Below are 72,089 nucleotides of genomic sequence, written 5' to 3' on the forward strand. Positions count from 1 at the left end.
AAATTATCTATTTAAACCAATAATTCTGCAAGTTAAATTTTCTTTCAAAAATGAATGCAAAATGCTATGCTTGAATTGACACCAAGGTTCTGAAATTAGTGCCAAAGTTATTGTACAAAAAAAGTGAACATTAAAGCGGTGTCAGCTATGGCCTTCATGCTTGTTCAGTCAGGGCTGTTCAAAGCGTCATGAACTCTCCTGAAGGAATGGTGTTGATCTTGACCCCATTTAAATGGCCTTGAGAGTTGACCATTGACCCCTGCCCTCTGGGTAGCTTCTGTTACACTCTGCTAAGGCCAATTCACACTGCATTGACAGATGCCAAATAACGGCAACAGTCACTTCGCAGGGTTTTGTTGGATTAGTGTTACCCCTGTCAGTGTTGGTTGGTGCTTGTTTTGTGAATGTTTAATTGCCATTTGTCGGGTTGTGGAATGTCTGAGAAGTGACATCTGGTGATTGTACACATTGTGAATTGGCCTTTACAATGGGTGATGATTTTATCTTGAATCCATGCTAGTGGTTTCGTCTCCGTCGAACACAAGACGAGACCAACGTGAACTTGTCCTTTCGCTCATGGGGCTGACACTCCAAACCTTGAGACATGAATTTAAACGTGCAAACTAACTGTCTTGCAACTCACGCCGTATCTGCACAAACATCACGCATCTGGGCCCATAACCTGTTAAATAGAGCTTGACTAGATACCGGCTAAAGACAGAGAATAAACATGCTTCACACAGGTTGCAGTGAGAACACACAATCAGTTGTTTATTGGTACAGGTGCAGCTTAAATAGAACATCACATGGCATGGACACATGACAAACACACCTGAGAGGAATCCACAATAATTGGGAGCATACTCATTAACCAATCAATCAATTAACAATAACACCTCTAAACCCTTGTATCAGAGAACGTCTCGGTTACGCATGGTAACCCTCATTCCCCAAGGAGGGGACAGAGACGTACGTCAGAAGTGATTCTGACGAATGGGGATCTCGCTTGAGAGCCTATCTACCTCGAGTGTAACTAAACGAGCCAATGCACATTGGCATGCGATAATTGCACCAGCTACTGTGCATTACGGCGCAAGCATATAATGAGCGGCAGGTGCATCACATCCTTGTTTTTCCGCTGAAGAGCCGGACTTGTGACTCGGCCGTACAGCTGAAGCTCCGGTGGGGGGCGGGGACACGGGCTCATCCACAGAGGAGCTGACCGTGGAAAGAATGCACGACTCTGATTCGGACATCTTCTGGGGTCTTGAACACCATTCAATGAACAGGTTCCACTTCAGTGCATAGAGGCTCCTCGTTGAGGGGGAGAATGCTCACTGGGGGAAACGCATACTTGCGTAGCCCCCGAGTCCAGCTGTGCGCCAGTGCATCTGTGCCGAGGGTCCCCTCTGTCAGGGAATAAAACACCTGGCAATGGGTCAAATCCGGAGACGCAAACAGATCAATCTGAGCGACTCTGAAGAAGTCCCATATCAGTTGGACCACCAGGGGATGGAGACGCCACTCTCCCGGAAGCGTAGGCTGTCGTGAGAGCCTGTCGGCTGCACGATTGGGCACGCCAGAGATGTGAATGGCAAGAAGTGACCTCAGATGCTTCTGACTCCATAGGAAGAGATGGCGGGTATGTGCCGCACCCGGTACGTGCCGCTCTCCCACGCCCATATTGGGACTCGGCCGTGAAGCCAGTGCTGAAGCGGTCTCATATGAAGCAACCCGAGTGGCGTTACTGCGGATGCCATATGCCCCAAGAGCCTCTGAAAAAGTTTCAGTGGGACCGCTGTCCTGCTTTTGATTGTACTCAAGCAGTTCAACACTGACTGGATGCGCTCCTCTGTGAGTCTCGCTGTCTGTTCGAGCTCCATACCGAGATAAGAGATCCTCTGCACAGGGGAGAGTTTGCCTCTTGTCCCAGTTGACCCGAAGACCCAACAGGCTGAAGTGACGGAGCACCATGTCCCTATGTTCACACAACTGATCTCGAGACTGAGCCAGAATCAGCCAGTCGTCGAGATACGAACGCTGCTTTTTCGGAGCGAAACAAATGGCTGCCTCCACGACTTTCATGAAGATGCGGGGCGACAGGGACAGCCCGAAGGGCAGCACGATTACGTGAAAATTTTCGCGACACATCTGTTTAACAACAGGCTGTGAGAGGGCTGTGGACCAAACGACACAAAATTATCCACAAAGAAAACAGAGCGATGGACTCCATTGTGTTCAGAGAGCGCCGCTCTTCCTGTTTATCCCGTTTATATACTGTCTATGGTTTATCCTGAAACCGTCGCACATGACGTAAGCGTGCTCCGGCACGAATGCTGAAACCCTATGTGAGTGCAGGCCAGAGGGGGAGGGGGGACAATCGTACTCGGGCCCGGTTCATGGCAACCGTGCCTAGTGTGAGTACACCCTAATTCGTTATCCATGTTGCAGTCACGAACGTTATGTAGTCCACGCTGTTTTTGTATGTTTTCTTCCCGGGGACGGGTCATGTGATGGGAGACTGACGAATCAGGGAAGGAAACGCCATGACTGATGACACCCAATCATAGAGCCGAGCGTGAGCCTCTGCGTATTCGTTTCTAATATCCTCCGTTTTGACCGTCTTCACTAAAACACCCTCCGGAGATTCAAAGCGCAAAACGGGGTCGGCAGCGTTTTTAAACTTCTCCGTTTTAGGTCTTCGTTTTTGCCGTTGTAGTCTGGACGGGAGGTGCAAACGTAGCAAAAGATCTCCGTTTCTAAACGAAAACGCAGTATTGTGGATGGGGCCTGAGAGATGGTGTTGATTTTGTCATGCACAAAGGAGGCAAATATATGAACAATGAGTTTATTTTAGATTTTAAGGTTATCCTGTGAAAGGGTTACTGTCTCCTCGTTGACCTTAGGATTTTGGAGATTGACAGTAGAAGGAAATTTGTCTTGCTGTTCTGTGTATTGCATTGAGTTCCAGCCAAAACATTTTTGCTGTTTAATGTTTGATATGTGGCCAGTTTTTCAGCCAGAAGGTGATATAAGACCAAGCCACAGATATTTTTTTTACTGCTTAAAGACCTCAAAAATGGTTAGACAAATGCAGTTTTCTTTCCTGAGTTGACCTAACAGGAATTGCTGGGTGGTCTATAAATCTATAGGCAACCATCTTGCTGGAGACCTTGGGTTCAATGCATGTTTGTATAACTGTCAAGAAGTTTGAAGCCTTCGGTGCATCCTATGGGGCAATCACTCTTGATGTTTTGATATTCCTGGTTGATAATGCTCCCATATGAACTCTAAACAAATGCAAACGCATTCATTAACAGCATGATGATGTCAAACTCCTCCAATCAAATGTCACTTAGAGAGTGTTGGATCTCAGAGAGCATTTCACATCCTTCATCCATCCAGGAACTACAGGCTTTTCTTATTGCATAGTCCAATATTGCATAGTCCCACGATACACAGGATTTGTACGACGGCATTCCATGAAGAATTGTACTGTAGCTGAGGGTCAATGATACTAATATATTGGCTTTCTGTTATTTTGTCCTACCCCTTTACCTTGAAATAAAGTAAACAGAAGCCCAACAACCAAATACACTTTTTTGTTTAAAAAAAAATTGTAGGCTAATGCAGCTACAAATACTTAAATCAAATCATAAATACTTCAGTTATTATTAATTTATATTATTATAATTATTATTATTAATTATTAAGTTCTTTCTGAAATATGTTCTGTTTTGTGAAGTAAGCCATTCAGTTTGTTGTGTGCTCAGGCCAGAACATTTTCTCCAGAAGGTTTGTTCTTCTAGGAGTGATAGTTTCACAGCTCTCTATCGCCCCCCATGGACAAATAGTGATAGACTTGAGGAGGAATATCACTGCTGTGGCCTTGTACCTTACATATGTAAAAGCATTTCAACACTGCACTTGTTCATTCAGGTGTATGTTTAGAACTAATTTCCCCCTTTATGCCACAGTATTAAAACTTTTTTTTTGTAATCATAAACTAATATAATACTACCTTAATACTACCTACTGCCTTATTAGGCATTCTGTACCTATAATCATTTTCTTATATGACCTCAGGTGGAAAACATTGAACCCATCAAAATGATAAAAGTTAGTCCTCGTGCCAAAGGCTTACATAAGAATGAGTATCATGCGATGTGATCACTGTATGGCAATGTTGTGGAGCGTGTGTGGCACAGGATTGACCAGTGGTGATATTGATGAGTGGCAATATGTTCTGTGACATCTAAAGGTCATTCACCTCAAGGCCAAGGAACTATGTGTCCAGCACAGCACCAAAGCAATTATGTGCAGGAAACATTTTAACTACTACGGCTTAGAGATGAATAATGGGGTTTGGAGTTTGTTTTGTCTTAGCTGGGTGAAGGAGGAGCTGGGTAATTTCTTATTGTGTACTGTACTGTCATGTGTAATTATACAAACTCACCGTGAATAGTTTCCGAGGGAGGGAGGAAATTTAGAGAAAGAGAGATGGAAAGAAATAAACAGAGCTTATAACCTACTTCACACACGTTCTAAATAAAGATGTGTGTAAATTACAGAAATAGGGTAATGATGACATGAGGTTCAGAATGAAATAACACACCTGATGAGGGAATGAGGTCAATGTCCGTAGGTGCCTCACATCCACCATTTGTCCCCCTTCCTCCCTCTGTTCCTCATTACTTCTTATTCTTTGATGCTTCACCTTTTCTCAGTGTCAGATTGTTACTCCTAGCTAGGATGTATAGTACTGTTGATATCTTTGTTAGCTCTCAATGTGTCCTCAGGGGAAACATAAATCTACAGGTGTCACCAAAAGGAGATTTATATGTTAATATGATCTTTAATAGTTTAAATGTTTTGTTGATATTACATCATGTATCTTCTTGGACTTTTTGTGTTTGTGAAGACATCTGCATTAAGAAGAAAAGTTAATGACCCTGTAAATCTTTATTTGCTCATTGCACACATATAAACACCTTCTATACTTTTTATTTGCCAGCAGCACTTTTTGTCCTGTTTTTGCTTACTTTTGTACATTCCTGTAAATTAAATTTATTTAAATGTAACTTTGAAAGGACCAGCCAATTAGACCTGTCTGGCTTCTAACACATACGTAAACTGATGCCAAAACACATCAAAGGGACATTTTATGCATCACAGGGGAAAGACAGTCACTGCACGTGCACACAAAGAAGCACAACGTATGTAGTACAACCATCTACAAAGGGAAAGTCACAGTCTCACTGACACCTGTAATTCAAGTCAAGTGAGTTTTAATTTTTGCAGTACACACTGTTTCAAAGCAGCTTAAATTGTCTAAGGTCCCCATTTAGCAGTATTTTAAAAAAAGACTTAATACTTTTCTCACTCACAATTCTAATAACTTGAAGAAGAAAGTTTTCACAATGGACTGTTGAAGCCAAATAAATGTGTAAAACTGTGAAAAAGATCAAATGCTTTGTTGGAAAGAAGACACACATATGCATGCATGTGTGTGTGTGTGTGTGGGGGGGGGGGGCGGTTGAGGTTGCGAAGCTTTGGCTATTGGGCTTTGATTACATCTGCTTGAGCATAGTCCCTCCCCTCTCCTGGAGAGTACACTATATATACACACATGCAGTCAGACGAATCTGCTCACTAGCTCTTACTCGCCTACTCTAGGTTGGAACGTGTGAGATGTGTGTGAGCTTGAGATTGTAGGGAACCGAGCAGGTACATGGTTGCTCATTTGTAAGTGTGATCCCACTTGAGAAAGAGACAGTGACAAAGTGAGAGGGAGAGAGAGAAAAAGAGGGAAACGTGCCAGTATCAGTAAAAGAGAGACAGAAATAAAGAAAAAAAAGAGGCAGGGAGAGAGTACAAAGCATTTTCACCTCTAGTACAATGGAAGACTGTTCAGTGTCTTTCTGGATTTACATCGGAGTAATGTCCATCTTTGTTGGTGGAGCGGTGAAGAAGTTTCTGGCATTCCATATCGGTGCCATGCCCTCAGTGGTGGCATGGCTGGGTGCCACTCTGCTGGTGGAGAGACTGTGTGCCCTGTGCATGCCCGCTGTGCTGGCAAGGTTGGTCCTCTGTGTGTCCTGCTGGCTGTACTTTACATGGGCCACCCCCAAACCTTCCCTGCCAGTTGAAGGCAAAGCAGTCTTCATCACAGGTAAGAACAGAAAGAAAAAGAAGAACCAAACCCAAACTAAATTACAGATTAAAATGTGTGATCATGTTTGTCATTGTTCAGACTGTGTTTATATTCAGTGCTTGATAACAGTTTTGTTTTCTTCTTGTGATTCATGGGTGACTGAGAGGATCATTATGTATTGACCTGAAATGCTCGTGAATTGATAAGCACAGATTGTACAAACAGCTGGGAAATGTAGGTCATGCTCTGGATTCTGTTGTGCAAAATTACCATAATTATATTATGATTGCTGTTGTTTTTCTATTTAGTGATTCAGTAACTTTTAGAGGTAAAATTAGACCATTTTCCACCTGCCTTATGACTGAATGAGCGGCAAATTTGTACCCTCCTTGTCAGAATATTATATGATTTTATATGGGAAGTTCCATATGAATTACTTTATTGATTAGACTCACTTTTACCCCGCAGAACATTCTGTGCCATATGTTTGGGTACAGACTTGGTCCTGATCCAGAACACCCTGTACTACAGTATGTTTGTATAACAACTTTCTCTATCCATAGATCATATCAAGCTAAAGAGAATGTAATGTTCAGCTCAGTGTGAAAATTAATCACTAACTGTATTGACCCATATTGTAAGACAATGAGGAAAACGTGGTATGAACTAAATTATATTGGTCATGTGCCTTTGTATTCAAGGTAAGCCAAGTTTGAGTGGTATTTGTAAGGTACGTTCTGATTGTGTTGTCCTTCTTATGTGTTAACCTCAATTGTGTCCTGCTGGATGAGAGTATAAAGTCATTTGGCTTTGTCTTAATTGGCTGAGCTAATCTGATTCTAAGTTAAATGGTCTTATGCAACATAAATGCAGTGTGAGCCATAAATCAAATCAAAGAGCTGCCGTGTTGTACCTGCTGGTTTACTTACAACTCATTTACAAATTATAGCTGTATTTCTCTACCTGCAACTTTGTGCACTGTTTCTTTAAGTGCTCTTTTGAGACTTCTAGTTGCATTGAGTGTATTGCTTTAAAGGGATAGTTCATTCAAAAATTAAAATGATGTCATCATTTTCTCACTCTCATGTCCTACAGGTTTAGAATGACATGAGGATAGATAAGTGATGACAAGAGTTTTCATTTTTGAGTAAACTATACCTTTTTTGCTCTAATTGCTCAGCACTTTTTGTCCAGTCACCAGGCTTCAAAACTACTTGTTGCTTTTTCTCTGTGTGGGGTTGAGCCCCCTGTCCCCAAGAGAAAATATCATAATAAACATAAAAATAATGTTCAAATGAATATCCTACAAATTAACACAGTTTTGTGTGTGTGGGGGGTGGGGGGTGGCGGTGTGGGGGGTTGGCATGGGGATTAGCTCAATATGAAAACGGTGTGCATGTGTGAAATGTGCAATAAGCAGCTCTTAAAAAGAATCTCAACAACACTGTGAAATTGCTTGCTCAGACCTTGAGGAAAAAAGGCAATTATGTGATGATTTATTTGACTGTTAAGCAGTTTTAGAACTCCTTTTTAATCTGGATCATACGTTCCTTCAATAGCCATGTACTTCATTTGAGCACATACCTTTAATGTTGAGGAATATGCTATCTTTCTCCTTTAAAGCCTAGAGCAGCTCTAAACACCTACTTTACAAACATTTTTTTGATAACTTTCTTTGCTAACTATTCTAACTTTTCCTATATGGCAAAACACACACAAAAAAAAGATAAATAAAAAAAAAGCACAAGAGCAGTACATGAACCCTGAAGAGTTTGAGTAACTCATGCACTACTGTATGAAAAATATATCACACTACACCTCCATACTATATTATTAGCCTGGACTTTCAGAATGAAAATGTAATGTTTTATGTGAATGTTTGGCAGCTGCGCAAACAAAATGAGAGTTTTTTTTATATATATATAGTGATATAATTTAATTTTTTGACCTAGTCAAGTTTTTCTCCATGAGCTGCCATGGCAAACTAACTGGCATGTCTGTTATTCACTTAGCAGGGCAAGGTGTTATGTTCAATCAGTTACTCCAAGGTAGCTTATAATCGTTTGATGGACGTGGGTTTCTCAGAAATAACTCATATGGGTTCCTTAAATCCCCCAAAGCTGTCTGTCGTCTATTGGCATGGTAACCATCAACTCAACAACCTCTTTCATTGCTTGCTTTAATACATGCACACACAACCAGCGTGAGCTTCTGAGGTTGGCACAGAGCACACCATTGATTTTAGTTTTCTTCATTTTATTGTCTTTGTTCCCTTTGTACCATAGCTAGCATATAATTACACGGTATCATACTTTTGAGTAATTATGATCAGCATATTTTCTTAAATTACCGTTCTCAAAGCTATAAGTCACTCTTGTGCCAAAAACCAAGCAAAAGTGGAAAACCTGTAAACCTCTTACAAAGCCAGCTGAAAGGCACATTCAGGGCTAGAATTGCTGTGAGACAGGGGGTTAAGGTTACAGAATTGGCTGACTAAGCAACCTAAAGCCATTAGTCTGGCTAGAGTCAGGCTGGAAAAACGTCTATAGACTGCAAGGCCAGTACACCTTGTACATGTTAATCACCAGCTATGGGAAAATAACTTGAATAACACTAAAGTGTAATATTCACTAGAACTAGAATGTAAATTTCTGTAATCTTGACTCATGAGGCATCTGTTGCTCAAAGAATGCTCCCTTCCTACATAATGAAGCCACTTTCATTGATAAAAAATGTGCTTATTGTTAGGGAGGATTTCCATAAATTGCCCAATAAAAAGGAATGGTGCACACATTTATGTTCTCTGTGTATAAATGTGGGGGGGTTTCAGAAAATTCCTGTAAAGACGGCATAGCTAGCTTACTATCTCTCTCTATTTCTTGATTTCCCAGTAAACCATAATGACTGAACTAAGCTGTGATTGAACTAAGCACCAGGTTCTAGCACCACGAAGGTGTGCACTTCTAGTGTTAAATAAACACACACTCTCATCTCTTTATCTGTCCGCACTACCACTTGCTTCTTTTGACTCTCCCCACTTGAGTTATGGAGGGTTTTTTAGGATCAACCAGTGTATAATTTATTCAGAACCCCAACATTTCTTTGAAATGTATGACGTCAATTGGGATCTCTAAATGAGCTACTAAGTACCAGGTGACATTAGTCTGCATGTGTTCTGAAGGGCAGTGAGGAAATCTGATCAGGTAGCATGAGACACACTCATTGTGTTTACATGCTGAGGACAGCAGGAGGAAGCACTATTAATCCCACACCATTCAGAGATCTGAACACTAGCCCTCTATCATCAGCATGGTTTTGCACGTGAAATCACAAGCGAGTGAGGCCAAAGATGCATTTATCTTGGTTCCAAATATTATTTAGACACTTAAGCTACACTTAGAAATGTATAGATGTAATTTTAGTTATCTTAAATGTATTATACATTGTATTATTATTAATAGCTAAATTAAAACAAAAAAAGTATTTAGATTCTTTCTGGTTGTCCTTTTTTTAAAATCTTTTTTTCTGTTTAAAAATGGCTCAGGTAGTTCTAAAAGTATAGCATTTGCAGATGCTAGACTTTTAGTTTGCAGATGCTAGACGTTTGCAGATGCTACTTGCTCTGATATTTTATGTTTAATGCAATGACATTCAGACATTAAGTGTCGCAAAATGTCCTATGTTTTTGGGCCACTATATGTGTGTCTGCCTTGGTTTCTGCTTCATTGTCTCTCCACCAGCCTCATTGTTTTGTGTTTAACACTTTTTCACTGAAGCCAGGTGAATTTCCTCATATTGCTTCACTGATCAGCACACACTGCCAGTATCGACTGTCCTCTAAACCCTGTTGGCTTTACTGCCGTCACATATATCTGTGTGTGGGAAATCAGAAGTGGCTCATCAGGGCTCTGGCAGGCCTTTTCCTTACCCAATGTCCCTGGAGCAACGCCAGAATGCAGACCAATTGAGTGTGGGATGAGATATGCTCGACCCGAGGAGTCTAATAATACCCATATCAATGTTACATTACAGTACACTGTAAATATTTCGAGAAAAATGTAGGGGAGGGGCACCTGTGGCATTTCCGCTATATACTTAGTTCAAGCCAGGTGAAGAGGTTAAATGGATAAGCAAGGTTTAAGTGTGGCATCGTGGGGCAAGAGTTCAGAGAGGATTTACTTGGCACAGATGCAAAAATGAAGTGCAGTCTGACCTCTCCACTACATCACCATTTTATATTGGCATCCTTCTGTCTTGAAAGACAATGGAATCTGCACCTTGGGGTTTCTGGGCATTTGTTGAGTTATAGCGCCTGCTGTTACAGTAGAGGCAGATTCTTAAAAGACATTTCATTCATCATTCTGTTGCAATTACTGCAAGTGAAGATCATGCCTGTCTCTGTGGATGTTGGGTCTGTCGTCTGCGCTTTCTCTTCTCTTCCCACTGGTGCTTATTTGGATGCCTAGTTTGACAGCAGTTCTGACTTTAAGTTGGGAAAAACATTCAGAACCAATACACAGATTTCCCTGTGTGATCCTCTTTTCCACTTTCACTCATTTATTTAAAATGGAAAGGTGTATTTTTTTTTCCATGTAGTTCCTACAGCATTACCACAGAATTAGAATGACCAGAATTAGAATTACCCGGAGCCTTCTTAAGTACGTGCTGGGGAACACGTACGCGTGGCTGGGAATAACTTATCTGGGTAATGGCAATATTTAAAAAATAAGATCATCCTACGTTTAATTTAAGTGATGATAATAGAGTGATTCTAAACAGTTATAATGCAAGGTAAATCTGAACAGTTGCATAATTTAATAATAAAAATAATCTAAAGTAGTCTTGATTAATGCATTTTTAACTCCCATCTCCCAAGACTGCAGGCTCGGCGTGTTTATTGAGGAATACTTTGTGTATCTATGACGGATAACACACTGACAAAGAAAGAGCCCAGCTAGTGCACTGACAGATATGTGTGTGTCCTCAGATAACTGCTGTTATCATAACTGGTGTATAATTGTTTGCCACACATTAATAAATTTGAGGTGAAAAGTGAGGCCACTGACCTCTGATACACTTGAGTCCTTTTTTTTTTCAATTTATCATTATTATTATTATTATTATTTGTAGCTTTACAACTTTGACTTGCCTGCCTGCCAAAAAAAAAAAAGGACAAAAAATTGTTGTTTTGGATTGAAACAAAATTCCTAATAATCAATTATTAAAATATTAAAATTGGCACTCAAAGAAAACTTTAATTTCTAAATTCCAGTAGTTCAATTATGTTGTAGACCTTACATTGAGAGACTTCATGTCTGTGTATCTCTTCATGTCACATTTAAGGACATTATCTTCACACCGAAGGACACCAACTTCAATATCTCTTTCAGTTGTGTAATTTAGTAAAGAGATAAGAGTCATGTTTCAGAGATTGATGCATCACACTGTCATGCAACTTGATGTGGGATGAAGACTTTATATAATTGTGCTTTTGTTTTGTTTCCTGTTGTACCGTTCTGGTTGCACTGAACTTTATTGAGGTTCAGAGGTCATAATAGTGAGATTACATGTCACCAATGCTGATGGTGTTGCGTGCCTAGTTTTCTGTTGCTGTGGTGTTGCATAGCATGCCATTTAAGTGTAATTACTGTCAAATATTTCCAAAATGTGAATATTTAGAAGGAGTCAGTGTTTTATTTCTAATATATTGGCATTACATTCATATTTCCCTCCCCTGTCTCTCCAGGTTGTGATTCAGGGTTTGGTAACGCTACAGCAAAGCGGTTAGATGCAATGGGGTTTGAAGTGTTCGCTACCGTATTGAACCTGGATGGGGAGGGAGCCAAGCACTTGCGCATGGTCTGTTCATCACGCCTTACCCTCCTGCAGGTAGACATCACCCAGCCTCAGCAGGTACAGCAAGCCCTCCTCGACACCAAGGCCAAACTTGGCATGACAGGTGAGGATTTACTTTCGCACTATGCCAGAAAATACACTCACACAATCTCACTCCGAACATGTTTGAACACAGTGAAGCTAAAATACCCCTGGAAGAATGTTATATTTTTAAAACTGCCACTCATTTTTGGTTACCCTAAATAAACTTTAACCAGCTTGTGGTTTTCATTAACATTTCTGTTGAACCCAATCTTGAATCTATGCTATCAACAAAGAACCTCATTGAATTACCTTTAATGTTTGTTTATTTTAAAAGCGATTCAACATAGTCGGGTGTATGTGAATAGTGTGTAAGCATGTTTTTTATTTCTCTGAGATTAGACAAGAATGTCTAATCTCAGAGAGAGTGTTGGGAATAGGGGATGGGGTGGAAGGGTGGAAGGGTGGTGTGTAATTTGGCAGTACATCAAGGGGCTGTTTTATTTTCAAACATCACACACACCACAGCGCCAGGTGGCTTATGGACCAAAAGAAAAAATAACCATTTGGTTCCATTTTGGGTTCCCCTAAGAACCTTTCAGTGAATAGTTCCATTAAGAACCTTCTTTTTTTTTCTTAGTGTAAGGAATATTTTAATTAACCGAAGAAACTTTTTCCACTACAAAGAACCTTTAGTATAATGGAATGGTTCCATGAATGTTAAAGGTTCTTCATAAAATAGATCCCAATAAAGAATCTTTATTTTTAAGAGTGAATTGTTTTTAACTAACTGTTTCAAGCTTCCTTTATTCTTTCCTCTCCCTGCTTCTTTCCCTTCTTGGTTAAGGCATCCTTAGTGAAAAAAAAGTATACTTTATTGTATTTGAAATATATTCCCTTTTTCATGCTGTACTCTCATTTAACCAGATATTAAACACTGACAGACCAATGGTGAGCAATCTGGGTGTTGTTGTGAAAATGTGATGACCAACACAATGGATGACACTCTTGCAGTGTTCCTAATAATCTAACTTCAATATAAATGTAAATTATTTTAAAGAAAAACAAACAAAATCACAAAATGAATAGTGTTTAATTTATTAAATATTTCAATACTCCCAGTTTCTGTTAATAAAAAAAGTTTTAAAAATATAGCTGCAAGCAGCAATCACCGGGGCCAAGCGCAAGCAAGACGACAAGACATGCCAAAGTGGCTGGGAGTGTGAGACCCACTGCAGCAAGGAGCAATTAAAGACATTTGAAGATGAATTTTGGCAAAATGGTTGAAAAATCACATACAATAACTAAAAATATGATTATCACTTTCGACCAATAGGTGGCGCAGTTACGAAACTGATGTGATGTGGTCAGAGTGAAGTGACAATGACACATACAAAGTTTGGTGTCAATATGTCAAGGCATTGCAGATATAAAGCCTGAATAGTCATTTTGGCATCATGCCTCAACTTTGCCACTGCGGTATACAAAAACGGTTTTGTCTATCGACACGAAATCCATAACTTTTACTCGGCACAGTCTGGAGATGACACGATCCGATTTTGGTGAAAATCGGACGTTCGGTCTAGGAGGAGTTCGAAAAAGTAGGTTTTAAAAGAAAATAAAGATGGCGGACAGGAACTTTGATTGACTATGGCAAAATTGGTATCTATGTTTTCAGCATAACCCAAGGAATCTATTGAGATCAGTGTCATTACTATAGGCAAATTTATTCAAAAGTTATTAGCATTTTTGGAAATTTCATTATAACTTTTGACCAAAAGGTGGCGCTGTCTCATAAATTTTTGAGTACTTTTAGGGCGTTGTACTGATGACCCATACTGAGTTTCGTAACGATACGTTCATGCGTTCATAAAATACAGCATTTTAGCACATAATTCAAAATGGCCGACAGCCAAAATGGCCGATATGGGAAAATTGAATATCAGTCAACTCAGCACGACGCCCTGAATCTAACGAGACCACTTTTGTGATTTTTGGACAAACCGTTCAGAAGTTATAAGCAAAAACATAAATTATTCATATCTCCGGACCAGTAGGTGGCGCTGCGCCGAAACGCAGCAAGTAACCTCAGGTCATGCTTGTGACGACATGTACCAAATTTGGTCTGAATCCGATAAAGCGTTGTGGAGATACGGCCTTACGTCTGTTTTTGCAAGCGCTACGTAAAATTTATTTGCGCGGTATTCGAGAACGGTAATTCGAATCAACTTGAATTCCATAACTTTTGGTCGTCATAGTCTGGAGATGATCTGGTTCATTTTTCGTGAAATTCGGAGCAACGGCCTAGGAGGAGTTCGAAAAAGTAGGTTTTTCGGAAAATTCAAAATGGCGGGAAAACTATTATGACGGAAAATGACGTCATAGGGTGCAGTCGAATCGTCGTGAGCTCAGGAATCAGAGGAAAAAAGAATGTTGTTTCTAGCCCTTGTGGTTCAAAAGTTATTAGCATAAACATGAGTGAAACTTTGGACAGCTGGTGGCGCTAGAGGGAATGAGTTGGAGACTCCAAATATGCTATGGTGATAGTTCAGGCTGTCCTCTATCACTGTGCCAATTTGTATAAGTTTCCCGCAAACGGTTCTATAGGCTGCCATAGACGCCCAGTCGGAAGAAAAAGAAAAAAAAGAAAAAGAAAAAGAAAAAGAAGAATAAGAACGGGAACAGATACAATAGGTGCCCGCACCTTCAGTGCTTGGCCCCTAATAATATAGCTGCAAGCAGCAATCACCGGGGCCAAGCGCAAGCAAGACGACAAGACATGCCAAAGTGGCTGGGAGTGTGAGACCAACTGCAGCTAGGAGCAATTGAAGACATTTAAAGAAGAATTTTGGCAAAATGGTTGAAAAATCACATACATTAACTAAAAATATGATTATCACTTTCGACCAATAGGTGGCGCAGTTATGAAACTGATGTGATGTGGTCAGAGTGAAGTGACAATGACACATACAAAGTTTGGTGTCAATATGTCAAGGCATTGCAGATATAAAGCCTGAATAGTCATTTTGGCATCATGCCTCAACTTTGCCACCGCGGTATACGAAAACGGTTTCGTCTATCGACACGAAATCCATAACTTTGACTCGGCACGGTCTGGAGATGACACGATCCAATTTTGGTGAAAATCGGACGTTCGGTCTAGGAGGAGTTCGAAAAAGTAGGTTTTAAAAGAAAATAAAGATGGCGGACAGGAAGTTTGACTGACTATGGCAAAATTGGTATCTATGTTTTCAGCATAACCCAAGGAATCTATTGAGATCAGTGTCATTACTATAGGCAAATTTATTCAAAAGTTATTAGCATTTTTGGAAATTTCATTATAACTTTTGACCAAAAGGTGGCGCTGTCTCATACATTTTTGAGTACCTTTAGGGCGTTGTACTGATGACCCATACTGAGTTTCGTAACGATACGTTCATGCTTTCATAAAATACAGCATTTTAGCACATAATTCAAAATGGCCGACAGCCAAAATGGCCGATATGGGAAAATTGGATATCAGTCAACTCAGCACGACAACCTGAATCTATCGAGACCACTTTTGTGATTTTTGGACAAACCGTTCAGAAGTTATAAGCAAAAACATAAATTCTTCATATCTCCGGACCAGTAGGTGGCGCTGCGCCGAAACGCAGCATGTAGCCTCAGGTCATGCTTGTGATGACATGTACCAAATTTGGTCTGAATCCGATAAAGCGTTGTGGAGATACGGCCTTACGTCTGTTTTCGCAAGCGCTACGTAAAATTTATTTGCGCGGTATTCAAGAACGGTAATTCGAATCAACTTGAATTCCATAACTTTTTGTCGTCATGGTCTGGAGTTGATCTGGTTCAATTTTCGTGAAATTCGGAGCAACGGCCTAGGAGGAGTTCGAAAAAGTAGGTTTTTTGGAAAATTCAAAATGGCGGGAAAACTATTATGACGGAAAATGACGTCATAGGGTGCATTCGAATCGTCATGAGCTCAGGAATCAGAGGGAAAAATAATTTTGTTTCTAGCCCTTGTGGTTCAAAAGTTATTAGCATAAACATGAGTGAAACTTTGGACAGCTGGTGGCGCTAGAGGGAATGAGTTGGAGACTCCAAATTTACTATGGTGATAGTTCAGGCTGTCCTCTATCACTGTGCCAATTTGTATAAGTTTCCCGCAAACGGTTCTATAGGCTGCCATAGACGCCCAGTCGGAAGAAAAAAAAGAAAAAGAAGAAGAATAAGAACGGGAACAGATACAATAGGTGCCCGCACCTTCAGTGCTTGGCCCCTAATTTTGGTACGGGAACAGATACAATAGGTGCCCGCACCTTCAGTGCTTGGCCCCTAATAATAAGGGAACCTTTTTGCCATTTATAGCGCCACCTATGGTCCGATCTGCATGAAACTCGGCACGCTTGTTCACCATGTCATGACACATATGCTCAGCGATTTTCGTGATGTTCTGAGTTTTTGTTTAGGATTTATAGGCTTTTGACTGTATTTTGCCCCGCCCATTTTCCAAATGACCCTGTTATAGCCAACCAAATGCAAAAATTCTACTTTTTTTCAAAAACTATTGATCGAGAGAGTCCAGAGAAATGTCCTAGACTGGTTTGGCTCCGGTCGGGCGAAAAACCAGGAACTAGTTCGCAAAAGTAGGTTTTGGACAAAATTCGACATAGCAGAATTTTTTTCTGGCCTAAATCGAAATCGGAGATGGCCATTTTGTCCGCCTTGAGCCAAGGATTCCAACGATTTGGGGCACTTGATCCTGGGACAAACGGTCTAAGAGCTATGATCAATTTTGAACTTTTGGTTGCTGTAGCGCCACCTATGGGCCATTCGGGGTCATACTCTGATAGGTTGTCCCCAAATTGAGGCCTACCATCTGGCCAGGTTTCACGTCTCTAGGCCTTACGGTTTGGCCTGCACGATGCGTTTTACGAATCCTTAATTACAATAGGGTTTCAGCATTTCATGCTTGAACCCCTAATAAGATTGAAGGCTTTTTGCCAGTTACAGCGCCACCTATGGTCCGATCTCCATGAAACTCTGCATGCTTCCTCACCATGTTCTGACACATATGCTCATCAATTTTGGTGAAGTTCTGAATTTTCATATGGGATTTATAGGCTTTTTAGTGTATTTTGCCACGCCCCTTTTCTAAATGACCCTGTTACAGCCACCCAAATGCAAAAGTTCAACTTTTTTTTCGATATTTATTGATCTAGAGAGTCCAGAGAAATGTCCTAGACTGGTTTGGTTCCGATCTGGTGAAAAACCTAGGACTAGTTTGCAAAAGTAGGTTTCGGACAAAATTCGACATAGCAGAAAATATTTCTGGCCTAAATCGAAATTGGAGATAGCCATTTTGTCCGCCTTGAGCCAGGGATCACAGTGGTGTGAGACACTTGAGTCTAGGACAAACGGACTCTAGGAGTTATGGGCGATGTAGTACTTTTGCACTAAATCTGTAGCTGTAGCACAACGTAAAATTTGTTTGCGCGGTATTTGAGAACGGTTTGACGAATCAACACGAATTCCATAACTTTTTGTCGGTACAGTGTGGAGATGATACGATTCGATTTTGGTGAAAATCGGACAAACGGTCTAGGAGGAGTTCGACAAAGTAGGTTTTGACTGAAAATCAAGATGGCGGACAGGAAGTTCGGCCAAATATGGCAAACTTGGTATTTATGTTCTCAGCGTGACCCAGCGAATCTATTGAGACCAGTGGCATTTCAATAGGCAGATGTCTTCAAAGGTTATTAGCCTTTTTGGAAATGTTGTTATAACTTTTGACCACAAGGTGGCGCTGTTTCGAAACTTCTCACGCTCCTTCAGGGCATCGTGCTGATGACCCATACCATGTTTCGTAACAATCCATTCATGCGTTCTTAAAATACAGCATTTTAGCACAAAATTCAAAATGGCCGACAGCCAAAATGGCCGACATGGTAAAATTGGATATCAGTCGACTCAGCATGTTGGCCTGAATCTAACGAGACCAATTTGATGATTTTTGGGCAAACTGTTCAGAAGTTATAAGCAAAAATAGCCATTTTTCATATCTCCGGACCAGTAGGTGGCGCTGCGCCGAAACGCAGCATGTAGCCTCAAGTCATGCTTGTGATGACATGTGGCAAATTTGGTCTGAATCCAACAAAGCGTTGCGGAGATACAGCCTTACGTCTGTTTTCGCAAGCGCTACGTAAAATTTGTTTGTGGGTTTTTTCGAAAATTGCTAAGCGAATCAACTTGAATTCCATAACTTTTTGTCGGCATGGTCTGTAGATGATCTGATTAAATTTTCATGGAAATTGGAGCAACGGCCTAGGAGGAGTTCGAAAAAGTAGCTTTTTCGGAAAATTCTAAATGGCGGAAAACTTTTCATGGCGCAAAATGACGTCATTGGGTGCAATCGAATCGTCACGAGGTCAGGAATCAGAGGAAAAAATAATTTTGTTTCTAGCCCTTGTGGTTCAAAAGTTATTAGAATAAACATGAGTGAAACTTTGGACAGTTGGTGGCGCTAGAGGGAATGACTTAGACACACCAAAATTGGTGTATTTAATGTTGGGACTGTCCTCTATCCGAATGTCAAACCATTAAAACTTTCCCGCGATCGGTTCTATGGGCTGCCATAGACTCCCAGAGCGGAAGAAGAAGAAGAATTATTTTTGGTACGGGAACAGATACAATAGGTGCCCGCACCTTCAGTGCTTGGCCCCTAATAATAAGGGAACCTTTTTGCCATTTATAGCGCCACCTATGGTCCGATCTGCATGAAACTCGGCACGCTTGTTCACCATGTCATGACACATATGCTCAGCGATTTTCGTGATGTTCTGAGTTTTTGTTTAGGATTTATAGGCTTTTGACTGTATTTTGCCCCGCCCATTTTCCAAATGACCCTGTTATAGCCAACCAAATGCAAAAATTCTACTTTTTTTCAAAAACTATTGATCGAGAGAGTCCAGAGAAATGTCCTAGACTGGTTTGGCTCCGGTCGGGCGAAAAACCAGGGACTAGTTCGCAAAAGTAGGTTTTGGACAAAATTCGACATAGCAGAATTTTTTTCTGGCCTAAATCGAAATCGGAGATGGCCATTTTGTCCGCCTTGAGCCAAGGATTCCAACGATTTGGGGCACTTGATCCTGGGACAAACGGTCTAAGAGCTATGATCAATTTTTAACTTTTGGTTGCTGTAGCGCCACCTATGGGCCATTCGGGGTCATACTCTGATAGGTTGTCCCCAAATTGAGGCCTACCATCTGGCCAGGTTTCACGTCTCTAGGCCTTACGGTTTGGCCTGCACGATGCGTTTTACGAATCCTTAATTACAATAGGGTTTCAGCATTTCATGCTTGAACCCCTAATAAGATTGAAGGCTTTTTGCCAGTTACAGCGCCACCTATGGTCCGATCTCCATGAAACTCTGCATGCTTCCTCACCATGTTCTGACACATATGCTCATCAATTTTGGTGAAGTTCTGAATTTTCATATGGGATTTATAGGCTTTTTAGTGTATTTTGCCACGCCCCTTTTCTAAATGACCCTGTTACAGCCACCCAAATGCAAAAGTTCAACTTTTTTTTCGATATTTATTGATCTAGAGAGTCCAGAGAAATGTCCTAGACTGGTTTGGTTCCGATCTGGTGAAAAACCTAGGACTAGTTTGCAAAAGTAGGTTTCGGACAAAATTCGACATAGCAGAAAATTTTTCTGGCCTAAATCGAAATTGGAGATAGCCATTTTGTCCGCCTTGAGCCAGGGATCACAGTGGTGTGAGACACTTGAGTCTAGGACAAACGGACTCTAGGAGTTATGGGCGATGTAGTACTTTTGCACTAAATCTGTAGCTGTAGCACAACGTAAAATTTGTTTGCGCGGTATTTGAGAACGGTTTGACGAATCAACACGAATTCCATAACTTTTTGTCGGTACAGTGTGGAGATGATACGATTCGATTTTGGTGAAAATCGGACAAACGGTCTAGGAGGAGTTCGACAAAGTAGGTTTTGACTGAAAATCAAGATGGCGGACAGGAAGTTCGGCCAAATATGGCAAACTTGGTATCTATGTTCTCAGCGTGACCCAGCGAATCTATTGAGACCAGTGGCATTTCAATAGGCAGATGTCTTCAAAGGTTATTAGCCTTTTTGGAAATGTTGTTATAACTTTTGACCACAAGGTGGCGCTGTTTCGAAACTTCTCACGCTCCTTCAGGGCATCGTGCTGATGACCCATACCATGTTTCGTAACAATCCATTCATGCGTTCTTAAAATACAGCATTTTAGCACAAAATTCAAAATGGCCGACAGCCAAAATGGCCGACATGGTAAAATTGGATATCAGTCGACTCAGCATGTTGGCCTGAATCTAACGAGACCAATTTGATGATTTTTGGGCAAACTGTTCAGAAGTTATAAGCAAAAATAGCCATTTTTCATATCTCCGGACCAGTAGGTGGCGCTGCGCCGAAACGCAGCATGTAGCCTCAAGTCATGCTTGTGATGACATGTGGCAAATTTGGTCTGAATCCAACAAAGCATTGCGGAGATACAGCCTTACGTCTGTTTTCGCAAGCGCTACGTAAAATTTGTTTGTGGGTTTTTTCGAAAATTGCTAAGCGAATCAACTTGAATTCCATAACTTTTTGTCGGCATGGTCTGTAGATGATCTGATTAAATTTTCATGGAAATTGGAGCAACGGCCTAGGAGGAGTTCGAAAAAGTAGCTTTTTCGGAAAATTCTAAATGGCGGAAAACTTTTCATGGCGCAAAATGACGTCATTGGGTGCAATCGAATCGTCACGAGGTCAGGAATCAGAGGAAAAAATAATTTTGTTTCTAGCCCTTGTGGTTCAAAAGTTATTAGAATAAACATGAGTGAAACTTTGGACAGTTGGTGGCGCTAGAGGGAATGACTTAGACACACCAAAATTGGTGTATTTAATGTTGGGACTGTCCTCTATCCGAATGTCAAACCATTACAACTTTCCCGCGATCGGTTCTATGGGCTGCCATAGACTCCCAGAGCGGAAGAAGAAGAAGAATTATTTTTGGTACGGGAACAGATACAATAGGTGCCCGCACCTTCAGTGCTTGGCCCCTAATAATAAGGGAACCTTTTTGCCATTTATAGCGCCACCTATGGTCCGATCTGCATGAAACTCGGCACGCTTGTTCACCATGTCATGACACATATGCTCAGCGATTTTCGTGATGTTCTGAGTTTTTGTTTAGGATTTATAGGCTTTTGACTGTATTTTGCCCCGCCCATTTTCCAAATGACCCTGTTATAGCCAACCAAATGCAAAAATTCTACTTTTTTTCAAAAACTATTGATCGAGAGAGTCCAGAGAAATGTCCTAGACTGGTTTGGCTCCGGTCGGGCGAAAAACCAGGGACTAGTTCGCAAAAGTAGGTTTTGGACAAAATTCGACATAGCAGAATTTTTTTCTGGCCTAAATCGAAATCGGAGATGGCCATTTTGTCCGCCTTGAGCCAAGGATTCCAACGATTTGGGGCACTTGATCCTGGGACAAACGGTCTAAGAGCTATGATCAATTTTGAACTTTTGGTTGCTGTAGCGCCACCTATGGGCCATTCGGGGTCATACTCTGATAGGTTGTCCCCAAATTGAGGCCTACCATCTGGCCAGGTTTCACGTCTCTAGGCCTTACGGTTTGGCCTGCACGATGCGTTTTACGAATCCTTAATTACAATAGGGTTTCAGCATTTCATGCTTGAACCCCTAATAAGATTGAAGGCTTTTTGCCAGTTACAGCGCCACCTATGGTCCGATCTCCATGAAACTCTGCATGCTTCCTCACCATGTTCTGACACATATGCTCATCAATTTTGGTGAAGTTCTGAATTTTCATATGGGATTTATAGGCTTTTTAGTGTATTTTGCCACGCCCCTTTTCTAAATGACCCTGTTACAGCCACCCAAATGCAAAAGTTCAACTTTTTTTTCGATATTTATTGATCTAGAGAGTCCAGAGAAATGTCCTAGACTGGTTTGGTTCCGATCTGGTGAAAAACCTAGGACTAGTTTGCAAAAGTAGGTTTCGGACAAAATTCGACATAGCAGAAAATTTTTCTGGCCTAAATCGAAATTGGAGATAGCCATTTTGTCCGCCTTGAGCCAGGGATCACAGTGGTGTGAGACACTTGAGTCTAGGACAAACGGACTCTAGGAGTTATGGGCGATGTAGTACTTTTGCACTAAATCTGTAGCTGTAGCACAACGTAAAATTTGTTTGCGCGGTATTTGAGAACGGTTTGACGAATCAACACGAATTCCATAACTTTTTGTCGGTACAGTGTGGAGATGATACGATTCGATTTTGGTGAAAATCGGACAAACGGTCTAGGAGGAGTTCGACAAAGTAGGTTTTGACTGAAAATCAAGATGGCGGACAGGAAGTTCGGCCAAATATGGCAAACTTGGTATCTATGTTCTCAGCGTGACCCAGCGAATCTATTGAGACCAGTGGCATTTCAATAGGCAGATGTCTTCAAAGGTTATTAGCCTTTTTGGAAATGTTGTTATAACTTTTGACCACAAGGTGGCGCTGTTTCGAAACTTCTCACGCTCCTTCAGGGCATCGTGCTGATGACCCATACCATGTTTCGTAACAATCCATTCATGCGTTCTTAAAATACAGCATTTTAGCACAAAATTCAAAATGGCCGACAGCCAAAATGGCCGACATGGTAAAATTGGATATCAGTCGACTCAGCATGTTGGCCTGAATCTAACGAGACCAATTTGATGATTTTTGGGCAAACTGTTCAGAAGTTATAAGCAAAAATAGCCATTTTTCATATCTCCGGACCAGTAGGTGGCGCTGCGCCGAAACGCAGCATGTAGCCTCAAGTCATGCTTGTGATGACATGTGGCAAATTTGGTCTGAATCCAACAAAGCATTGCGGAGATACAGCCTTACGTCTGTTTTCGCAAGCGCTACGTAAAATTTGTTTGTGGGTTTTTTCGAAAATTGCTAAGCGAATCAACTTGAATTCCATAACTTTTTGTCGGCATGGTCTGTAGATGATCTGATTAAATTTTCATGGAAATTGGAGCAACGGCCTAGGAGGAGTTCGAAAAAGTAGCTTTTTCGGAAAATTCTAAATGGCGGAAAACTTTTCATGGCGCAAAATGACGTCATTGGGTGCAATCGAATCGTCACGAGGTCAGGAATCAGAGGAAAAAATAATTTTGTTTCTAGCCCTTGTGGTTCAAAAGTTATTAGAATAAACATGAGTGAAACTTTGGACAGTTGGTGGCGCTAGAGGGAATGACTTAGACACACCAAAATTGGTGTATTTAATGTTGGGACTGTCCTCTATCCGAATGTCAAACCATTACAACTTTCCCGCGATCGGTTCTATGGGCTGCCATAGACTCCCAGAGCGGAAGAAGAAGAAGAATTATTTTTGGTACGGGAACAGATACAATAGGTGCCCGCACCTTCAGTGCTTGGCCCCTAATAATAAGGGAACCTTTTTGCCATTTATAGCGCCACCTATGGTCCGATCTGCATGAAACTCGGCACGCTTGTTCACCATGTCATGACACATATGCTCAGCGATTTTCGTGATGTTCTGAGTTTTTGTTTAGGATTTATAGGCTTTTGACTGTATTTTGCCCCGCCCATTTTCCAAATGACCCTGTTATAGCCAACCAAATGCAAAAATTCTACTTTTTTTCAAAAACTATTGATCGAGAGAGTCCAGAGAAATGTCCTAGACTGGTTTGGCTCCGGTCGGGCGAAAAACCAGGGACTAGTTCGCAAAAGTAGGTTTTGGACAAAATTCGACATAGCAGAATTTTTTTCTGGCCTAAATCGAAATCGGAGATGGCCATTTTGTCCGCCTTGAGCCAAGGATTCCAACGATTTGGGGCACTTGATCCTGGGACAAACGGTCTAAGAGCTATGATCAATTTTGAACTTTTGGTTGCTGTAGCGCCACCTATGGGCCATTCGGGGTCATACTCTGATAGGTTGTCCCCAAATTGAGGCCTACCATCTGGCCAGGTTTCACGTCTCTAGGCCTTACGGTTTGGCCTGCACGATGCGTTTTACGAATCCTTAATTACAATAGGGTTTCAGCATTTCATGCTTGAACCCCTAATAAGATTGAAGGCTTTTTGCCAGTTACAGCGCCACCTATGGTCCGATCTCCATGAAACTCTGCATGCTTCCTCACCATGTTCTGACACATATGCTCATCAATTTTGGTGAAGTTCTGAATTTTCATATGGGATTTATAGGCTTTTTAGTGTATTTTGCCACGCCCCTTTTCTAAATGACCCTGTTACAGCCACCCAAATGCAAAAGTTCAACTTTTTTTTCGATATTTATTGATCTAGAGAGTCCAGAGAAATGTCCTAGACTGGTTTGGTTCCGATCTGGTGAAAAACCTAGGACTAGTTTGCAAAAGTAGGTTTCGGACAAAATTCGACATAGCAGAAAATTTTTCTGGCCTAAATCGAAATTGGAGATAGCCATTTTGTCCGCCTTGAGCCAGGGATCACAGTGGTGTGAGACACTTGAGTCTAGGACAAACGGACTCTAGGAGTTATGGGCGATGTAGTACTTTTGCACTAAATCTGTAGCTGTAGCACAACGTAAAATTTGTTTGCGCGGTATTTGAGAACGGTTTGACGAATCAACACGAATTCCATAACTTTTTGTCGGTACAGTGTGGAGATGATACGATTCGATTTTGGTGAAAATCGGACAAACGGTCTAGGAGGAGTTCGACAAAGTAGGTTTTGACTGAAAATCAAGATGGCGGACAGGAAGTTCGGCCAAATATGGCAAACTTGGTATCTATGTTCTCAGCGTGACCCAGCGAATCTATTGAGACCAGTGGCATTTCAATAGGCAGATGTCTTCAAAGGTTATTAGCCTTTTTGGAAATGTTGTTATAACTTTTGACCACAAGGTGGCGCTGTTTCGAAACTTCTCACGCTCCTTCAGGGCATCGTGCTGATGACCCATACCATGTTTCGTAACAATCCATTCATGCGTTCTTAAAATACAGCATTTTAGCACAAAATTCAAAATGGCCGACAGCCAAAATGGCCGACATGGTAAAATTGGATATCAGTCGACTCAGCATGTTGGCCTGAATCTAACGAGACCAATTTGATGATTTTTGGGCAAACTGTTCAGAAGTTATAAGCAAAAATAGCCATTTTTCATATCTCCGGACCAGTAGGTGGCGCTGCGCCGAAACGCAGCATGTAGCCTCAAGTCATGCTTGTGATGACATGTGGCAAATTTGGTCTGAATCCAACAAAGCATTGCGGAGATACAGCCTTACGTCTGTTTTCGCAAGCGCTACGTAAAATTTGTTTGTGGGTTTTTTCGAAAATTGCTAAGCGAATCAACTTGAATTCCATAACTTTTTGTCGGCATGGTCTGTAGATGATCTGATTAAATTTTCATGGAAATTGGAGCAACGGCCTAGGAGGAGTTCGAAAAAGTAGCTTTTTCGGAAAATTCTAAATGGCGGAAAACTTTTCATGGCGCAAAATGACGTCATTGGGTGCAATCGAATCGTCACGAGGTCAGGAATCAGAGGAAAAAATAATTTTGTTTCTAGCCCTTGTGGTTCAAAAGTTATTAGAATAAACATGAGTGAAACTTTGGACAGTTGGTGGCGCTAGAGGGAATGACTTAGACACACCAAAATTGGTGTATTTAATGTTGGGACTGTCCTCTATCCGAATGTCAAACCATTACAACTTTCCCGCGATCGGTTCTATGGGCTGCCATAGACTCCCAGAGCGGAAGAAGAAGAAGAATTATTTTTGGTACGGGAACAGATACAATAGGTGCCCGCACCTTCAGTGCTTGGCCCCTAATAATAAGGGAACCTTTTTGCCATTTATAGCGCCACCTATGGTCCGATCTGCATGAAACTCGGCACGCTTGTTCACCATGTCATGACACATATGCTCAGCGATTTTCGTGATGTTCTGAGTTTTTGTTTAGGATTTATAGGCTTTTGACTGTATTTTGCCCCGCCCATTTTCCAAATGACCCTGTTATAGCCAACCAAATGCAAAAATTCTACTTTTTTTCAAAAACTATTGATCGAGAGAGTCCAGAGAAATGTCCTAGACTGGTTTGGCTCCGGTCGGGCGAAAAACCAGGGACTAGTTCGCAAAAGTAGGTTTTGGACAAAATTCGACATAGCAGAATTTTTTTCTGGCCTAAATCGAAATCGGAGATGGCCATTTTGTCCGCCTTGAGCCAAGGATTCCAACGATTTGGGGCACTTGATCCTGGGACAAACGGTCTAAGAGCTATGATCAATTTTGAACTTTTGGTTGCTGTAGCGCCACCTATGGGCCATTCGGGGTCATACTCTGATAGGTTGTCCCCAAATTGAGGCCTACCATCTGGCCAGGTTTCACGTCTCTAGGCCTTACGGTTTGGCCTGCACGATGCGTTTTACGAATCCTTAATTACAATAGGGTTTCAGCATTTCATGCTTGAACCCCTAATAAGATTGAAGGCTTTTTGCCAGTTACAGCGCCACCTATGGTCCGATCTCCATGAAACTCTGCATGCTTCCTCACCATGTTCTGACACATATGCTCATCAATTTTGGTGAAGTTCTGAATTTTCATATGGGATTTATAGGCTTTTTAGTGTATTTTGCCACGCCCCTTTTCTAAATGACCCTGTTACAGCCACCCAAATGCAAAAGTTCAACTTTTTTTTCGATATTTATTGATCTAGAGAGTCCAGAGAAATGTCCTAGACTGGTTTGGTTCCGATCTGGTGAAAAACCTAGGACTAGTTTGCAAAAGTAGGTTTCGGACAAAATTCGACATAGCAGAAAATTTTTCTGGCCTAAATCGAAATTGGAGATAGCCATTTTGTCCGCCTTGAGCCAGGGATCACAGTGGTGTGAGACACTTGAGTCTAGGACAAACGGACTCTAGGAGTTATGGGCGATGTAGTACTTTTGCACTAAATCTGTAGCTGTAGCACAACGTAAAATTTGTTTGCGCGGTATTTGAGAACGGTTTGACGAATCAACACGAATTCCATAACTTTTTGTCGGTACAGTGTGGAGATGATACGATTCGATTTTGGTGAAAATCGGACAAACGGTCTAGGAGGAGTTCGACAAAGTAGGTTTTGACTGAAAATCAAGATGGCGGACAGGAAGTTCGGCCAAATATGGCAAACTTGGTATCTATGTTCTCAGCGTGACCCAGCGAATCTATTGAGACCAGTGGCATTTCAATAGGCAGATGTCTTCAAAGGTTATTAGCCTTTTTGGAAATGTTGTTATAACTTTTGACCACAAGGTGGCGCTGTTTCGAAACTTCTCACGCTCCTTCAGGGCATCGTGCTGATGACCCATACCATGTTTCGTAACAATCCATTCATGCGTTCTTAAAATACAGCATTTTAGCACAAAATTCAAAATGGCCGACAGCCAAAATGGCCGACATGGTAAAATTGGATATCAGTCGACTCAGCATGTTGGCCTGAATCTAACGAGACCAATTTGATGATTTTTGGGCAAACTGTTCAGAAGTTATAAGCAAAAATAGCCATTTTTCATATCTCCGGACCAGTAGGTGGCGCTGCGCCGAAACGCAGCATGTAGCCTCAAGTCATGCTTGTGATGACATGTGGCAAATTTGGTCTGAATCCAACAAAGCATTGCGGAGATACAGCCTTACGTCTGTTTTCGCAAGCGCTACGTAAAATTTGTTTGTGGGTTTTTTCGAAAATTGCTAAGCGAATCAACTTGAATTCCATAACTTTTTGTCGGCATGGTCTGTAGATGATCTGATTAAATTTTCATGGAAATTGGAGCAACGGCCTAGGAGGAGTTCGAAAAAGTAGCTTTTTCGGAAAATTCTAAATGGCGGAAAACTTTTCATGGCGCAAAATGACGTCATTGGGTGCAATCGAATCGTCACGAGGTCAGGAATCAGAGGAAAAAATAATTTTGTTTCTAGCCCTTGTGGTTCAAAAGTTATTAGAATAAACATGAGTGAAACTTTGGACAGTTGGTGGCGCTAGAGGGAATGACTTAGACACACCAAAATTGGTGTATTTAATGTTGGGACTGTCCTCTATCCGAATGTCAAACCATTACAACTTTCCCGCGATCGGTTCTATGGGCTGCCATAGACTCCCAGAGCGGAAGAAGAAGAAGAATTATTTTTGGTACGGGAACAGATACAATAGGTGCCCGCACCTTCAGTGCTTGGCCCCTAATAATAAGGGAACCTTTTTGCCATTTATAGCGCCACCTATGGTCCGATCTGCATGAAACTCGGCACGCTTGTTCACCATGTCATGACACATATGCTCAGCGATTTTCGTGATGTTCTGAGTTTTTGTTTAGGATTTATAGGCTTTTGACTGTATTTTGCCCCGCCCATTTTCCAAATGACCCTGTTATAGCCAACCAAATGCAAAAATTCTACTTTTTTTCAAAAACTATTGATCGAGAGAGTCCAGAGAAATGTCCTAGACTGGTTTGGCTCCGGTCGGGCGAAAAACCAGGGACTAGTTCGCAAAAGTAGGTTTTGGACAAAATTCGACATAGCAGAATTTTTTTCTGGCCTAAATCGAAATCGGAGATGGCCATTTTGTCCGCCTTGAGCCAAGGATTCCAACGATTTGGGGCACTTGATCCTGGGACAAACGGTCTAAGAGCTATGATCAATTTTTAACTTTTGGTTGCTGTAGCGCCACCTATGGGCCATTCGGGGTCATACTCTGATAGGTTGTCCCCAAATTGAGGCCTACCATCTGGCCAGGTTTCACGTCTCTAGGCCTTACGGTTTGGCCTGCACGATGCGTTTTACGAATCCTTAATTACAATAGGGTTTCAGCATTTCATGCTTGAACCCCTAATAAGATTGAAGGCTTTTTGCCAGTTACAGCGCCACCTATGGTCCGATCTCCATGAAACTCTGCATGCTTCCTCACCATGTTCTGACACATATGCTCATCAATTTTGGTGAAGTTCTGAATTTTCATATGGGATTTATAGGCTTTTTAGTGTATTTTGCCACGCCCCTTTTCTAAATGACCCTGTTACAGCCACCCAAATGCAAAAGTTCAACTTTTTTTTCGATATTTATTGATCTAGAGAGTCCAGAGAAATGTCCTAGACTGGTTTGGTTCCGATCTGGTGAAAAACCTAGGACTAGTTTGCAAAAGTAGGTTTCGGACAAAATTCGACATAGCAGAAAATTTTTCTGGCCTAAATCGAAATTGGAGATAGCCATTTTGTCCGCCTTGAGCCAGGGATCACAGTGGTGTGAGACACTTGAGTCTAGGACAAACGGACTCTAGGAGTTATGGGCGATGTAGTACTTTTGCACTAAATCTGTAGCTGTAGCACAACGTAAAATTTGTTTGCGCGGTATTTGAGAACGGTTTGACGAATCAACACGAATTCCATAACTTTTTGTCGGTACAGTGTGGAGATGATACGATTCGATTTTGGTGAAAATCGGACAAACGGTCTAGGAGGAGTTCGACAAAGTAGGTTTTGACTGAAAATCAAGATGGCGGACAGGAAGTTCGGCCAAATATGGCAAACTTGGTATCTATGTTCTCAGCGTGACCCAGCGAATCTATTGAGACCAGTGGCATTTCAATAGGCAGATGTCTTCAAAGGTTATTAGCCTTTTTGGAAATGTTGTTATAACTTTTGACCACAAGGTGGCGCTGTTTCGAAACTTCTCACGCTCCTTCAGGGCATCGTGCTGATGACCCATACCATGTTTCGTAACAATCCATTCATGCGTTCTTAAAATACAGCATTTTAGCACAAAATTCAAAATGGCCGACAGCCAAAATGGCCGACATGGTAAAATTGGATATCAGTCGACTCAGCATGTTGGCCTGAATCTAACGAGACCAATTTGATGATTTTTGGGCAAACTGTTCAGAAGTTATAAGCAAAAATAGCCATTTTTCATATCTCCGGACCAGTAGGTGGCGCTGCGCCGAAACGCAGCATGTAGCCTCAAGTCATGCTTGTGATGACATGTGGCAAATTTGGTCTGAATCCAACAAAGCATTGCGGAGATACAGCCTTACGTCTGTTTTCGCAAGCGCTACGTAAAATTTGTTTGTGGGTTTTTTCGAAAATTGCTAAGCGAATCAACTTGAATTCCATAACTTTTTGTCGGCATGGTCTGTAGATGATCTGATTAAATTTTCATGGAAATTGGAGCAACGGCCTAGGAGGAGTTCGAAAAAGTAGCTTTTTCGGAAAATTCTAAATGGCGGAAAACTTTTCATGGCGCAAAATGACGTCATTGGGTGCAATCGAATCGTCACGAGGTCAGGAATCAGAGGAAAAAATAATTTTGTTTCTAGCCCTTGTGGTTCAAAAGTTATTAGAATAAACATGAGTGAAACTTTGGACAGTTGGTGGCGCTAGAGGGAATGACTTAGACACACCAAAATTGGTGTATTTAATGTTGGGACTGTCCTCTATCCGAATGTCAAACCATTACAACTTTCCCGCGATCGGTTCTATGGGCTGCCATAGACTCCCAGAGCGGAAGAAGAAGAAGAATTATTTTTGGTACGGGAACAGATACAATAGGTGCCCGCACCTTCAGTGCTTGGCCCCTAATAATAAGGGAACCTTTTTGCCATTTATAGCGCCACCTATGGTCCGATCTGCATGAAACTCGGCACGCTTGTTCACCATGTCATGACACATATGCTCAGCGATTTTCGTGATGTTCTGAGTTTTTGTTTAGGATTTATAGGCTTTTGACTGTATTTTGCCCCGCCCATTTTCCAAATGACCCTGTTATAGCCAACCAAATGCAAAAATTCTACTTTTTTTCAAAAACTATTGATCGAGAGAGTCCAGAGAAATGTCCTAGACTGGTTTGGCTCCGGTCGGGCGAAAAACCAGGGACTAGTTCGCAAAAGTAGGTTTTGGACAAAATTCGACATAGCAGAATTTTTTTCTGGCCTAAATCGAAATCGGAGATGGCCATTTTGTCCGCCTTGAGCCAAGGATTCCAACGATTTGGGGCACTTGATCCTGGGACAAACGGTCTAAGAGCTATGATCAATTTTGAACTTTTGGTTGCTGTAGCGCCACCTATGGGCCATTCGGGGTCATACTCTGATAGGTTGTCCCCAAATTGAGGCCTACCATCTGGCCAGGTTTCACGTCTCTAGGCCTTACGGTTTGGCCTGCACGATGCGTTTTACGAATCCTTAATTACAATAGGGTTTCAGCATTTCATGCTTGAACCCCTAATAAGATTGAAGGCTTTTTGCCAGTTACAGCGCCACCTATGGTCCGATCTCCATGAAACTCTGCATGCTTCCTCACCATGTTCTGACACATATGCTCATCAATTTTGGTGAAGTTCTGAATTTTCATATGGGATTTATAGGCTTTTTAGTGTATTTTGCCACGCCCCTTTTCTAAATGACCCTGTTACAGCCACCCAAATGCAAAAGTTCAACTTTTTTTCGATATTTATTGATCTAGAGAGTCCAGAGAAATGTCCTAGACTGGTTTGGTTCCGATCTGGTGAAAAACCTAGGACTAGTTTGCAAAAGTAGGTTTCGGACAAAATTCGACATAGCAGAAAATTTTTCTGGCCTAAATCGAAATTGGAGATAGCCATTTTGTCCGCCTTGAGCCAGGGATCACAGTGGTGTGAGACACTTGAGTCTAGGACAAACGGACTCTAGGAGTTATGGGCGATGTAGTACTTTTGCACTAAATCTGTAGCTGTAGCACAACGTAAAATTTGTTTGCGCGGTATTTGAGAACGGTTTGACGAATCAACACGAATTCCATAACTTTTTGTCGGTACAGTGTGGAGATGATACGATTCGATTTTGGTGAAAATCGGACAAACGGTCTAGGAGGAGTTCGACAAAGTAGGTTTTGACTGAAAATCAAGATGGCGGACAGGAAGTTCGGCCAAATATGGCAAACTTGGTATCTATGTTCTCAGCGTGACCCAGCGAATCTATTGAGACCAGTGGCATTTCAATAGGCAGATGTCTTCAAAGGTTATTAGCCTTTTTGGAAATGTTGTTATAACTTTTGACCACAAGGTGGCGCTGTTTCGAAACTTCTCACGCTCCTTCAGGGCATCGTGCTGATGACCCATACCATGTTTCGTAACAATCCATTCATGCGTTCTTAAAATACAGCATTTTAGCACAAAATTCAAAATGGCCGACAGCCAAAATGGCCGACATGGTAAAATTGGATATCAGTCGACTCAGCATGTTGGCCTGAATCTAACGAGACCAATTTGATGATTTTTGGGCAAACTGTTCAGAAGTTATAAGCAAAAATAGCCATTTTTCATATCTCCGGACCAGTAGGTGGCGCTGCGCCGAAACGCAGCATGTAGCCTCAAGTCATGCTTGTGATGACATGTGGCAAATTTGGTCTGAATCCAACAAAGCATTGCGGAGATACAGCCTTACGTCTGTTTTCGCAAGCGCTACGTAAAATTTGTTTGTGGGTTTTTTCGAAAATTGCTAAGCGAATCAACTTGAATTCCATAACTTTTTGTCGGCATGGTCTGTAGATGATCTGATTAAATTTTCATGGAAATTGGAGCAACGGCCTAGGAGGAGTTCGAAAAAGTAGCTTTTTCGGAAAATTCTAAATGGCGGAAAACTTTTCATGGCGCAAAATGACGTCATTGGGTGCAATCGAATCGTCACGAGGTCAGGAATCAGAGGAAAAAATAATTTTGTTTCTAGCCCTTGTGGTTCAAAAGTTATTAGAATAAACATGAGTGAAACTTTGGACAGTTGGTGGCGCTAGAGGGAATGACTTAGACACACCAAAATTGGTGTATTTAATGTTGGGACTGTCCTCTATCCGAATGTCAAACCATTACAACTTTCCCGCGATCGGTTCTATGGGCTGCCATAGACTCCCAGAGCGGAAGAAGAAGAAGAATTATTTTTGGTACGGGAACAGATACAATAGGTGCCCGCACCTTCAGTGCTTGGCCCCTAATAATAAGGGAACCTTTTTGCCATTTATAGCGCCACCTATGGTCCGATCTGCATGAAACTCGGCACGCTTGTTCACCATGTCATGACACATATGCTCAGCGATTTTCGTGATGTTCTGAGTTTTTGTTTAGGATTTATAGGCTTTTGACTGTATTTTGCCCCGCCCATTTTCCAAATGACCCTGTTATAGCCAACCAAATGCAAAAATTCTACTTTTTTTCAAAAACTATTGATCGAGAGAGTCCAGAGAAATGTCCTAGACTGGTTTGGCTCCGGTCGGGCGAAAAACCAGGGACTAGTTCGCAAAAGTAGGTTTTGGACAAAATTCGACATAGCAGAATTTTTTTCTGGCCTAAATCGAAATCGGAGATGGCCATTTTGTCCGCCTTGAGCCAAGGATTCCAACGATTTGGGGCACTTGATCCTGGGACAAACGGTCTAAGAGCTATGATCAATTTTGAACTTTTGGTTGCTGTAGCGCCACCTATGGGCCATTCGGGGTCATACTCTGATAGGTTGTCCCCAAATTGAGGCCTACCATCTGGCCAGGTTTCACGTCTCTAGGCCTTACGGTTTGGCCTGCACGATGCGTTTTACGAATCCTTAATTACAATAGGGTTTCAGCATTTCATGCTTGAACCCCTAATAAGATTGAAGGCTTTTTGCCAGTTACAGCGCCACCTATGGTCCGATCTCCATGAAACTCTGCATGCTTCCTCACCATGTTCTGACACATATGCTCATCAATTTTGGTGAAGTTCTGAATTTTCATATGGGATTTATAGGCTTTTTAGTGTATTTTGCCACGCCCCTTTTCTAAATGACCCTGTTACAGCCACCCAAATGCAAAAGTTCAACTTTTTTTTCGATATTTATTGATCTAGAGAGTCCAGAGAAATGTCCTAGACTGGTTTGGTTCCGATCTGGTGAAAAACCTAGGACTAGTTTGCAAAAGTAGGTTTCGGACAAAATTCGACATAGCAGAAAATTTTTCTGGCCTAAATCGAAATTGGAGATAGCCATTTTGTCCGCCTTGAGCCAGGGATCACAGTGGTGTGAGACACTTGAGTCTAGGACAAACGGACTCTAGGAGTTATGGGCGATGTAGTACTTTTGCACTAAATCTGTAGCTGTAGCACAACGTAAAATTTGTTTGCGCGGTATTTGAGAACGGTTTGACGAATCAACACGAATTCCATAACTTTTTGTCGGTACAGTGTGGAGATGATACGATTCGATTTTGGTGAAAATCGGACAAACGGTCTAGGAGGAGTTCGACAAAGTAGGTTTTGACTGAAAATCAAGATGGCGGACAGGAAGTTCGGCCAAATATGGCAAACTTGGTATCTATGTTCTCAGCGTGACCCAGCGAATCTATTGAGACCAGTGGCATTTCAATAGGCAGATGTCTTCAAAGGTTATTAGCCTTTTTGGAAATGTTGTTATAACTTTTGACCACAAGGTGGCGCTGTTTCGAAACTTCTCACGCTCCTTCAGGGCATCGTGCTGATGACCCATACCATGTTTCGTAACAATCCATTCATGCGTTCTTAAAATACAGCATTTTAGCACAAAATTCAAAATGGCCGACAGCCAAAATGGCCGACATGGTAAAATTGGATATCAGTCGACTCAGCATGTTGGCCTGAATCTAACGAGACCAATTTGATGATTTTTGGGCAAACTGTTCAGAAGTTATAAGCAAAAATAGCCATTTTTCATATCTCCGGACCAGTAGGTGGCGCTGCGCCGAAACGCAGCATGTAGCCTCAAGTCATGCTTGTGATGACATGTGGCAAATTTGGTCTGAATCCAACAAAGCATTGCGGAGATACAGCCTTACGTCTGTTTTCGCAAGCGCTACGTAAAATTTGTTTGTGGGTTTTTTCGAAAATTGCTAAGCGAATCAACTTGAATTCCATAACTTTTTGTCGGCATGGTCTGTAGATGATCTGATTAAATTTTCATGGAAATTGGAGCAACGGCCTAGGAGGAGTTCGAAAAAGTAGCTTTTTCGGAAAATTCTAAATGGCGGAAAACTTTTCATGGCGCAAAATGACGTCATTGGGTGCAATCGAATCGTCACGAGGTCAGGAATCAGAGGAAAAAATAATTTTGTTTCTAGCCCTTGTGGTTCAAAAGTTATTAGAATAAACATGAGTGAAACTTTGGACAGTTGGTGGCGCTAGAGGGAATGACTTAGACACACCAAAATTGGTGTATTTAATGTTGGGACTGTCCTCTATCCGAATGTCAAACCATTACAACTTTCCCGCGATCGGTTCTATGGGCTGCCATAGACTCCCAGAGCGGAAGAAGAAGAAGAATTATTTTTGGTACGGGAACAGATACAATAGGTGCCCGCACCTTCAGTGCTTGGCCCCTAATAATAAGGGAACCTTTTTGCCATTTATAGCGCCACCTATGGTCCGATCTGCATGAAACTCGGCACGCTTGTTCACCATGTCATGACACATATGCTCAGCGATTTTCGTGATGTTCTGAGTTTTTGTTTAGGATTTATAGGCTTTTGACTGTATTTTGCCCCGCCCATTTTCCAAATGACCCTGTTATAGCCAACCAAATGCAAAAATTCTACTTTTTTTCAAAAACTATTGATCGAGAGAGTCCAGAGAAATGTCCTAGACTGGTTTGGCTCCGGTCGGGCGAAAAACCAGGGACTAGTTCGCAAAAGTAGGTTTTGGACAAAATTCGACATAGCAGAATTTTTTTCTGGCCTAAATCGAAATCGGAGATGGCCATTTTGTCCGCCTTGAGCCAAGGATTCCAACGATTTGGGGCACTTGATCCTGGGACAAACGGTCTAAGAGCTATGATCAATTTTGAACTTTTGGTTGCTGTAGCGCCACCTATGGGCCATTCGGGGTCATACTCTGATAGGTTGTCCCCAAATTGAGGCCTACCATCTGGCCAGGTTTCACGTCTCTAGGCCTTACGGTTTGGCCTGCACGATGCGTTTTACGAATCCTTAATTACAATAGGGTTTCAGCATTTCATGCTTGAACCCCTAATAAGATTGAAGGCTTTTTGCCAGTTACAGCGCCACCTATGGTCCGATCTCCATGAAACTCTGCATGCTTCCTCACCATGTTCTGACACATATGCTCATCAATTTTGGTGAAGTTCTGAATTTTCATATGGGATTTATAGGCTTTTTAGTGTATTTTGCCACGCCCCTTTTCTAAATGACCCTGTTACAGCCACCCAAATGCAAAAGTTCAACTTTTTTTTCGATATTTATTGATCTAGAGAGTCCAGAGAAATGTCCTAGACTGGTTTGGTTCCGATCTGGTGAAAAACCTAGGACTAGTTTGCAAAAGTAGGTTTCGGACAAAATTCGACATAGCAGAAAATTTTTCTGGCCTAAATCGAAATTGGAGATAGCCATTTTGTCCGCCTTGAGCCAGGGATCACAGTGGTGTGAGACACTTGAGTCTAGGACAAACGGACTCTAGGAGTTATGGGCGATGTAGTACTTTTGCACTAAATCTGTAGCTGTAGCACAACGTAAAATTTGTTTGCGCGGTATTTGAGAACGGTTTGACGAATCAACACGAATTCCATAACTTTTTGTCGGTACAGTGTGGAGATGATACGATTCGATTTTGGTGAAAATCGGACAAACGGTCTAGGAGGAGTTCGACAAAGTAGGTTTTGACTGAAAATCAAGATGGCGGACAGGAAGTTCGGCCAAATATGGCAAACTTGGTATCTATGTTCTCAGCGTGACCCAGCGAATCTATTGAGACCAGTGGCATTTCAATAGGCAGATGTCTTCAAAGGTTATTAGCCTTTTTGGAAATGTTGTTATAACTTTTGACCACAAGGTGGCGCTGTTTCGAAACTTCTCACGCTCCTTCAGGGCATCGTGCTGATGACCCATACCATGTTTCGTAACAATCCATTCATGCGTTCTTAAAATACAGCATTTTAGCACAAAATTCAAAATGGCCGACAGCCAAAATGGCCGACATGGTAAAATTGGATATCAGTCGACTCAGCATGTTGGCCTGAATCTAACGAGACCAATTTGATGATTTTTGGGCAAACTGTTCAGAAGTTATAAGCAAAAATAGCCATTTTTCATATCTCCGGACCAGTAGGTGGCGCTGCGCCGAAACGCAGCATGTAGCCTCAAGTCATGCTTGTGATGACATGTGGCAAATTTGGTCTGAATCCAACAAAGCATTGCGGAGATACAGCCTTACGTCTGTTTTCGCAAGCGCTACGTAAAATTTGTTTGTGGGTTTTTTCGAAAATTGCTAAGCGAATCAACTTGAATTCCATAACTTTTTGTCGGCATGGTCTGTAGATGATCTGATTAAATTTTCATGGAAATTGGAGCAACGGCCTAGGAGGAGTTCGAAAAAGTAGCTTTTTCGGAAAATTCTAAATGGCGGAAAACTTTTCATGGCGCAAAATGACGTCATTGGGTGCAATCGAATCGTCACGAGGTCAGGAATCAGAGGAAAAAATAATTTTGTTTCTAGCCCTTGTGGTTCAAAAGTTATTAGAATAAACATGAGTGAAACTTTGGACAGTTGGTGGCGCTAGAGGGAATGACTTAGACACACCAAAATTGGTGTATTTAATGTTGGGACTGTCCTCTATCCGAATGTCAAACCATTACAACTTTCCCGCGATCGGTTCTATGGGCTGCCATAGACTCCCAGAGCGGAAGAAGAAGAAGAATTATTTTTGGTACGGGAACAGATACAATAGGTGCCCGCACCTTCAGTGCTTGGCCCCTAATAATAAGGGAACCTTTTTGCCATTTATAGCGCCACCTATGGTCCGATCTGCATGAAACTCGGCACGCTTGTTCACCATGTCATGACACATATGCTCAGCGATTTTCGTGATGTTCTGAGTTTTTGTTTAGGATTTATAGGCTTTTGACTGTATTTTGCCCCGCCCATTTTCCAAATGACCCTGTTATAGCCAACCAAATGCAAAAATTCTACTTTTTTTCAAAAACTATTGATCGAGAGAGTCCAGAGAAATGTCCTAGACTGGTTTGGCTCCGGTCGGGCGAAAAACCAGGGACTAGTTCGCAAAAGTAGGTTTTGGACAAAATTCGACATAGCAGAATTTTTTTCTGGCCTAAATCGAAATCGGAGATGGCCATTTTGTCCGCCTTGAGCCAAGGATTCCAACGATTTGGGGCACTTGATCCTGGGACAAACGGTCTAAGAGCTATGATCAATTTTGAACTTTTGGTTGCTGTAGCGCCACCTATGGGCCATTCGGGGTCATACTCTGATAGGTTGTCCCCAAATTGAGGCCTACCATCTGGCCAGGTTTCACGTCTCTAGGCCTTACGGTTTGGCCTGCACGATGCGTTTTACGAATCCTTAATTACAATAGGGTTTCAGCATTTCATGCTTGAACCCCTAATAAGATTGAAGGCTTTTTGCCAGTTACAGCGCCACCTATGGTCCGATCTCCATGAAACTCTGCATGCTTCCTCACCATGTTCTGACACATATGCTCATCAATTTTGGTGAAGTTCTGAATTTTCATATGGGATTTATAGGCTTTTTAGTGTATTTTGCCACGCCCCTTTTCTAAATGACCCTGTTACAGCCACCCAAATGCAAAAGTTCAACTTTTTTTTCGATATTTATTGATCTAGAGAGTCCAGAGAAATGTCCTAGACTGGTTTGGTTCCGATCTGGTGAAAAACCTAGGACTAGTTTGCAAAAGTAGGTTTCGGACAAAATTCGACATAGCAGAAAATTTTTCTGGCCTAAATCGAAATTGGAGATAGCCATTTTGTCCGCCTTGAGCCAGGGATCACAGTGGTGTGAGACACTTGAGTCTAGGACAAACGGACTCTAGGAGTTATGGGCGATGTAGTACTTTTGCACTAAATCTGTAGCTGTAGCACAACGTAAAATTTGTTTGCGCGGTATTTGAGAACGGTTTGACGAATCAACACGAATTCCATAACTTTTTGTCGGTACAGTGTGGAGATGATACGATTCGATTTTGGTGAAAATCGGACAAACGGTCTAGGAGGAGTTCGACAAAGTAGGTTTTGACTGAAAATCAAGATGGCGGACAGGAAGTTCGGCCAAATATGGCAAACTTGGTATCTATGTTCTCAGCGTGACCCAGCGAATCTATTGAGACCAGTGGCATTTCAATAGGCAGATGTCTTCAAAGGTTATTAGCCTTTTTGGAAATGTTGTTATAACTTTTGACCACAAGGTGGCGCTGTTTCGAAACTTCTCACGCTCCTTCAGGGCATCGTGCTGATGACCCATACCATGTTTCGTAACAATCCATTCATGCGTTCTTAAAATACAGCATTTTAGCACAAAATTCAAAATGGCCGACAGCCAAAATGGCCGACATGGTAAAATTGGATATCAGTCGACTCAGCATGTTGGCCTGAATCTAACGAGACCAATTTGATGATTTTTGGGCAAACTGTTCAGAAGTTATAAGCAAAAATAGCCATTTTTCATATCTCCGGACCAGTAGGTGGCGCTGCGCCGAAACGCAGCATGTAGCCTCAAGTCATGCTTGTGATGACATGTGGCAAATTTGGTCTGAATCCAACAAAGCGTTGCGGAGATACAGCCTTACGTCTGTTTTCGCAAGCGCTACGTAAAATTTGTTTGTGGGTTTTTTCGAAAATTGCTAAGCGAATCAACTTGAATTCCATAACTTTTTGTCGGCATGGTCTGTAGATGATCTGATTAAATTTTCATGGAAATTGGAGCAACGGCCTAGGAGGAGTTCGAAAAAGTAGCTTTTTCGGAAAATTCTAAATGGCGGAAAACTTTTCATGGCGCAAAATGACGTCATTGGGTGCAATCGAATCGTCACGAGGTCAGGAATCAGAGGAAAAAATAATTTTGTTTCTAGCCCTTGTGGTTCAAAAGTTATTAGAATAAACATGAGTGAAACTTTGGACAGTTGGTGGCGCTAGAGGGAATGACTTAGACACACCAAAATTGGTGTATTTAATGTTGGGACTGTCCTCTATCCGAATGTCAAACCATTACAACTTTCCCGCGATCGGTTCTATGGGCTGCCATAGACTCCCAGAGCGGAAGAAGAAGAAGAATTATTTTTGGTACGGGAACAGATACAATAGGTGCCCGCACCTTCAGTGCTTGGCCCCTAATAATAAGGGAACCTTTTTGCCATTTATAGCGCCACCTATGGTCCGATCTGCATGAAACTCGGCACGCTTGTTCACCATGTCATGACACATATGCTCAGCGATTTTCGTGATGTTCTGAGTTTTTGTTTAGGATTTATAGGCTTTTGACTGTATTTTGCCCCGCCCATTTTCCAAATGACCCTGTTATAGCCAACCAAATGCAAAAATTCTACTTTTTTTCAAAAACTATTGATCGAGAGAGTCCAGAGAAATGTCCTAGACTGGTTTGGCTCCGGTCGGGCGAAAAACCAGGGACTAGTTCGCAAAAGTAGGTTTTGGACAAAATTCGACATAGCAGAATTTTTTTCTGGCCTAAATCGAAATCGGAGATGGCCATTTTGTCCGCCTTGAGCCAAGGATTCCAACGATTTGGGGCACTTGATCCTGGGACAAACGGTCTAAGAGCTATGATCAATTTTTAACTTTTGGTTGCTGTAGCGCCACCTATGGGCCATTCGGGGTCATACTCTGATAGGTTGTCCCCAAATTGAGGCCTACCATCTGGCCAGGTTTCACGTCTCTAGGCCTTACGGTTTGGCCTGCACGATGCGTTTTACGAATCCTTAATTACAATAGGGTTTCAGCATTTCATGCTTGAACCCCTAATAAGATTGAAGGCTTTTTGCCAGTTACAGCGCCACCTATGGTCCGATCTCCATGAAACTCTGCATGCTTCCTCACCATGTTCTGACACATATGCTCATCAATTTTGGTGAAGTTCTGAATTTTCATATGGGATTTATAGGCTTTTTAGTGTATTTTGCCACGCCCCTTTTCTAAATGACCCTGTTACAGCCACCCAAATGCAAAAGTTCAACTTTTTTTTCGATATTTATTGATCTAGAGAGTCCAGAGAAATGTCCTAGACTGGTTTGGTTCCGATCTGGTGAAAAACCTAGGACTAGTTTGCAAAAGTAGGTTTCGGACAAAATTCGACATAGCAGAAAATTTTTCTGGCCTAAATCGAAATTGGAGATAGCCATTTTGTCCGCCTTGAGCCAGGGATCACAGTGGTGTGAGACACTTGAGTCTAGGACAAACGGACTCTAGGAGTTATGGGCGATGTAGTACTTTTGCACTAAATCTGTAGCTGTAGCACAACGTAAAATTTGTTTGCGCGGTATTTGAGAACGGTTTGACGAATCAACACGAATTCCATAACTTTTTGTCGGTACAGTGTGGAGATGATACGATTCGATTTTGGTGAAAATCGGACAAACGGTCTAGGAGGAGTTCGACAAAGTAGGTTTTGACTGAAAATCAAGATGGCGGACAGGAAGTTCGGCCAAATATGGCAAACTTGGTATCTATGTTCTCAGCGTGACCCAGCGAATCTATTGAGACCAGTGGCATTTCAATAGGCAGATGTCTTCAAAGGTTATTAGCCTTTTTGGAAATGTTGTTATAACTTTTGACCACAAGGTGGCGCTGTTTCGAAACTTCTCACGCTCCTTCAGGGCATCGTGCTGATGACCCATACCATGTTTCGTAACAATCCATTCATGCGTTCTTAAAATACAGCATTTTAGCACAAAATTCAAAATGGCCGACAGCCAAAATGGCCGACATGGTAAAATTGGATATCAGTCGACTCAGCATGTTGGCCTGAATCTAACGAGACCAATTTGATGATTTTTGGGCAAACTGTTCAGAAGTTATAAGCAAAAATAGCCATTTTTCATATCTCCGGACCAGTAGGTGGCGCTGCGCCGAAACGCAGCATGTAGCCTCAAGTCATGCTTGTGATGACATGTGGCAAATTTGGTCTGAATCCAACAAAGCGTTGCGGAGATACAGCCTTACGTCTGTTTTCGCAAGCGCTACGTAAAATTTGTTTGTGGGTTTTTTCGAAAATTGCTAAGCGAATCAACTTGAATTCCATAACTTTTTGTCGGCATGGTCTGTAGATGATCTGATTAAATTTTCATGGAAATTGGAGCAACGGCCTAGGAGGAGTTCGAAAAAGTAGCTTTTTCGGAAAATTCTAAATGGCGGAAAACTTTTCATGGCGCAAAATGACGTCATTGGGTGCAATCGAATCGTCACGAGGTCAGGAATCAGAGGAAAAAATAATTTTGTTTCTAGCCCTTGTGGTTCAAAAGTTATTAGAATAAACATGAGTGAAACTTTGGACAGTTGGTGGCGCTAGAGGGAATGACTTAGACACACCAAAATTGGTGTATTTAATGTTGGGACTGTCCTCTATCCGAATGTCAAACCATTACAACTTTCCCGCGATCGGTTCTATGGGCTGCCATAGACTCCCAGAGCGGAAGAAGAAGAAGAATTATTTTTGGTACGGGAACAGATACAATAGGTGCCCGCACCTTCAGTGCTTGGCCCCTAATAATAAGGGAACCTTTTTGCCATTTATAGCGCCACCTATGGTCCGATCTGCATGAAACTCGGCACGCTTGTTCACCATGTCATGACACATATGCTCAGCGATTTTCGTGATGTTCTGAGTTTTTGTTTAGGATTTATAGGCTTTTGACTGTATTTTGCCCCGCCCATTTTCCAAATGACCCTGTTATAGCCAACCAAATGCAAAAATTCTACTTTTTTTCAAAAACTATTGATCGAGAGAGTCCAGAGAAATGTCCTAGACTGGTTTGGCTCCGGTCGGGCGAAAAACCAGGGACTAGTTCGCAAAAGTAGGTTTTGGACAAAATTCGACATAGCAGAATTTTTTTCTGGCCTAAATCGAAATCGGAGATGGCCATTTTGTCCGCCTTGAGCCAAGGATTCCAACGATTTGGGGCACTTGATCCTGGGACAAACGGTCTAAGAGCTATGATCAATTTTTAACTTTTGGTTGCTGTAGCGCCACCTATGGGCCATTCGGGGTCATACTCTGATAGGTTGTCCCCAAATTGAGGCCTACCATCTGGCCAGGTTTCACGTCTCTAGGCCTTACGGTTTGGCCTGCACGATGCGTTTTACGAATCCTTAATTACAATAGGGTTTCAGCATTTCATGCTTGAACCCCTAATAAGATTGAAGGCTTTTTGCCAGTTACAGCGCCACCTATGGTCCGATCTCCATGAAACTCTGCATGCTTCCTCACCATGTTCTGACACATATGCTCATCAATTTTGGTGAAGTTCTGAATTTTCATATGGGATTTATAGGCTTTTTAGTGTATTTTGCCACGCCCCTTTTCTAAATGACCCTGTTACAGCCACCCAAATGCAAAAGTTCAACTTTTTTTTCGATATTTATTGATCTAGAGAGTCCAGAGAAATGTCCTAGACTGGTTTGGTTCCGATCTGGTGAAAAACCTAGGACTAGTTTGCAAAAGTAGGTTTCGGACAAAATTCGACATAGCAGAAAATTTTTCTGGCCTAAATCGAAATTGGAGATAGCCATTTTGTCCGCCTTGAGCCAGGGATCACAGTGGTGTGAGACACTTGAGTCTAGGACAAACGGACTCTAGGAGTTATGGGCGATGTAGTACTTTTGCACTAAATCTGTAGCTGTAGCACAACGTAAAATTTGTTTGCGCGGTATTTGAGAACGGTTTGACGAATCAACACGAATTCCATAACTTTTTGTCGGTACAGTGTGGAGATGATACGATTCGATTTTGGTGAAAATCGGACAAACGGTCTAGGAGGAGTTCGACAAAGTAGGTTTTGACTGAAAATCAAGATGGCGGACAGGAAGTTCGGCCAAATATGGCAAACTTGGTATCTATGTTCTCAGCGTGACCCAGCGAATCTATTGAGACCAGTGGCATTTCAATAGGCAGATGTCTTCAAAGGTTATTAGCCTTTTTGGAAATGTTGTTATAACTTTTGACCACAAGGTGGCGCTGTTTCGAAACTTCTCACGCTCCTTCAGGGCATCGTGCTGATGACCCATACCATGTTTCGTAACAATCCATTCATGCGTTCTTAAAATACAGCATTTTAGCACAAAATTCAAAATGGCCGACAGCCAAAATGGCCGACATGGTAAAATTGGATATCAGTCGACTCAGCATGTTGGCCTGAATCTAACGAGACCAATTTGATGATTTTTGGGCAAACTGTTCAGAAGTTATAAGCAAAAATAGCCATTTTTCATATCTCCGGACCAGTAGGTGGCGCTGCGCCGAAACGCAGCATGTAGCCTCAAGTCATGCTTGTGATGACATGTGGCAAATTTGGTCTGAATCCAACAAAGCATTGCGGAGATACAGCCTTACGTCTGTTTTCGCAAGCGCTACGTAAAATTTGTTTGTGGGTTTTTTCGAAAATTGCTAAGCGAATCAACTTGAATTCCATAACTTTTTGTCGGCATGGTCTGTAGATGATCTGATTAAATTTTCATGGAAATTGGAGCAACGGCCTAGGAGGAGTTCGAAAAAGTAGCTTTTTCGGAAAATTCTAAATGGCGGAAAACTTTTCATGGCGCAAAATGACGTCATTGGGTGCAATCGAATCGTCACGAGGTCAGGAATCAGAGGAAAAAATAATTTTGTTTCTAGCCCTTGTGGTTCAAAAGTTATTAGAATAAACATGAGTGAAACTTTGGACAGTTGGTGGCGCTAGAGGGAATGACTTAGACACACCAAAATTGGTGTATTTAATGTTGGGACTGTCCTCTATCCGAATGTCAAACCATTACAACTTTCCCGCGATCGGTTCTATGGGCTGCCATAGACTCCCAGAGCGGAAGAAGAAGAAGAATTATTTTTGGTACGGGAACAGATACAATAGGTGCCCGCACCTTCAGTGCTTGGCCCCTAACAAGCTTTTTTGTCATAATTGCAGCAGAATATATTTTAGTCTATATTGGGGAGCCTTCGAATATTGTGTTAAAAAACAAGGGGGCCTTCGACCTTTGCTTTAAAGCTTATATTTTCATAATTTCATGAATAAAGGAGAAGAAATCAAAATAATACTCTGGCATGATTTTTTCCTCTAGATTTGTGGGGGCTTGTAAATAACGCTGGATTGTGTGTGAATATTGGGGATGCTGAGCTCTCCCTCGTGTCCAACTTCAGAGGATGCATGGAGGTCAACTTCTTTGGAACACTCCATGTCACCAGAACCTTCCTGCCCCTTCTCAGACAGGCTAAAGGCCGGATTGTGACAATCTCCAGCCCTTCAGGTACACATAGCTACACATACATGTGAGAACCAGTATAGCTAATGCACTTATGCACATATTAAGTTACTCTACTCCGACTTCACCGCTAATAAAGGGGAAATAGTAAATTCAATTATACACATGATGACATGTTTATGAGTTTTTTTAGGTACTTGTTTCAGTGCTAAATCGAATTAGGAGTCTCTCTCGCTCTCTCTCTTCCATGCACATAAAGCTGCCAGCGCTTATAAATGTATCTCTGTCCATCAGATGTTTATTTTATGCCTTCCATCTGGCTTCATCACACCTAACCAAACACTATCCCGAGCCCAAACTATAATCCACCTGTTTTCTTTTCTTCTCAAGTGTCCACTAACAATCTCAACAGAGAGCAACTCTCTGCTTAAGCTCATGCTGGAATTCAGTCAGCAGGAGAAATCAGCATATTTTTTAGCTTTTCCTGACTCCCAATATTTTGTTTACCTCCATTGTGCCAAAACAGTGTGATACTATGAGTAACGGCCTGGCGCAGGACACCGTTGAGTTCTCCGTAAACACTGGCGCACAGCCCTTTTAAATAAAGATGTCTCCATCAGTGCAGTCTCACTTCTGAAGGAAACAAAATGGTTTAACTTTCATGGGCAGCAGATGCTACTGTCTCAATATAGATGAACAGTCATTCCCTCTGAGGACTTACAGGAGGCCTGTTGTCTTCCCGTTCATTCTCCCGATGATTTGAACAGAAGCTCTTTTATACCTCAAAGGCTTGAGGCACAACCACATGTTTTATAAACAGTCACAATCTACAATTAACCTCCACATGCTTCCTGGGTTCAATGCAGTTCTTTATTACACCAACAATGAATGACAAAAAAACTACAATTATACCTTTGAAGTATGTCCCATAAATTTGACATTTTACCGGTTGTCTGCCAATGTGGCAGGTTTAAACAGTAATGCGCTAACTAAAGCATGCTTATCAAAATGTTCAAGGATGTGCAGTGCTGTAAATTGTAATTACGATATCTGTGTCATTTAATCATTCTTTCTCTTTGCAATTCTACAGGTGAGCATCCCTTCCCTTGTTTGGCGTCATACGGGGCTTCAAAAGCTGCGCTGAATCTTTTTATCAATACGCTTCGTCATGAGCTGGAGCCATGGGGTGTCAAAGTCTCCACTATCTTACCCTCTGCCTTTAAGACAGGTGATTAACATTTTTACAATGTGAAATCAAGTTACAAACACTGTATGCCTCCAGTGATGATTCACTTGTCTGTATATTGCCATTATTTGTAGTCTCATCACATTGGTTGTACTTTGATGAAATTAGGCTTTCCTTTATTATAAAACACACACTGCTCAGGCAAATTGTGTAACATGGCCCAAGGCCACACATATGGACAATTTGGTATATAAACCACCAACCACCTTTTTAACATCTACAGTAGTTCTACTGTAGATATTAGCTTGTTTGTAACATACTGTAAATTAATTAAAAGATTGGCAAGATGTGAAATTACCATTTATTTCTTCCATTTCTAAACGTATACCTTTTTGTGTTGTTATCGGACACATAACAAAACAAGCTAATTAAATTAAGACAACACTGCTTTTTTTCCTAGTGAATGGCCCCGTCAGATATTTCTTACATCTTGAGAGAAAAAGTTATAATTTTAGCTTTTTATTTACATCTGAACCTCAGGGATCCATAAGGTTTTGAGTTGACATTTGAGTCCTCCTTTACACGCCGACTGAACAGATAGTCCAGCCAAATGCAGGTCTGGAAATGCAATATAAAATAACTTAATAAAGTCTCCCCAGGCCTCTGTTTACGTTCCCTTCTATGTCTCCTATCTGTTCTGGGTGGATTTTTCCATGTCCCCCACCTTTGTTAGCCCTTTGCATCATGCTTTCTGCTCTTTTTCTTACCTTGCAGGGCAGAGCAGTAACACAGAGTACTGGGAGAAAGAGTACAAGAACCTGATCCAGAACTTGCCACCAAGCCTTCTTGAAGAATATGGGGAGGAATATATGCTGGAGACCAAGGATCTCTTCCAGAGTTACGCAAAAACAGCTAATGAGGATCTGAGTCCTGTCATCAACACCATTGTGGACGCACTCCTCTCTCCTCAACCTCGGGTGCGATACTACGCCGGGCCGGGTTTAACGCTCATGTACTTCATCTGCAGCTACTTCCCTTTGAGCATCAGCGACTGGTTCCTCCAGAAACTGTTTGTACAGAAGAAGGTAATGCCTCGCGGCCTTATGAAACAGCAAGGCCTGAGCCTCAACGACAATAACAACAGCATAAAGGAGAACATGAATAACAGTAACAACAATAACAGCTTCACAAAGATTATTGATTAGTTCTGGTAAAGAGTGTAAAAACATCCTTTAGCACCACTATTGTGATCTACTTACAGAAATTTGTTTCCATTTTGTATACATTACCTTTCTTTTCTCTTGTCTTGTCTTATTGTATATTGTGTAATATTTTGAGGGGATCACTGAATTGCACCAAATCATCTAAGGTAAACCCAGTGCTTAGAAGGCAGTTGACACTCTTAAGCATCAGTAACATAATAATAAAGAAGAGGTCATGCCCACAGGCCATATTTATAGTCAATACAAGTTCTCAGGTGAGGCAAAATCCAAACAGATACAAAACATGGTTTATTTATTTTGCAGAATGCATGAACTCTGGGTATTCGCCATGGACACACGTTAAAGGGCCGTTCGCACCAAGGACAACAACTATAACGATAATGATGAATGTATTTCTAAAGGTCGAGAGTCCACATCACAGCTCTAACGGGCACAGATAAATGATATTGCTGGACTCACTTTTAGAAAAAAAAATCCAGCTGATGAACGATTAAAAAAATTACAGCCAATCAGACTTCACCAAACTTTAAAGAGCTGGAGCATTTAAAGTGACAGATGACATAACTGCAGTGTGCGCTTAGAATAAACAGGACTAAATCATCCAATGGTGTGGAGTGGACGATAATATAGTTATCGTTATAGTATCATTCTTCGTGTGAACGGGCCTCAAATTATGCTCAATAGGTTTGATTTCACTAAGGCATGTATGATCATTAAACTGACACGGCTGTCTTTTTCTGTACTGCACTGAGAGGCTGATGATAATGTTACTATTTTCAGTCAAATATAGTCAGCATTAAGTGCAACATTAAGTGAATATTGTGGGTTTGTTTTTGTTTGGTTGTTTTTTGTAAAGTGACCAATGGGCTGAAGCGGTTCATAAGTCCTTTTTTAAATGTATTTTACTCCATAGTTTTGCATTTGTTATATTTGTTAATTTTTTTTTCAATGTCATTTTGGCATATTTATGCCATTTTGTTCTTAATAAATCACTTAAACTGTGAATTTTATACAAATATGAAAAATAAAAACAGAAAAACTATCAATTGTTCACCTGATCATTGTTAGAGTATAAAGTTGACTTTTTTTTTTTTACATAATTGACCTCTGCGTTTTTGCATTTCCTGTCAGAGAACATGAACAATGGCTCCCTTTAGCTGGTCAACGATCTTTGTGTATGCTAAATGACCTCTCTGAGACCCAGCCACCCTCCTCGGCTGTGTTAATTAGCTGTGTTAATTAGCAATCGGCTGTAGCTATACTAATTGAAAATGTCAGTTTGTGTAATGAAGCCAGAGTCTTACAAGCCAGATTTAACAGAGCTAGAAAAAAACATTTTGATCTTTCATTGTAATAGTTTTTCTTTTCTTTTTTTTAATAAAAAAAAAATACATTTTATTTTATTTAATATAGTAACCATATAATTAAATATCTAATTAAATAACATAATTGGAATTGTACGCATATACTGTTCAAATGTTTGGGGTCAGAAAGATGTTGTTTTGAAAAATGTATAGGCCTACTTTTATTTATGATACATTAAATGAATCAAAAGTCACAGTAACATCTTTTACAAAAGAGTTCTTTATAACTCATTATTCATAAAAAAATCCTGAAAAATGTATCACGGTTTCCACAAAAATATTAAGCAGCACAATTGTTTTAACCCCTTAAGCGGCACCCCCTTTTTTTTAATAGACATGAAAATGCACATTCCGAACTTAAATGGTTGTAATTCTAGAATGCTTTGGAATATAGATGTATGATCGGTTTTAAAGAAGACATTTGGCAGATTTTTGTAGATGTGAAATTAAGAAAGTTTAACAGAAAAAAAGTTATAGAAGTTTGAGTTTATAAAAATGTACAATGTTAAAAATGTAATTATTCATATTTTATATAAATTTTATAATTTCAAAACCTGGAGGACTCTAAAAATGCAACAACAAAAAAATAAAAGCCAAAAATCTGAACAAGTTCTGTTTCAAATGTTAGGTTGATATATCAAAAAATAAGCTTTCAGTAAGATTTTGTTTGGGCGCAGTACCAAACTTTTCCACTTGACATCACTGCCAATATAACGGCGCCTCCATTTCCATATGTTGTTTAAGTGATCTGAACCATTATTTTTGCAATTTTCATACAATTTATGAAGTAGACATCCTATTCAGAAGTAGTATTGGAAGTTTGGCAGATTTTGAAATGAATTCAACCTCTAAGAAACACAAAAAGAACACGTATTATAGCTCGCTGCCACGAATGGTGAATCACAAATGGTGAATCTATTATTTTTTTCTTTATATTTAAAACATGTTCAGACCTTTTTTTCTAAAATAATTGAATGGATGCAATCTTTTGAACTCTTGGCATGAAAACAAACTGAGGTTTCTACCATTCTTTCATGATTTTTCATGTTCATCACTCTTTCAAAATAAAGGTCTGAACACGCCTTAGGAGTATGAAAATATTCTTGTTGCAAATTGATAATAAATTGTATAAAATTTATAAAAAATATATTTTGAAAATCAGTAACCAAATATGTAAACTAGAGATTGTAAGCTTTCAAATTATATATAGTTTGTCAAGATTAGTTTAGGTTTAGTAAAGGATATTACTGTTTTAAATATGTAATGGCTGTGCCAATATAAGGGAAGATAAAAACAAATTCTACAGGGGGGAGACGTTGTTGGGGTGGATAGGAGAGGGGTATCCCGCTACCTGGATATGAACTTTAGGGGGGATTAGGATGATTTATTCAGAAAAACTGGTAATCCACCCTCGCAGGAGGGACAATTTGCCCGTAATTAGGGGTATCCTAAACGTACAACCCGCATTTTCCACTCCCTACTGAGGAGGGCTGAATTCTGGGTTTTAGGGCTAGAGGAGGGGATAGAATTGAGGTGATGGGTAGACTATTGGTTGAAATAAAGAACAAGAATACCACAGGGGTGGTGTGTTAAAAGGAAGAGAGCATTGAATAAAAAACAGCGGACAGTGCACTCCAGTGTCTTCCCTAAACCAAACTGGACAAGTCAAGTCAAGTCAAGTCAAGTCAAGTCAAGTCAAGAATATTTGTATAGCGCTTTTCACAATACAGATTGTATCAAAGCAGCTTCACAGTATTAAAATAAAATAATAATAAAACGTCCATGTTTGGTAATGCTAATCAATAGTAATATTGATTGATTCATTAAATTGAATATCCCCAACTGAGCAAGCCAAAGGCAACAGTCCCTTGGTGGCGATCTGGGGGGAAGGCGTTGTCTTTTCACAATCCCAATCCATGTACAATTGTTTAGCAGCAAATCAGTTAGAATGATTTCTGAAGGATCATGTGACACTGAAGACCGAATAATGGCTGCTAAAATGTTTTGCTTTGCTTCACAGGAATAAATTACGTTTTAAAATACATTAAAATAGAAAACAATTTTAAATTGAAATAATATTTCACAATATTACAGTTTTTACTGTATTTCTGATCAAATAAATGCAGCATTGGTGAGCATAAGATACTTCTTTCAGAAACATAAAAAAATATGGTAACACTTTACTTGAAGGGGTGTAAGATTGACATGACACCTTTATATTCATGACATGACACGTCATGAATATGAAGGAGGTTTTATGCATGTTTTTGACAACTGCCATTAATCTGCTATGTCATGTTTATGACATATTTATGACAGGTTATGTTGACTTGGTAATGTCAAGTTGTCATTACCAAGACACTGACAGGTTATGTTGTATTGGTTTATATCAAGTTGTCATAACAAAGACATCTCAAACAATGTCATATAATTGAGCGAATGACACTTAATGACAGTTGTCAGAAACATGCATAAAACCTCCTTCATATTCATGACATGTGTCATTTCATGATTATGAAAGTGTCATGTCAGTCTTATCCACACCCTTTCAAGTAAAGTGTATATTTCTCAAACTTTTAAACTTTTAATTTAAGAATAAATCACTGACAACCCCATATTGGTAAACCAATAATCTGAATATTGGGGAATGTGTCTTGAAACACTAATTTAACAGTTAACAAACTTAAGTAACATGCATGGCCTGTTGTGAAATGCAGTACATTTGATCTGCCATAGGGGAAGTAAATACTAGTAAACCACACAGGAGAGGGAAGAGGGAAAATAGGATGAGAGCCACTCAAACTGACCATCATGGTCTCTAATTCAGAGATTCTGGACACTGAACACTACAGAGGATTCAGCCGAATGTGAGCAGATCTACAATGGCTTCAGTCTCAATCTTTGACACTGTGTAAATAGTGATCTGTGCCCCCTTATGACCTATAGGCCATTGCCTAACACATTTCAATAAAATTATTTTCAAAGCTTTTTGACCAGAGCAGAAAGGCTCGGTTCCTGGTAAAAGTTATACCAAGAGCCATACTCTAATTTCATGGAATCAGGATCTAGACATTCAAAAAGCAGGGGAATGGGGTAAACACCCAGAGTTAAGAAGCTTAGCCTTTGTAGCAAGGTCAAAATCCCAGAAGATTTATTGGTAATCATGTTTATCCTATTAACTGCATTTATTGCTTTTGGAAAGAGCAGTGTGGGCATTCTTTGATAGCTGAAACATAATAAGGAATAAATGGGACACATTGTCACACACCACATCACACTGGGTCCTGTGATTAACCAAGCAGTGCTTGGTCCATAATTGATGAGAACTTTGTTCCTAAACAATGCAAAGTGTCCCTGCCAGTAAACACTGTAAATATGAGTGGCACTTGTGTAATAAACAGAGAAAAGTATGTTTAGCCTCTCTCCCAGTCCCAGCTGCATGCAATTTGTGTGATTATCAAAAAAATCATTAAAAAAAAAAAAAAAAACGTTTTACAAACATTTCTGCTTCCTCAGTTGTGAAAAATAATACATCAAACTTATGCAAACACACTCATACATCAACTATTTATTTTACAAACCATCAACTTATTGTGATGTGGCTAGGATTCATTCATTTTTAAAGTATTTTAATTGTTTTCATCCTCTGTACAAACTGTCATGTGTGGTTTTGCCAGACTGTGATGTAAAACTAATGGCTGTTGTGGACAATATATCCGACTCCAGCTTTTAAAAATCAATACATCAAAAAAAAAAAAAAAAAAAACTCTCAGCAAGTTCTAACAGTTACTGCATGTGCTTTCAATACGTTGAGATGTGGTGCTCACATGGTCTTTGTGAAAGTTCAAGTCCGATCTTGCATCATTTGCCAAATCCTGTTCCCCCTCAGAATATTCTGAGAAAGAGACAAGATTAACAATGCTGGTGGTGTCCTGGGGAAAAAGTTCAGCCAATTCTGGAAAAACGGGGGGGGGAACGGAAAAGACACTAAATGGTCAGGGCGGGACGTTGTTTGGGACACAAAACACAAAAAGGGAACAACTCTATTTAAGGGGAATCACACTGAACTGTTTTTTTTTTTTTTTTTTTTTTTGTTAAACAAAGTAAGAAATGATTTACTGTGATGTTAAATGTTAATTTTCCTTTACATAATGAAGCACTACTTTCCAAGATATTAAGTTTCCAAGACATATGCTCTGACATGTTGAGATGATATGGGGCTCATGTGCACAATACAGATTCAAATCTGCATCAACTAGCCATCAATTACTGTTCCTTACACTGCCACTGATAGCTAGCGTGGCAAAAAGGACCAAATTAAACAAAATACTGGACCCAAGTACTGTATGTCCAAGAGTTGAGAAATCTGGCATAGCAGATAGAAAAGCAAAGAAAATTCTGAGAAAGAGTTCAGATTAATAATACTATGGTGTCCTGAGACAAGAGTTCAGCCAATTCCAAAGAGGATTTTTTTTTTTTTTTTAATGGAAGAGAAACAAAAAATGTTTCACACACAAGTCAACCCTTGGATTGTGGTGGGGTGTTAAGGACAAAGGGCAAGAGATTGTGCCATTCAAAATAGGGAACAATAACACACCACAACATCAATAAACACTGTAGGTCCATCCAACATTACTTCACAGCTGCAAGATGTTCCCCTTTAACACTTTGTGTTGTCAGCACATCTAGCCGTACTTGACGTACTTGTATGTAAAACTGATATTATGATTAACGTTAGTGAGTGTCTGGCCTGCTAGAAACAAATTTCAGTCTGCTTAAAAGCTTAGCCTTTCAAAACCTTTGCAGGTGTGCCACAGGCAACGGTTCTCACTTGCCAATTCCCCTCAGGAGTGAGGAGTGCTGCACAATGTCTCAGCGCTGCAGATGTTAAAATCTAGAACAGGACGTTTGCCAACATCAACATATAAGTTCTTAACACTGAGCATACTTGGATGGAAAATGGTAAGATTTGTGCTTGCCAGACACACTAGGCTGAAGAAGTAATCCAAGACCATAATTTGGCCCTTGTCAAAGTCGCTCAGGTCTTTATTCCTGTCCATTTCTCCTGCATCCAACACATTGATTATGAAAACTGACTGTTTGCTTACCATCTAATCTATCCAGACCTTAATGTGTGGGAAGAATTAAGGTCACAGTGATAATAATTTAGGACACTAAAGAGACCTCTCTACTGAAAGATGCCCATGGATCCCTACTCAGAGCTCACCTGTGCGAGCATGCCATTGTGCAGCTGGCAAGGAGGCTTGAGGCCTGCAGATGTGGCAAGGGTGATATACTGCAACGTCCGTAATGTTAGACACATAAGACAGTGCTGCAGGCAGACATGAAGGACACTTGGTCATCCATGCAGTGCCAAACGACCCTATGTAACCATATGTTCCCTCTGTTTGTTTGTTTTCTTCCTGGACTTTGGGACACAATTACATTGTAAACAATGTATAGCGCATTTGTTCCCAGCACTTGCCGGTAGGATATGGGCCTGAGTCACCGGTTCATTTGCCCACAGAGGGGGCATAGGACACCGCAGGACACACATGACCATCTAATACAGCGTATTGCCTTTGTTAGAACTACATTGATGGGGGCTTAATGTTTAGGCTGTGTTAATGAGTAGAGAATGATCTGGGGCAACTGTGGCTACACGTCATTAATTTCATCCACACAAATAATTAACAGTTTGGCAAGTGCAGCACAATTATAATGGCGTCTCACTATAGATTCTCCCACTGGTTTATTGTAAACGAGGTCACGATCCGGAATTAGCATTTTTCAAGTAATTAAAACAAATCTAAATGATGCTATTCTTCATGTTCACTTTCGCAGAATGCCACCCTGCGTCTGATGCAAGCTTTTGCAGAAGCTTTGCATAAGACTGTGTAACGTCATGTAATGTGCAGTGACTGTAAAGCAGTAGAGATACAAAGACTGCAGCGTTTTACGGATGCCTATATACGTTGCTTTTGTTTCTGTCTTCTAAGTCTGTTTGTAAGTACCGGTCAACGGGTACAAGTCTGCATACATCAGTCCTTGACTTCTCTCATTCACTGCTTGACAAGGGCCCACAAAAACATCATTAGCAGGCTATTTTTGCTCATCTGGTTTCCAACAGAGATCTTCTTGTCAAAGAAAAAGCCCATGGAGAAGAAGCTGCCCAGTGCGCTTGTAATAATGCCAGTCAAAGGGCATCAGTGAGGGTTGTGCAAACAGAGGACCATTTCCTGCTAGTGCAAAGGAACACACAGGCTACGTACTTGTAACTATACTATAACATTTAAGTATAGCTGTGTCTGCACCCAGCATTTGATGTATACTCATTTTTCTATGCATCTCCATTTCTTCACCAGGAAGTATAGATAAATGTACAAAAAAAAATGTATTTGAACCTGAATTTCCAGTGTGATCAATCTTCCTGTAAAGCAGGTGACAGTGTATCACAGTTGCCTCCCATATTCTCAAAATATCTTTAGTTCAATATTGAATTACAGTTAACCAAACGTGTGTCATCCTGGGTACCGTGTGAACACTGTGACTTCCACAGAAACACTAAAACTGTTTCCTAGTATCAGCAAGACATAACCAAAGGCATCTCTCTGAACATCTTAACATCGGGGGATGGAGAGGACGTCATCCTGCTGAATTGCAGTGATTTGTAATCCAATTAGAGAATAGTGAACATGCTCTTAAAGGCTCTGTGACACAAGATGTAAGAATTGCACTCTTTACTCTACTGTTTACTACTCTTAAATATAATAGTAAAGACATTGCATTGCATGAACTTAAAGGGGTGGTTCACCCAAAATGTTGTTCCAAACCTGCATGCATTTCTTTCTTCTACAGAACATAAAAAGCATATTTTAAAGAACGTTGGTAACCAAACAATTTTAGTGACCATTGACTTCCATTGTATAAAAAAAAACAAAAAAAAAACACTGAAACAAAATAGCTTCTGTGTTCCACAGAGGAAAGAAAGCCATGCATGTTCGGAATAACATTAAGTAGTAAAGTTAAATGGTGTTCCTAAAATCCAACAGGAACTTTGTACATGTATCACCTAATCCAAATGGCCATAAATCCCATAAATTCACCTCCATTATTTTATTCAAGTCTGGGACTTCCATCGTACACATCGGCTAAACCAGACTTTTTTTATCCCTATTTGCTGAACAAGATAAACAGGAATACCACATGTAGTACTACGGTAATAGAATGAAGTTCACCATAATTTTACAACATTAACATTGGTCAAAACAGATACATTGCATATTTCTAATTCTACTAAATAAAAATGGCTCGGGGCGTCTGAAAGATTGATGTATTTTCCAGGAGTTGTGTGGCAATAAGAGGATGAACTGTTTAAACTCATTGTGCTCTTGTCTTGGCTGCGGTGACGTGGCTGCTAAGATAATTTGCATTCATAAAGGTTGCTAGAGTCCAAGCCATTTTCGGTCTTCTGATCCGCAATAGGTCCAGAGCACTGTGGAACTAAAAGGCTGTGATTGTTTGCAGTAATTAAGCGTTTTTAATGAGGCCTGGACCATAATGTTTTAGCACGTAGAATGAATGAGGATGGGGTCATCAGAGAGTGATTCAAAGCCCCCTCAAAAAAAACCTAAACTAATGTTCATCCAAACAGAAATACAAAACTCAATGTACTGCGTGGGTGTTTAGAACATTAAGCCCTAGGACAATTTCTTATCCAGTGTTTTAAAACACAGATAACCAGCCATTCAACTACATGTTCAAACCACATCTGGTATTTACAAAAGACTGAAGCTCTGTCAGTAAGAGGTTGGCACGTCCTTCACATGTTTATGTATAGCTTAGCTTTTGGCAGAGTACAGCAACACAGCGTTAATGCAAACATGGCATCATTAGCCCCGGAGAACTCCCATGGGTTTTGGCAGACACATCTTCCTGTCAACTAGAACACCACATGCTTAGACATCTCAACACAATAGTACAATACCCCAGTCCCCAGACTAATTATCTTTATAAAGAATATCTTGAGTTTGTGTTGGAAGGTACAGTTAATCCGTTTGTGTTCAGCTGAAAGTCTGTAGTATAATTTAAATTCTAAAGTTCATGCGGTAGCTAACTTCAAAGCCAAGTCCAAGTCAATCTGCACGTGTTGAAGAAGGATTTTTGGGCTCTTTGCGCCATCTGGTGGTGGCTAATGTAACTACTGCTAAATCAAGCTAGATTTCTCCACACAATACAATAGTGGCTGTTTTTCAATCCTCTTTTTCTCTTAAAGATAGAATAAAAAAATACAAACACAGAATTTCTGTATATATATTGTGTGTGTATATATATATATATATATAGACTTCATTTAGATCACTTAAAACACAAACATTATGGTTACAACAGTACAATAGATTTTACATTGCAAGCAGAGGGCAAGGCCTTTCTTAATACTAGATCCATTAGACCTCACCAATTCAGCTGTCAATCATGAAATATGATCTACTCCATAAATTATGTCATCACAAATTTTAGCACTAATTTACAGCACAAAATTCTCATTTTAACAAACATACATTATGAAGAATATATACACACAAAATGTAAATCCCCCAAATTAATTTTTTTAAGGATAATCCTACTGTTCCTTATTCGTGAAACAAAAAGATCTCTGTAAATCACTTATAAATCCATTCTTACGTAAACAGTGTTGTTGCATTGAATTCAACAATTTACACAAAAAGGGTTTTATGTCAAATTTGTACTGAAATTCATTCTGCTTGTTTTATGAATAAGGACAGCTGTCTAGATTAGCAGTGGTTCTCTAACCCTCATCAGATGTGGATACTGGATTCTCTAAGATCACGAGTTCAGGGAGTTTATAATCTGAAAATGTACATTAATTGAAAAAGTATTCAATGCATAAACAATAATGATGGAATGCGTGTTTTCTTAGCCTTACACAGGAGGAGTATGACAATAGATCTCTCTTTAGTTTTGTGTTTCACTAAAACAAACTCTCCTGTTTTCCTGTAACTCCCTGCATTTATTTACTTGCAATGCGCCGTGATTGCTTTCTAGGTGACATTGTTACACAGTCATGACATTATGAAGCAAAATAACATTGACTATTTTTATAAAACTTTTAATTAAAAAAATCCTAAGTTTTGAGAGGGAATGCAAACTGCATTGCTTTGTCTGTCAGACAAAAACAAACGATCATTTACTCTAATAAAGACAATCACAATGAAAGGTAAGAGTGGCATAGTGCAAGAAACAGGGAGGAGACAGAATCATCATTTTCAAACCTTAACATAACAGAGCACAGTTAACACATGCCATGTGGATCATTATTCAAGACTGATATTATGTACCATTAGAATATGGGGATGTAGTTGTCAATCTTAGCCCGGTGCCTTTGGGCGATACACTCTGCAATCCACACAATGTTCCGGCACTCTTGTTCCTTCAATTTGACATAGGCATAGAACACGCTGAAATGAAACTGATTCAGGAAGGCCAGCTTATTAAGTTTCACCTGCAAAAACATTTTCCCATTAGCAGAGGACTTTCAAAAGAACACATTTGACAACATCAAAAAAATCCCTGGATGACATTCTCTCTGTAATGCTGACCTCATGTTCAAAAAAGCGATCCTCAAGGGTTTTGTCTCCTGGGTTGCTGCCAGCACCCTCAAAGAGAAGCTTGTATTCCTGAAGCAACATGAATTCAGTGTTTATCAAATCATTTTGGTGGCAAAAAATTTTAAAGACATGCTACGTGAACTTCACATCAAAAACAACTCTTATAGAATTAAAAGAACAATTTTTTAGCCAAAAATTCTGAACAATCTGTCATAATTTAATCATGCTGTTTATTAAGTGTTACTTTGAAGCCATTTCGCTGTACACAGATACCTACAGGGTAGTATTCAGCCACAGCTTTGACCTGCTCGTAATCATCTGCGCGGGCTAGCTGTGCTAGACCCTCTGGGTAGAGCTTGCCACAGTGAGGGAAAAGTTTCGCTCGGTCTTCTTTGGAGAGCTCCGTACCAAAGGAGTTAATGGTAATGATGAAAGCCCTTCTGTCTGCCTCAAACTGATACACAAACAAACCTTTGCTTTAGTTACTAAAAGACTGAAATGTATCAATAACAATTAAAAATATAGCTACAAGCAGCAATTAACGGGGCTCTAGGCCAAACCGAAATGTAGGCCTGAAACCATAAAATATCCATGATGGAGAATACACAAATGATATAAATTTATAATACCAGTGCAACCTAATTCATTTAAAAAAAAATCTGGTTTTAAACATTTGTTTTTCAGCCAATGCTGTATAATGATAAAGATTAAATTAAAAATATTTATTGTCCCTCTTGTGGACAACAGTAGTATTAAAGGCTTCATCTTCAGTTGAAATTATTGATAGTTTAGAATGTACTGTGAGCTTCAGAAGTCCATGAAACCTGGCATGTTTCTTCAAAATCAGTTGTACTCCATATGTACACAGTTTTGTGAAGTTTCTACTTTGTGCACACAATATATATATATAAAAAAAGAATTGTATCTGTTAAATGATTTCATCGATCAAAATTCTTGACAACTTTTTGCCATAAGGGTCCCTAGATGGTGCCAGTGAAGTTTCAAGCAATTCGGACAAAACGGCCTATGAGCAGTTCGAAAAAGTTGAGTTTTCAAATAATCTCAAATAGTTAACAAATTATTTGATTGACAACAGTGATTCCTGAAGTAAAGTTGTTCAGTATGAGGAGATCTATCAAATTATATGCATATTTTATGGATGTGAGAAACACCACGTGATTACAGAGCCATACAACTCGTTAGCATCATCTAGTGGCCGATTTCTTTCAAAATTCGGACAGACCTCTAGTAGCCTGGGTTTCCCCATACTGCCTTTGCGCAGCCCGATTTTGTTCATGCTGAAAGGCAGTCTGGAGACCATGGACCAGATTTTCGCCTCGTTTAGGGAACCAATCACAGAACGGGGAGGGAGCAGCAAGACGATGACGACATGCGACACAACTAAGCAGTTTGTTTATATCTATGGATTCAACATGGCAGCAGACGCGATTCACGCGAAGCTACCTTTTGATGCAGCCTTAGATATTGTTCTAAGTAGTTTAGAACGCAAGTTTATTTTGAAAAAAGAGCAGCTTTTGGCGTCTCTACATACGTCGTCTGGTATAATGGAAACGATTGGCTATGAGCTACGTACAGGCGCATTTGATAGACATTCTTAGCACCCAATAAACGGCGCCGGGCATTCGTAAACCACGCCTCAAATACGAGAAAATGCACATGTGGTTCCCAGACCCAAGTCTCAACGAGAATTGGGTCTGGCGTTAGCCAGGCTAGACCTCTAGGGCCATGAGTCGAACATGCCCACCGTGTTTTGTTCCGATAAGCCTCTGTTAACCTTGTCTAATAGGTGCTTAAACTTCACTGGCTAATGGCGGCCATGTTTTTTTTAGATACGCCAATGTCCTTATAGAAAGACATGGCAACTAGGACAAAGACACTGCATGCCAATTTTCAAGGCAATCGGACTAATGGTTGCGTAGTTATAGCTGTTTTATGCCATTTTCGTATTATAGTGCCACAAAGTGGTGAATTTTTGTGTCACCACAAATTGAGCTCGTACACGAGTATAACAAGTTTGGTGAAAATATCTCAATGCTTTCAAGAGTTATAGCCATTTTAGTGAAAATGGCCCTGCCTACTTCAAACGTTTTCGAGCGCAAGTCACCGATCGAAATTCTTTTGACAACATTTTGCCTAGAAGATGCATGTCAAGTTTTGAGTGAATCTGACTAACGGCCTATGAGGATACCGGAAATTAAATCGGATATACATTTTGTTTGTCTTGAGTCAAGGATTCCAATGATATAAGGCACCTGAGTCTATGACAAATGGTCTAGGAGTTATGAGAGGTTTTGCGATGTCGATCACTGTAGTGCCCCATATTGGCCAATCGGGGTCATACCTTGTGAGGTTCTCCCTACCATCTGGCCAGGTTTCAAGTCTCTAGGCCTTACAGTTTGGTCTGCACGATCAGTTTTACAGCGGAATAATAAAAATCTTAACAATAGTTTTTCAGCACTTCGTGCTTGAACCCCTAAAAGTCCCATCAGAATCTTTTTCATTGTACTCGTATTACTCACCTCCAGAATTGGACACATGGTGTCTGCAGTTGTTCCCCCCAGTGAGGAACAGAACTTGTAGAAAGCTTCGAGATACGCCTGGAGACACAGACAGGAGAGATCAACCACAGCTCATGGTTTCAAGGTTAAAAGGCCAGACAGAGCTCAGAGATAGAAAGAATAGTGACATATTTTGCTGGTAACATGCCCAGCATTTCTTAATCCTACTGACCGTATTGCTATTTTGTTATTATCACACATTTTTCCATCATTATTTCTTGTGTTCATCTAATCTTACCTTTTTTTTTTATCTACTATTTATATATTGAATAGACAGTCTAAGTAGCTGACCAGGTTTACATTTCACTGCAAATTGTATTCTGTAGATAACCGTGTATGCGACAAATGACATTGTCTGTGAGTTGAAAATTAGCCAGCTGGCTAACACTGGGACATTTACAGAAAACTTTTGATTAATGCGTGTTTTTTTTATTATAATTAATTTTAAAAACTTAAATCAAAACAAGTGTTTAACTTACTGTATATGATTTTTTTCTGCTCAACAACACTGCTGTTCAATAAAGTTTTTGCAGCCAAGTCTTGGTTTGTGCCTATACAGAAATCAACCTACCCTGAAAAAATATGGTGACAACTAGCCCCAGTCGCCCCTACATACAGTGTCAAAGTTAGATCACTACCCGCACATAATATCCAGACAAAGCCAGCGAGTGTCTGTGTTTAATTAAGCATATTTGTTATGTCATGAGAAAATTCATATTGAATGTTTAAAATGTACGTCCCTGTATTTTATATCATAAGGCTGACCTTGTAAAGGGTGTTGCGAATTATTTCAATGTTCATCTCATCCAAATCCTGCTCAGAGATGCAGTCCTGAAAGAAAGCAGCTGAAACAAACAGAAACAGCCTTTAAATGTGATGGGGATGAGCACTTCGGTATTATTTTAGAATATGTTTTGGAGATTTGTGAATACTTAAAAAAAAATCAGACAATAAATTACAATATTTGCAACTCAGTGACTTCCTCTAGCCACAAAACTTAAAGTGAACGTGATTCATGTGTGCATATCAAGATTGTCCTACCAAGTGGTGTATCCACCAGGATGGCATTATAGAGCTCTGCTGGAGTCTGGGCAATGTTAACGGCCTCCATCTGTTCGAAGCTGCCAAGCGGATGGCACTTGGGCACCAGCTCAGAGATGGCCCGCTGATGCAGAGTTCCAGTGATCAGCAGGATGACGTTGTCAATCATATAGCTGTATCTGAAAAAGCAGCAAAAAGCAGCAAAAAGCGGCAGAAAAGAGCTTAATAACCGGTCCTGAAGGGTGAAATATTTTTAAACATAAAAATGTCTTGGTTATGAATATTCACTAAATCCAATAAATTTGTAAAATACAGCTTTATATTTGACACCTCGTGTTGTGAATTGGCAGCATGGTTTGCTTATGCTTTTTGATATCTGACTGCACTCACGTGATGAAATCCATGAAGCTGGCCAGAGGCTCATAAGACTGGTTCCTCATATGGCGGAACTCAACCACCATCTTCTCTTTTAGTTTGTCATCAATGACGGAGACAGTGAGGGGGGAGGCTTCATTTGCCAGGAAACTTCCATAGTCAGTGCTCTGCAAATGTAGCTTCAGGTCTGAGGAGAAATACAAGCAAAAACTTTAATTGTTAAAAAAAAAGAAGAGGAAGATGATGATGAATTTATCTGTGAACCCAAATTCTCATTCTTCAATGCTAAAGGGTTGAGCTCGAAGTGATTTCTGTATTCATCTCGGAAATGTTTTACATAGTTTCCAGTTCCCTAAACTACTAGCAAAAATTCCAAGTGAGTCACTTCCCATTTATTCTTAAAGGGGGAGACACAATTATCTACAATTTATTAAATTTCTAAAAACATTTCATTCATTGTTTGGAGTTATTTTAAAAGTTATTTAATTGTAAAGTGTGAAATATTAGGTTAAATTGTGAAATATTAATGCAGCACAAGTTGAAGGATTTTTTTAGATTGAAACGGTCCCAAATGGAATGTATCGGATTGAATTGATAGTTTCTTCCCCAATTTTACAAAATACACATAAGTTGAAAACAATTAGCAATTTGGGAGCTAGTTGGATAGATATTTCGCAGTGGAAGTAAATTGCAGGACGAGTAAGGTTTAGCCTACTGCCATCAGCACAGGTTGAGTGAGAATATGCCCTTCCTGCAGAACTGACGTCATGACACACTGTATCACATGACCATCAACTATCATTTCTCAAATGAGACCTGTATCTTTCGTTTATTAAAAAATGTAATGAAATAAAACAAATATTTACTATTTATCCCGATCATTACTTTAAACGGGTCAAAATCAATTACTGGCCGGTCTTAACAATGTAAATACGACGTTGAAATCACAACCGAGGATGATCCGGTAACCATCAGTCCGTCAGGTTAAAAGCAGGCCTTCAAAATTAATACTGTACATTACATTGCATGTTTAAAATATTTTTTAAACATTTACGGTTTAAACATTTGCGTACGATCATGTAAAATAAATACGTAAATATACAGATCAGAAAATAGCTGACACATTGAATGTGTTGCTGAAAGCACCACAGTTAACGTTAGCATGTATATTTGTTGCACTTAAATCAAAAAGTAACATAATATAATGATCAGAGGACTTAATTTGTTCACTTAATATCAGGGCAGAGAAACATGGGAAATATTAGGATGTAAAAACTGAACTTGCCAGATGAATGGGGATTTAAACGATCGGAGGATCTGTGCTGGCTAAAGAAACAAGCTAACTGACATTAGCTGTGCTGTTGTTTTATGGCGATTTATGTGCGAGAATGATAAAATACGGTTTGCATCTTTTAACGGTAATACATGTCAAAAACGACACGCAACTGCATGTGGAAATGTCGCAAATGAAAACGGACAAGATCAGATAAGCTAACGTTAGCAGCCTAACGTTACAAACACATTTGACTCACCTTCCAGAGTTTCACATTGAACAAGGTTCAAATAATCCGCCTGAGATAAAATACCAGCCTTAAAACCTCTCACCAGCCCCTCCAGATAACCATTATCCACATTAAAATATAATTCAGAGAAAGGCATGGTGAACAAATAAGACTAACTGTGTACTAGCTACAGAAAAAGCAAGATGTAGCTCCGCAGTCCTGAGTGACAGACAGTGCTGTCCGATTCGTGAACGATTTGTTCTTCTGAGTCGAATCTTTTTAATGAACCATTTGAAGAGATTCACAAAACAGTTCTGATGATTCAATGAGCCGAATACCAGAATTTCTACAAAATATTGGATTGTTTACACCTTGATTGTATGTCAGTTTAATCAACAAACATACGAAACCGTTTGCTGTAGTAAAATCGTTTTTTTCATATATATATATATATATATATATATATATAAGGCCTATTTGCTAGCCTATATATTTAGTTTATTATAGCCTAAATGAAAATTACTTTTTTTCTTACTTACTTACTGAATTAGGTTACTTACTTTTTTATTACATGGAACTTTTTGTATTATTTTTGTATTGAGCTAAATCCTAGCTGCAATTAAATAAAGTGGGACACTATAACATAATAATACATAATAATAAACGGTTATAGTACAATTTAATCGTAAAACAGCTAGTAATAAATAGCCATAGATGTGACGTAAAACAATACTTGAGAATCGTTTTGAAGCAAAGAAGAGAACCGATTCGTGGAAATGAATCCGACTTCCCATAGCTAACTGAAGTTGCAACTACCCGGATGAACAAACACACACACAAACTCATGTGACTGAGCAGCTGACCATCAAACCTTAAACACTGATCTCAGACCATCCCTATTCCCTACACATCGGGATTGGAGTCCCGCGGGCGGGGTTTTACCATAGACAGTATTTTACACCTTTGCTGAATGGAACCCCATACGTGAGGGACGTGAGTCAATGAAGTTCACCGATCTGTTACAATCTCTTCCTCAGTCTACTCTAGGCTATAGGGCTAGGCCAAGTGATTCGTTATTTAATTAATAATTTATTTTCATTTTGATATGCCTAGCCTATGTTAATTAGCTAGGCTACATAAACATATTTATTTCCTATTTAATTTGTTTTCTATTTAATTTGTTTAATATTTATTTGAGCTATACGTAGGCGTAATTCAATTAAATAAGCCTATATTGTGCCTTGTTTGGTTACCAGAGTTTTGTGTTGGTTAGGTGTGTGTGTGTGTGTGTGTGTGTGTGTGTGTGTGTGTGTGTGTGTGTGTGTGTGTGTGTGTGTGTGTGTGTGTCTAAACATCTAAACAGAAGTCAGTTTGGGCTGAGCTGGACCTCAAACTCAAAAAAGATTATATGTTTGTTTGTTTGTTTGTTTGTTTGTTTGTTTGTTTAAATTAATGTTTGGATGTAAATGTTTTGGTTGTCCTTTTTTTTTTAATAAAATATATTGGTAACACTTTACAATAAGGTTCATTAGTTAATGTATTAACTAACATGAACTGACCATGACATGAGCAATACATTTGTTACTGTATTTGTTCATCTTTGTTAACGTTAGTTAATAGAAATAAAGCTGTTCATTGTTAGTTCATGTTAGTTCACAGTGCATGAACTAATGTGCACAAGATTTTAATAAAGTATTAGTAAATGTTGAAATTAACATTAACAAAGATTAATAAATGCTGTATAGTACATGCAATTAATTATTAGGCTACTTCATGTTAACTAATGTTAACTAACAAACCTTATTGTAAAGTGTTACCAATTTATTATATTCCCAGTATTCACCCATCCACCATCATTACAAATCAACTAATATGTTTATTTGTTTTTTTTAATTATTTAAAGGGCACTGGAGTAAGGCTGCACTATATGTGCACTCAGACGGCTTCTGAAAGAAAGGTACACTGAACATTGCACGTAGACATCCTATAAAATAAATGGAGAGATTTGTACAGATGATGGTGTTCACCGGAAGATTAATTAATACATTTTGGAAAATGAATAGATTTCTGTGAACTCGTCAGTGCCCTCTGATCAATTATTTTTGCTGCAAACTTAAATGTTGATAAATTGTTTTTCAACGGAAACACTCAGTCTATTATTTCTTTTATAGCGGTTTATATTTTCCAGAAAGCAGGATATGAACTGAAATCATCTTAATTCAATATTAGATGGCTAAAAGCATGTCATGGTATAAAATAGCAGCAAACATTTGTTGATGAGAAGTTGTCTGACAGTTAAGCATCACATACACACATGATGTATTTATTTATTTGCTTGTTTATTGATTTATTTTAAAAAAAGAGAGATTTACCATGCATTTGTGTATATGTCCTAATCCTTATAGATCAGTCTTTCAATACATAAAATAACAATTCTGACTTGGCCTGTTTGTTTTGTACAAAATTATTTGAATAACACATAGGTTTTTGTTAATTGCACGTTCTATTTTCCACTTATAAACAATTCAGACCAATCTGACCTTACAAAGATAAGTACTGAAGTCCTTTCTCATAAACAATTTATTTCCACACAAATGGATGCTGTATTGCGTCATCAGCAGGATGGAGTCATCAGCTGATTATAGATGTATTAGCTTCATAATGAAGTGTTTACTGGTCCGTACTGAGCGTTAGCTATTTGTCATGCTCATCCTATAGCAGCTATAGGATGTGCATGACAAATAAATGTAGTTCATCTGAAGTACAAATTCAGTGCCTAGCTCAAATATTACCACATGGTATTTTCCTTATTTATCAGGAATGAGCAAAATCACAAAATTAAGCTAAAGGTCATTAAAAGTGTGATTATTTCAAACAGTGTCAAAGAAAATATGCTTTGATGAGAAACATCACAAAGTTAAGCCAAATCGAGCAATAGAAAGAGAAAAAATTATTATGTACTGAATGCAGAAATAAAATAGTGTAAATTTAAAAATTAACAAACAAATATGCTAAATAAATATGCCAAATAAGCATTAGATTAAAAATAAGCATCATTCAACTGATTTTTGTTCTGAGTATTGGATCAAAATAGAGAACCATGTTTCAAACCTACTGAGCTTCACTAACAAGGAATTGTTCATACTCCTCAAATTATTTCACACTGTACATTTAAAATAAACTGACATTTTTTTAATCTGAAATACGTTTTTTCTTATATTTCAGCATTTTTGGTTTTATTCTAACATTACAGTAATATTCCATAAGACACCATCATCCAGGATATTCTGTTTGTTTATTTTTTTCCTGAGTGCGTGGGCTTACAGTATGTGTGTGTTTGTGTGGAAGTTACAGTAAATGGTTGTGCCAGGCACAAGAGACCACACCTCCATCCAGTGATCAGCACCATGTGTCCCACCCTCACCTCAAGGAGCCTTATAAATCAAGGAGTCTTGTGCAGACCCTCAGCCTGGGACGTGGAACGCTGCAGGTAGGTCAAACATGCATAGTTAACTTACACATGTGCAAACGTACATAGATCCACACACATACTGTTGGGCAAAAACACAGTGCAAATAAAAAAACATACACATCTTCTACTTGCTCACAAACATATACACAAGACTTTTCAATCTGTATTTTCTTGACTGCTCTCTCTTTTTCAGTGAATACAACCAGATCACTAAAAGTGTGGCTGAAGTTTATCTTGTTTTTGAGTTTAAATGATTATGATGCTGAACACAGCCATCTTCTGCTGGTTTTTGATAAATGTTATGGTGATGGCATCACATCCAAACCTAAGACGTAGTGAACACTCTTTTGCTCTTTCTGACACAGGTAAGGTTTCAAGACTGATGTTATTTTCCAAAAAAACGTGGTGTGTATCTTTTTCTATTGATCGTTTCAGAGATTAAGATTTCTGTTGTTATTGTTTGCGTTTTAATGTGATTTCATACACTACAAATGTTCACACATCTTTTATGGGATATTTTACCAGACTTTTTTATTTTTTATTCTAAAATGTGAAAAATACTTTTTGTCCAAACTTATTATGTTTGATATAGGCTGTGTATGTGTATAGATTTAATGTGTTTTGATACAGAAAATTATTTCAGTTCTTAAAGTGGACACTATTTTGTCTGGACATTATCTTTACATTTTGATCAGTATGTGGATGACAAAAGATTTGTGCGAAAATTCTCAGTACTTCATTGTGTAAATCCCATTTACCATTAAGTGTTAAATGAATTTCAAATTGGATACAGTGAACTGCTTTAAAAATATATATATATATTTGGCACATTTGTGTTTTGTATGTCGCAGACGTACTACCTATACTGGAGCATCTTGAAAGAAACTCTGAAGAAGAAAAACTGCTAGAAGACCTTGGATCCTATGATGAGGTGGTTCATTTACATTTGGCTTTCACATTTAATATCAGGTGACTTACATAATTTACATGTACCACCAGAGGTATGTGCCTCCACTTGGTATGCCAAGAAGTTCCTTCTATTTAAATTGTCCTGTTTTTTTTTTTCCATGTTTTACTTTTAATATCTGATCCGTTTACAATTTTAGTATTGGTTAGTTTTTACTCTAAAGCATAGCTCACATTCCTATGTAAGCAGTGCATTGCTCAAATGGTTAAGGTGATGACTTGGATGTTCTGATATAATAAAAAATTGTACTTGGTCTGAAAAGTTTGAGCACTATACATTTTTTCTCTGTGTTGAAGCATTTTTGTTTCGTTGTCATAACCACAGGATCTGGGTAAGGCTGTACGGCTTCAGAGAAGAGGCACCCGTTCCCCCAGCCGCTGTATCCCTCATCAGCAGTCCTGCCTTGGCCACCACCTGCCCTGCTGCAACCCCTGCGATACGTGTTACTGCCGTTTCTTTAAAGCATTCTGTTACTGCCGTAGCATGGACCACACCTGCAAAAACTAATATGCATAGAACCAAATTCTACCCTGAAATGGCGGCTTAACGTTTACACAGCTATAGAATGTATATGTGGATAGTGCAAACATAGAGCCTTACACTATCCACAGAGAAGTATAATATAGACCAAATATAATGGTTAATAAAGTTGTACAAAGCATAGAGTGCACATTTGCTCTTAACATTTGTATTGCTGCAGTTTAAGGTGTAATTTCAAAGGTCATCTACTTATTGCCTGAAATATTTTGTATATATGCATTCAATAAACTCTTATTGCAGATGTGAAGAGTATTAACTAAAAGAATCAAACCACAACTGCACAGCACACATACACTGAGGCAAAAGAAAAACTGAGGAGAAATAATAAGTTTAAGCTTTAAAAAAAGGTTAGCAAAAACACGTGTAACAACATACCAACACAGAAGATGAAGAGCCCAGTTGCAGGAGTATTTTGCAAAACAAGGTGAATAAATCGGTAACTAGAACAAAAAAAAAGGAACTCGTGATATCGTGTGTCCAAAATAGTGAGGAAAACAGGTAATATCTTAAATTCCATAAATCACTTATCATAGCCCACAGGAATCCGCTGCTGACGTAAGACGCTGATGACGTGTTATCCGGTGACGCACGCTATATTCAAGCTATTCTACATTGTTTGCGTGGATATCATTTTTTTAATGGTGCGTAAATGTGCATGTCGCGGATGAGACACTTTTACAGCGTGCGTCTCCCTCAGTCTATAAATGAAGCTCGGGCGCACCAGATAACAAGTCATCAGCGTCTTACGCCATCAGCGTAACTGTGAAGGATTGACAACAGACCCGAGAGAGAATACAATGCTGAATAAAGTCTTATTTTGTGTTATTTTTGGACCAAAAAGTATTTTCGATGCTTCAAAAACGTCTCAGGTTACGTATGTAACCCTGGTTCCCTGAGAGGGAACGAGACGCTGCGTTGAGACGCGGTGGGAACGCCTTGCGTGATTGCGTCGTGAAGCACATCTAAAATCAGTCCAATGGAAACGGGAGACGTCATGGGCGGGTGACGTCACCGACCAGGAAGCTATAAAGCACTCCCGCGATCAGAGAACACTAGCTTTGAAAAAGCCTGAAGCAAGATGATCACAGGTATGCAGGGAGTATGGCAAAGCAACGCAGCGTCTCGTTCCCTCTCAGGGAACCAGGGTTACATACGTAACCTGAGACGTTCCCTTTCAAGGGAACTCGAGCTGCGTTGAGACGCGGTGGGAACCCTATACCCACGACGCCATATGACAAATGCCTGTACTGTATGAAGACCATGCGCACACTAGAAACAAGCCCCCTAGACCCTGGAGTGGAGTCTAGGTCCAAGTCATAAAAAATAGACAACTGTATGCGGTAAGGACATCCTGCCGCATTACAGATGTCGTGGAGAGAAACTCCTGAATTTAAAGCCATACTCCTAGTAGAGTGGGCCCGGACAGCCAAAGGTGAAGGCTGTCCAGCCGCTACATAAGCAAGTGAGATAGCCTCAACTACTCGCTTGCTCAATATCTGTCTTTAGCTTTTCCTGATTAAGGTGGAGGACAGAAGGCCTGCAGCACAAATGACCCGCAAATTGAGTAGGGACCTAGGAATACAACCCGGCCTGGGGTGAAGAAAGACTACCACCATACCAGGTGCAAATCCAAGTACGTGCAGGCCTCAGCCTCATGTACCACGGAGAAGATGAAATAAGGATCTCTCCTCAGAGATAACCCAGCAAAGAAACATACATTGCAGAAATCAAGTACTGTACCATAGGGCAGATAGCAAGATTCAGAAGGTGTTCTGCACACCAGGCAGAGAACAGTTTACATTTCAATTTTCAGTCTTCTCGTGGAGGGAGCTCTAGACTGGAGTAAGGTCTCCACGACCTCAGTCGAGAGACCTGAATCTATGAGCTGGGCCCCCTCAGAGGCCGAGCCCACAGTATCCATGACTCCAGATGAGGGTAACTCCCGGGAGCAGAGATATTGGGAAATGCGTACAGGTGTAGCCTCGACCACACCTAATACATCGCATCCAGTCCAAGCGGAGCTGGATGCGTCAGGGATAACCACAAAGGCAAAGTTTTAACCGAAGTTCTCCCAAAGAAGCTCCACCACCTCGGGGTGAAGTCTCCATTCCCCGGGCCTCAGCCCCTGCCTCAACAGGATATCTGCTCTGATATACGAGACCATCAGTGTGTTGTCCGGGAGGACAGGCACATGGTGACCTCTCGGTTCTGACAGGAAGTATTGAGATTCTCGGAATACCGCCATCACTTCTAGCCAATTATGTGCCAAAAGGAGATGGTCCTGCCAAAGACCCTTCGCCGAATGACCACTCATGATCACCCCCCACTTGTGAGGGAAGCATCCGTCGATAGCATAAGCGTCAACAAGAAGCCCCCAACACTGGGCCTGGGCGAGAAACCAAGGTTCTTTCACATGACCGAGGCACGTAGGCATAGCCGCGTGACCTTGATCATGCGAAAACGGATTTCCCCTCGGAGAAAACCCCTTGGTCCTGAGCCACCACTGCAGGGGTCTCATGTACAGAAGGCCAAAAGTAATTACGTTGGACGCAGCTGCCACAAGACCCAACAGTCTGAAACTGTTCCACAGTGAGTGACTGGCCTAGTTTTACCCCATTTACGGCGAATCATTTATAACACCTGGAAAAGTGGTCCTCTGAGCTGGGAGGAGCACACTCTTCTTGGCGTTGAGTCGCAACCCCAACATCTTAAATGAGACAGAACGACATCTCGATGCCGAACTGCTATCTGCTCAAATTGAGCTAGGATCAACCAATCGTCGATAGTATAATACGCAAATGCGCTGGAGTCTCAGAGGAGCCAGAGCTGCATCCACGCATATTGTAAAGGTGTGGGGTGATAAACCTAGGCCGCACGGAAGAACCCGA

At 40.3% G+C, this 72,089-nt stretch overlaps 3 protein-coding genes across 8 annotated transcripts; 2 read left to right on the top strand and 1 right to left on the bottom strand.

Annotated features, from left to right (window-relative positions):
• The first annotated feature begins 5,647 nt into the window (after positions 1–5,647).
• Positions 5,648–48,774, top strand: hsd11b2 (hydroxysteroid (11-beta) dehydrogenase 2). The gene is made up of 5 exons (XM_079594055.1): positions 5,648–6,172; positions 11,901–12,113; positions 45,183–45,368; positions 46,414–46,551; positions 47,284–48,774. Exons 1-5 carry the CDS (start codon positions 5,899–5,901, stop codon positions 47,712–47,714), a joined length of 1,242 nt encoding a protein of 413 aa, XP_079450181.1. The 5' UTR covers positions 5,648–5,898; the 3' UTR covers positions 47,715–48,774.
• An 8,619-nt stretch (positions 48,775–57,393) lies between these two features.
• atp6v0d1 (ATPase H+ transporting V0 subunit d1) lies at positions 57,394–64,546 on the bottom strand. Its single transcript, XM_079600593.1, has 8 exons — positions 64,253–64,546; positions 62,736–62,907; positions 62,346–62,524; positions 62,070–62,149; positions 61,266–61,343; positions 59,003–59,179; positions 58,717–58,794; positions 57,394–58,619 (listed from the first exon to the last, which is right to left on the bottom strand). Exons 1-8 carry the CDS (start codon positions 64,377–64,379, stop codon positions 58,458–58,460), a joined length of 1,053 nt encoding a protein of 350 aa, XP_079456719.1. The 5' UTR covers positions 64,380–64,546; the 3' UTR covers positions 57,394–58,457.
• On the top strand, positions 62,928–69,374 carry agrp (agouti related neuropeptide). Of its 6 annotated transcripts, none has more exons than XM_079600609.1 (6): positions 62,928–63,096; positions 66,126–66,179; positions 67,577–67,712; positions 67,888–68,059; positions 68,546–68,625; positions 68,986–69,374. In XM_079600609.1, exons 4-6 carry the CDS (start codon positions 67,945–67,947, stop codon positions 69,166–69,168), a joined length of 378 nt encoding a protein of 125 aa, XP_079456735.1. In that variant the 5' UTR covers positions 62,928–63,096; positions 66,126–66,179; positions 67,577–67,712; positions 67,888–67,944; the 3' UTR covers positions 69,169–69,374. The 6 variants fall into 6 exon arrangements, with proteins under 6 accessions (XP_079456735.1, XP_079456733.1, XP_079456732.1 ...); XM_079600607.1 differs by having other exon boundaries at positions 63,070–63,096; positions 67,571–67,712; XM_079600606.1 differs by lacking the exon at positions 62,928–63,096 and adding an exon at positions 65,070–65,282 and having other exon boundaries at positions 67,571–67,712.
• Positions 69,375–72,089: the final 2,715 nt, after the last annotated feature.

The sequence above is a fragment of the Phoxinus phoxinus genome (genome assembly GCF_949152265.1).
Source record: "Phoxinus phoxinus genome assembly, chromosome: 2".
Taxonomy (NCBI): Eukaryota; Metazoa; Chordata; class Actinopteri; order Cypriniformes; family Leuciscidae; genus Phoxinus; species Phoxinus phoxinus.

What these genes read in the sequence shown, in the direction of transcription:
- atp6v0d1 (XM_079600593.1), bottom strand. Translation starts at nt 64,379, where the DNA reads ATGCCTTTCTCTGAATTATATTTTAATGTGGATAATGGTTATCTGGAG. An exon ending in AGCTTCATGGATTTCATCAC is followed by an intron (nt 62,525 to 62,735) that starts GTGAGTGCAGTC and finishes CTGCTTTTTCAG; the next exon opens with ATACAGCTATATGATTGACA. An exon ending in ATCGCTTTTTTGAACATGAG is followed by an intron (nt 58,620 to 58,716) that starts GTCAGCATTACA and finishes ATGTTTTTGCAG; the next exon opens with GTGAAACTTAATAAGCTGGC.
- hsd11b2 (XM_079594055.1), top strand. Translation starts at nt 5,899, where the DNA reads ATGGAAGACTGTTCAGTGTCTTTCTGGATTTACATCGGAGTAATGTCC. An exon ending in GGCCAAACTTGGCATGACAG is followed by an intron (nt 12,114 to 45,182) that starts GTGAGGATTTAC and finishes TTTTTCCTCTAG; the next exon opens with ATTTGTGGGGGCTTGTAAAT. An exon ending in GACAATCTCCAGCCCTTCAG is followed by an intron (nt 45,369 to 46,413) that starts GTACACATAGCT and finishes GCAATTCTACAG; the next exon opens with GTGAGCATCCCTTCCCTTGT.
- agrp (XM_079600609.1), top strand. Translation starts at nt 67,945, where the DNA reads ATGATTATGATGCTGAACACAGCCATCTTCTGCTGGTTTTTGATAAAT. An exon ending in TTTTGCTCTTTCTGACACAG is followed by an intron (nt 68,060 to 68,545) that starts GTAAGGTTTCAA and finishes TGTATGTCGCAG; the next exon opens with ACGTACTACCTATACTGGAG. An exon ending in ACCTTGGATCCTATGATGAG is followed by an intron (nt 68,626 to 68,985) that starts GTGGTTCATTTA and finishes TCATAACCACAG; the next exon opens with GATCTGGGTAAGGCTGTACG.